Here is a 71,013-nt window from a genome sequence, read left to right on the forward strand (position 1 = left end):
GTTTAAGCATGTTTTCACTATTTTGAAGTGTCAAGGTGAGTTTGGTGCTGGAAATTCTGTGAAAATATAAAATTATGTTTAAGCATATAACCAAAGGTAGTAAAGTATGCAAAAATGTCTAACAATAGAACCAATTCAAGAACATCACCATAATGAAGTATATAGATCATGGAACTCTCGCGAGAATTTGATAAATGGTGAGGTAGAATGACAAGAGAACTGTATCACTTCTCTTAGCGATGGTGGTGTGGTTGAACTGAATAGATCTTCCCTGTGCAATGAAGTGAGAAGAATCTCCCAAACATTCCCCCAAAATGCAACAATAATGTTATTGATTCCCAATCAATCCCTCTCTCCCCCTCTTATTTATAACCCTCCTTATCAAGTTTTTATTTGTCTGAAGTTGCAAGTTCACCTTAGTATGCACGTGATAGGTTATGGTATTCCATAGATAAGTCCTTCATAGGAGTTTATAATATTCCTTTGTATCTAAGAAAAATTTACACCATATGTGATGGAAATATATGTGGCCGACAAGCCAATCACACATTCCACATCTCGTTCCATATTCATTAATAGAACACATTTATTATAGTGCATGTTTGGTGCTTATAATGAAGTCCATGAATACATGGTCGGACCTAGTGAATTATGATGAGATCGTAATACGGAGATCACTAGTCTTTAAGCATGTGTTCTAAACATTCCTATTCAAAGGATACGCAAGAAGGACATTGAAATATCCAGATAGAATAACACTATATAGCCTCACTCATATGATGAGTATGGCCGGTCCTGTAGCCATTACTGTGGAGACATGAATGATAGATAGTGGGTGCTCTTTAGTGAAAAAAGTTCACGGAATCGATCCCTACGAATCCATGAATGATATTATACCAAACTGTGAATTACGTTGATTCACATCACGGGTGTATAAGTGGTCCTTAGATCTGAGCACCAAAGACGTGTTGTGGACGGACGGTTGCACTTTGACTATGGCCAACGAGTCTCTAATCATGGGATTCTAAACGGTCTTAGTTCGGGTGCATCATGAAGTTCACGAAGACGATTGAGTGGTCAAGATGGGATCGTCCACCATCAATATAAGAGGTGACAGCTCAAGGAAGATGATGAGATGAAGTCTTTGGCCAAGGCAGTAAAATATCAGAGAAGAGTTCTACAATGATTTCCAAATGCATCAGTACTAACTCGGATGACCGATTATGGTTTGATAGTTGACCATACCTTAAGTCTTCCTAGGAGCGTCCAGTGGATGGGGGATTATACATACATGGTAACCGACGATGAACATGTTCCACGAGTGAGTCGATACACACTCCTTTATATCTTCTAGAACACGAGGTGTCGCTTAGCATCCCACGTGTTGGAGACTCGACCTATCGATTTGGGTTAAATCGATCTGATGTTAATTAATTTATATGATGATATAGTTAATTAATTTGGAAGGCCAATAATGGTTATTGGGCCACTAGAGTCGTTAACTAGATTGATACATGGGCCTAGAGGGTCACACGCAAATGGTGTTTTGTACGTTGGAAGATATACTTAAGTTTTGGGGATTTTTATGAAAAATACCCACTTAGTATAAATAGGGGAAGGCCCTGAACGAAATTCACCCAGGCCAGAATTGTTCAGGGGCCTTTCCCCTTCTTCTCCACTCTCCCCACACCCCCTCTCCATCCCTGATGTGATTGGGACGACGTAACGACGCCGACGGAGAAAGAACGGGGCTCGACTTGTCTCACTTTGGGATCGAAGAAATCGCGAATGAGATTCGTGCAAAGGTACTTCGTTTAGTGTTTTTGTTGATGCCATTCGATTTGCAAAAGTCTTCCGCTGCGCATCGTTTTTGTTCTGTTCATCCATCTCAAGGCCTCTAGAACCCAACAATATGTAGTAGAGAAAAAACAATATCATTCCCCCACTTCGCCATAGGTGAAGTATGTAGTATATAAATATATCATAATAAACCGAAGGGTAAGGCATACAAGTTCTTATATTATTGAATAAAATATTTAACATCCAAGGTTAGGATGACTGGAAAGGAATTATATTCATCATTTTGATACTTTAAGTTAATTATATAAAGGATCATAAACCAGTAGATTGGTTTCATGAAACAGCGTATCATGTCTTTGAGGACGTAGATGTCTACTTTCCAAGCATTCATATGATAAATTCTCAAGTTATTTCATATAAATTCATAATATATAAATATAATATGGTATTTTATGTATTTTTTATTAGACAATGTCATCGGGAAATGGGATTTATCAATAATGGGCATTTCTTATTGTGTAACCTGTGATATTTCTGGGAAAACCTATACCTAATGTCTTTTATGAAAAAGTAATAATTCATAAGATCACTGAGAAAGAGAAATAGATTATTTATAATATTTCTTATCCTTAAACTGATGGGAATCAAATACCTAAATTGCATATTTTGTGTGAATCACCTGCTGAAACCATCCAAAGTGATATATTTAGCATTTAATTTATTTTTATAATTTTGATAAGAATGATTATAAAATCATAATACATTATATGTTTTAAAAATATTTATAATATATTTTCAAATCAATTAATACCTCTTTGAGTGACTCAAGATTCTTTGACTAGTTTTGGTCTTTTTGGAGATTATTATCCTGATTAAAGTATGATTCAAATGAAAAAATAGAAATTAAAGGGCAAATATTGAATTTTCTGGGGAAAAAGGTGTTTTCTATTGAAAAATTGACGTGTTAGAGGAAGATGAAAAATTACAACGCATTTATTATAGAAAGTTAAATTTGATCATTTTCAATAATTTTTTAGTTATAATTAGGCAAGTGATAACAAAGTATTAATAGGTTAACATGGCTCTATTTAAATATTTATTTGCATTTAATTAGCCATATATGCATGTGATCAATAATAAAATTATTAAGCCCATTTATAGAATGATATTTTGAATTTTATGAAATTTTAATTATTTTTTGGGATTTTTCTGATGACATGCTCTGAAAGAAAATAATTTTTTGAGTCGTAATATGAATTTTTCCAAACTGTTAAACATTTGATTCGTAAATATATGATTTTATAAGTTGAAATATATATATATATATATATTTATTCATATTTTTGTGTTTTAATTTTATTTAATATGGATTAGTAATGCAGTTTTTGATTTTATTTCCGTCGTGCTACATGTCATTGTTTGATTTGTCAAATGGGTATTCGACCGGTGATTGTGATTGTTGGATTTATATCCTACGAATGGTCTAACAGGGGGGGGGTGAATTAGACCAATCCCTCTTTTCTAATTTACTTATTGTACTATTATTTTTTTAATATCTAATTATCTAGAGGGAAGAGGTGGACACCCAGAATTTTTATACAGGTTAGGGCTAATCCCTTACTCCTGTCCCGGGGTATCCAACCGGAGTTATAATATGTCCCTAACCAAGTTTATAGCCCCCCAAGCTAAAACCGCTTGGTAATAGGGATACACGGATACCTCCTATCTAGAAAATTAAAAAACAAGAATGTCCTTGAACCCCCTTAGCTCCTTTTAAGGAATCCTTGCTTTCACTTCTTCTCCACTAGATCACTCAAGTCCTTCCCAGCTTCCAAAAATCGCCTTTAGTTGAGGTAGTAGTTCTAGTCTCACAAATGCTGTAAGAACTCTTGAAATGATTCAAACAAAATGTCTTCCACGTTCCTGAGAAGTTAGCTAAGAAACAATACCAATCTCAACAAGAAATTTTCACTTGTGCACCAGAATTATATTCTCTAAATTCGGATCAAGTTAACCCAGAATTTAGGATTAGCTTTAGGACAATAAAATTTTCAAGGTAAGGATATTGAAATTCACAACAGTTGAAATATTCAACAATCACTGTCTTAAAGTTCAATATGAGATAAAGGAGTTGTAAGACACAGATTTGACAGTCAAGAGTTTTAATACTCAGTTCATATTTCTGAAAATTGAAATTGTAAAATTTAAAAGTAACGATTTTATCTTTTGATTTCAAATACAAGGATGTTAAAATCTGCAGAATCAACAGTTATTTTAGAAGTCAATTTTGAGATTCAGAGATTTTAAAGAGAAAGTTTAACAGTTATGACTGTAGGATTTTCTTTGCAATTCAGAGATTTCAAACTGAAATTTTAAACAGTTATGAAGATAGTATTTGATTCCCACTTCAGAAATTTAAGATGAAATTTTAACAGTTATCAATGTAGGATATAAAATCACACTTCAGAGAGATAACACAAATTTCAACAGATTTCACTATAAGATTTGATTCTCAGTTTAAAGAATTTGATATTCAATTTAAAATTCAATCTCTGAACTGTCGATCTGAATTTTTGTTCTCTTGAAAAACGATTTAAAAAAGATGTTCAGAGATTTTGATTTTAGAAACAATGTTCTGAAATTTTATTTTAAAAACGAGGTTCAGAGATTTTGATTTTAGAAACAGTGTCCTGAAATCCAATTTTAAAAAAAATGTCCTGAGATTTTGTTTTTAGAAACAATGTTCTGAAATTTTATTTTAAAAACGATGTTCAGAGATTTCGATTTTAGAAACAGTGTCCTGAATTTAAATTTTTCAATAGACTGATGAATCAAATGATTCAGAAAAGAATAACAAGAGATGAATTTCGATTTTTCAACAGACTGATGAATCAAATGATTTAGAAAAGAATAAACAAAAAATGAATTTCGTTTTTCAGCAGACAAATGAATCTCGATTTTCCACAGATGGAGAGATGAGCGATTTTGAAAAACAATAACAGAAAAATTTCGATTTTCAAAAAGACAGAGAGATGAGATGAACGATTTTGAAAATCAATAACAAAAAAATTTCGATTTTCAACAGACTGATGAATCAAATGATTTAGAAAAGAATAAACAAAAAATGAATTTCGTTTTTCAGCAGACAAATGAATCTCGATTTTCCACAGATGGAGAGATGAGCGATTTTGAAAAACAATAACAGAACAATTTCGATTTTCAAAAAGACAGAGAGATGAGATGAACGATTTTGAAAATCAATAACAAAAAAATTTCGATTTTCAACAGACTGATGAATCAAATGATTTAGAAAAGAATAAACAAAAAATGAATTTCGTTTTTCAGCAGACAAATGAATCTCGATTTTCCACAGATGGAGAGATGAGCGATTTTGAAAAACAATAACAGAACAATTTCGATTTTCAAAAAGACAGAGAGATGAGATGAACGATTTTGAAAATCAATAACAAAACAATTTTGATTTTCAAAAAGACAGAGAGATGAGATGAACGATTTTGAAAATCAATAACAAAGCAGTTTCGGTTTTCAAAAACACACAGAGAGAGATGAACGATTTTGAAAGATAACGACAGAAGAAATTTCGATTTTCAAAAACACAGAAAGAGAGATGAACGATTTTGAAAGATAACGACAGAAGAAATTTTGATTTTCAAAAACACAGAAAGGGAGATGAACTATTTTGAAAGATCAATAACAGAAGAAAGAAAAGAAAAACGAGCCTGATTATCAGCTTGAGAAATCTGATCTTTGGAGCTGTACTGGAGATTGATCTATCTTCCTTGTCGATTTCTTGTAAACCTTTTTCTTCACCAACAGACTTTCTCTATTTCTGGACTCTTCTTTCTTGCGTTCAGCCTGCAATTTTATTTCCAACCCGATGCCTCTTTCATCCCCTCTTCTCCCTTTTTATTTTACCTCTTTTCTATGCTCACGTTCAAAGGCATTTTTCATTTTACCAAAATGTCCTTGTAACTTTCATCATAACAAAATAAAAACATACATTTTGTTATCTCTTCTCAGTTTATTTTGAAATTCATAAAAACACATAATCTAAAATCTTCAGTGATTAGTGATCGGTGACAACCAATCATTTTTTGTTATTTATGATTGACATCAGCCAATCATTAAAAGCAAAACTGGTATGTCATTTAATGCTAAAACCCCTTTTTTGTTATTTTTTAATCACTGGATGACGTGGCCCAATAAAGAAAGATGTTCTTTTTTTTTACAATCGAGTAGGCCTCCGTTGATTGTGTATGAATAAAATACGAGTCCAAAGGCAGGGTAAGAAAGGGTTTAGCTAATGGAGAAATTGACTCTTTCGGAAACCAGTAACGCGTAAACCATGTCAAACCAAGACCGATCAATATCCGAAAGGAACGGATTCGAACTTCTCCTAGAATAGACACTTGTGTGTACGGAGGCTGACAAATCTTAAAAAACCATTTATAATCCTTTAACTGGTAAAAAAATAGTGGCTCAACTGATATGTCATAAGACACGTGGCACTCACATGTGATTACTTCAATGATTTTATTTTACAAATGTAATAATGTGGCACATGCTAACGCCAATCAACAATATTATTGAGGAAGATGATGGTCTAAACTAGCCTATGAATGCATTTTATGCCCTAATGAAGATCAAACCCTAAAAAGGACATGACGAAAGTGACAAGGATGAGGATTGATTAATCTTTGAGTTAAATTAAAGGCAAGGAAATGTCCAACTTCAAGGCTCAATTTTTGACGATCCAAAACCTCAATTGAGCTGAAAATTTGAGGTTAGTTTGTCTTTTTGTCATCTATCAATCCGTTCAGTTGGATCTATAAATTGAGCCCCCAATCTTTGTAAAAAATCTTTCAGCTCACTTCCTCCTAAAGAAGCATATTGAAATAAAGTGAATTTTTGAAGGTCTATCAAGGTTTTCTAGGTGTTTTGAGTGATTGGGAAAGATGATTAGAGAAGTGGAAAGGATGATTTGAATTAGGAAAACTCCTTTATCATGACAAAATATAGGGATCTAAGGTTAGTCGATTGCCTTGCATTGATTGCTATTCAACACATTCGCTAAGTTAGATCATATCCATCATCACTATGCACCATCATCCATCACCATCGATCGTCATCGACAACCACGTCGTGTATCATCTACCACCCAACCATATACCATCCATGTCGTCACAATCGTCTTCCTCCATCTCATTGTTAAATCATTGCCTAGATCCACATCCTTCATCTCTATGCATTACACTGTTATCTACATCACGCCTCATCTTCAAACCCTCCTATCCAATATTAAAGCATAGTTCAAACATTAAACCCTAAATTAGATAGTTCTTATTCTCATTTCCTCATCCTGACATACCATCGCATCTTCCTCCATCCTGCTATCTTGTTTTCACTCACTTTGTTCATTATCCACTATCTACCACTCATGATAATAATCATCTAACTGTTATAAATAGGTATTATCCCTATCTCTGATAACCATCTTCGTCCTATTGCTACCTCTTACGCTCTATGTATCCCTTCTCATTCTCTTAAAATCACCTATCAAGAGAGTTATTTCCATAATATTCATTCCCTCTGGAGGTGACCCATATCATCTAATATCTAGATCATTCAGGTAAGTATTTGTTTATAAATTTATTGATTTTACTCAAATCCAACAACGGCATAATTTTACCCAAATTTTGAGTTTATTAGTGAATATGTTTGGAATTACCCTAGTGTCCTCCAGTTATATATCTTCAAATATCAACAACAGTTTGCTCCAAGAAACTTGAAGGAACTCGATCTCACTTTTACATAGGTACATGGGATTATTTAGAGATTAAGTGTATGGATAGGTAGATGAGAGAGACAAAGCTGCCCTTAAAATATCAACTGAAATCCTCGGTTCTGAGTTGTTAATTTTTCTGAAGTTCGATGGTTGTGAGTCAATGATTTTTTTAATCTCCTCAGGTAGTCTTCGTGTCTGGTCACCAATGTATTAGTAGATGCCACCGGGCATGTCAAATATTTTTCCATGATATCTTTGTGTAGGAAGTTGGAATTTTCGCCACTTAAATAGGATTTGATACATCCTCGGATTTGCCAAAACGATCAGATTCTTTCTTAGTTATGCATATAATTTCTCTCATTCTACCATTTGTCCATGTTCATGCTGATTTATTTTTTCTTAATTTTTCAGATCAATATGAGGAAGTAACATGATAAGAGTTGAGACAAGATGCAATTGTAGGGATTCTTGCAAGTATACAACTTTGGTTCAAAAGAAGTAAAGTTGAAAATTAGATTTTAATTTTTATTTATTTCAAATATTCCATTTCACGAACTTCTTTCTCTGCTCCATAAGATAGATTTCATAAAGGGCAACTATTTGATAAGAATTAGCATAAGTTGATACTCTGAACCAGGATAAATGCTACGTTGGTACTCTTATCCAGTTACCATATGTTCTCAATAGAATTGCCCATGCCCTCAAAGATCTGAAAATCAAATTTCAACCCTAAGTCTAGATTTATTGATTGGAAAGTTGTTTAAAATTTGTCTTAATCAATAAAATTTGATGAATATGCCAATACGTCAGATTACGATGAATGTTATGAAGTCAATTCAGATGAAGAGAAAGAAGAAGGTCCGACTTTAGGAGGAAGAAATAAACCATATATTTTTAAAGTGAGGTCCAAGAATGAAGAAGGGGTAGAATACTTAAGGCCGAGCCCCAGAAGCAACTGTCCATCAATTAACTAACTAATACCCTACTACGTAAATACATAGGAAAGGTAGCATAGTTAATACACAATAACATAACATAAGAAACTAGAAAATTAGAAGGTATACACTAATTACACTCAACAGAGCTGAAAGGGATGAAGGGTTTGGAAGTTAATGGAGTTTGTTGAAAGAACACAAAAATGTTTTGATTAAAGCCCATTGTAGTAGCAGTTTATTCAGCATAGTTTTTTATCACAAATAGAGGGGGCCTATAAAAGGTGTCATGCTGGGTTGCAGGAATAGTGCAGGGACGCGGACGTGACGATTTTTAATTCCAGGACAAAAAAATCGACCCATCCAAAGATACGGACGAATTTTGGGAACGAAAATTCGTCCGGGGGACCACCGAACGGGACAGTTTTCGTCCCATGGGACGAACAAACCATCCGTCTGGAGGTCTCGGACGTTGGAATCTGGACGGAAAACGGCCGAATTCACATCTGATGGTTGCGATGTTGCCACGTGGCCTCACAATGACAATTTGCATCAAAGTCCCTGTTTTTCGCGTGCGTGCAGACGGACGCCGCTAAAATATAAAATCTATATTAATATATTAAAAATATAAAATGGGTTTTTTCGTCTGGGGTGAGGGACGGGACGAAAATTCGTCCCAGGAGGACTGGCCGGGACGACAATTCGTCCCAGGGAACACTGGACGGGACGAAAAGCCGTCCGTCCATCGTCCACGTCCGGGACGATCCGGATTTATACTTGCAGAAGCCTTTGGGATTCTTCCTCTCCAATCCTCTTCCTCTGAATTTCCTCGAGGAAGAAGATGCCAGTTTCCAGAGCTGAGAAGCCTCTCGAGCAGAGAGGTAGAGGATTTGGGGACGCCAAGAGGTACTTGCCGAAGACAATTCTCTCATCATCATCATCATCATCATCATCACCATCATCATCATCATCATCATCATCATCATCATCGTTGTCGTCGTCTTCTTCTTCGCGGGGAAGGGATAGCGATGCCCAGAAAAGGGTACCGACAAAGTTCGCAGATTCCTTGAGATCAACTCCGGGATTGCCCTTCGAATCATCTTCTGCGCGAATTGGAGACGAAAGCTGCGGTTTTTTTGTGAATTATTTGCCCCAAGATGAAGCGGTGGCTTCTGGGCTCGGCGTCGAAGAAGGCGGCCTCGACGCTGTCGAATCGCAGGCCGTGGTGGATGTTCTTAACGCGGAGTTATCCCGGCTGCTTAAGATGAATGCCCGGCAGTTCTGGGAAGCGGGTATGATTTTCTGGATGATCGTCTCTGCTGCATTCTAACTTGCTTGTTCTTTTCGATTTCTCTCAATGATTTGCGTGTATTCATTCAGTTTTCCCGATTGTCTCATCCGCACGACAGATTTTATAGAACTCATGATTCATGATTTACCACTCTTTGAAGCTAATTGCGCTTCGCAGTTAGTTTCATAGTTTCATTTCTCCGGAGCAATCTCTTTTCAATTTGTGTTTGTTGAATTTTCCCTGTTTCTTCGTCCAAAGTACAAGTTTTCTAGCTTCTAAAACTTTGGATTCATGATCTAATAACCTTTGAAACTAATTGCGCTTAGCAGTACTTCGCAGCTCCTCGCTGCAAGAGTTCTTGGACAGCTACCTGAGATTCAGGAACAGATGGTATGATCTTCCTCACCGTGGGCCTAAAGGAATGATTGCTGGAGTGGTTATTGGAGAAGCAGAGTTGAGCCGTCGCGTGTTCATGGTCCTCTATCGCTTGTGAGTTGCCTTTTTATCATTTTTAACTGGATTTTGCATATTAATGAAGCTTGTGCATCTCTTTCGTTCATTGCACAAGCTGTGTTGGATTTTATGTTCTCAAAATTTTATTTTCGGACTCAGGTCTTTTTGTAAAGACCCTGGCGCTAATTTTAATGATTCTCTCAATTCTCGGGAGCACTCTGGTATCTTCATTTTATCCTTAGCTATTTTTTTCAAGTGTTTGCACTTAGCTTTAAAACAACTCGAGAGGAACACGACTGAGGGATCTGTTTTTATCTGTAGCCTTATTACAGGAAAAGAAATGGCTAGAGTTGCCAAAGTTGATGGATATCTGCGCTATATTTGGCCATGACAATGCTGAGCTGACGAGAGCATTGGTATGTGTTTTATATTCATTTTAAAGTTTGACATCTCCGTTTGGTGTACCCTCTCTTATTTAATTGTTAAGTACGCTGGGAGCATCAAGATAATTTATATAGACATTAAATTTAATTGATATAAAACTTGAAAACAGGTAGTTTGTTCTGATTGCTTTGTTAAGAGGGGAGCCTTTTGTGGCTACAGAGAATAAGAATGTCTGATTGATCCAGCAAAACTGAAAAAAGAAGCCTTAGATATATGGTGCATACTAAGAGTGAAAGATAGAGACCTTCCTTTTATCTGTGTATCAGTGTCAAGCAGTTGACACCTCCAATACCGCCCGGTCTCCGTCTCTCACTTATGGTTTGTCAGATCGGGTTGTTTTCACCAAACGAAAAAGACTAAATTAAATACCAGTTAGAAGTAACTGGTTGGGCCCACTAGAGTAAGATTCCCACGTGGAAAATGAGAGAGAAAATTAGGTGAGAGGGAAGAGAGAGAGGGGAGTTGAGAGGGAAGAAGAGGGAGAGAGATGAAGAGAAGCCCACTTGTAGAAGGAAATAACAAACCCGAAGGAGTTCACAAGTGTCACGGGTTGTTGCTCAATATCTAGATTCTTCACTGGATTAAAAAACACGTGATCATCTTCTTTCATGGGATAAAACTGACATCAATAAGGGCATAATACACTTTGGTAGAATGACAATCCATCTGAGAACCGACGCAGTCCAATAAAAGTGCCTTTTATAGCACATCCCTAGAACCAATATTTTGATTTAGCAGCCCTCTCGTTGATGGCGCTGGATGTGCCTTTTACTCCCCCAATTTTTTGTGGTTTACTGATTGGGATGTGTTTCTTTTACTTCACTTCCTCATTTTTAATGTTCTCCTTTGTGCAAATATTTGCGTTACAGGTCACAAATGCAATCAGATCACAGCCAAATATTGTCTGCGATATCAGCTCTGCCGTTTCTTATTTTCTCAGCATAATTCACACTATGCATCAGCGATGCACTTCATCATTAGAGGTGCGCTAAAATTCTCCTCTCAAAAGATTCTTAAGGCTTTAAGATACCTATATTTTTCTCGGTGGTGTTTAATATCATTCCTTTTCAAGATATAGCCTGAGACTTCTGCTGCGTCTAATTTCTTTCCCACAGAAGAGTTTTTAGCTTTTGAGAGATAGACATTGGAGATGTTACTCTAAATATCCCTTCATCAGTTTAAGTACTGTTGTCACTTTTTTTTATAATAACCATTGTTTTATCGAGTGACATGTTGATTGACTTATTAACGTATAATGGGACCTCGCTCCAATGGCATGAGTTTCTGTGGTTAGTAAGAGCTGAGGGCATCTGTTAAGGTTCTGAAGGTTATTTCTAAGTTTCTATTTTAGGTTATGCAACTGTCAGAAACAGCCAATTCGCCTTCCTCTTGAGCCACCAACCTTGGGGTTAAGGTTAGTAACATTCCAGGATGGAATGTATGGACAGAACATAAAAAGGTGCATCCCGACAAGCGTCCAAGCACAGTTAATGGCACACGATGCATCTAAGGAAACATCTACTGGAGGAGACTTCTAACTTCCCATAGGTGTCCCATCTTGGGATACAACTTGCTCGTCCCGTCCAACGTCAGGGATGGTGTACGGGACTCAGGATATGTCCACGGACAGTTCCTAGGCCAAAGTGTCGATATTTTAGAGAAAAAAACAATTTTAATTTTAGAAAAATTACCATAATCACTCACCCTCGGATCCTGTCCCATGCCTTCGTGAGCCTGACCTATCCCATCAGGCATCCGGGCACACGCACAGCAAATGCTGGGCGTCTTGTCCCTGGGACTGCCGTCCTGGCTGGCGTCTCAGCTTGCACCTCACATCCATCATGTCCCCGAACTCTTCTTGGGGTTTGGGTTTTGCCAAAGTACGTTATACTTCATTCAAGCGAAATGCTGCAGGTTTTCTGTCCAGGCGACCCGTCTCTAACCAGCAGGTCTCAGACTTGATTAATCATTCTTCAAGAATTCGGGCAGTCACCCTGAGCCACGCTCAGGAGAACGTCAAAAACACAGTCTTTCCTTCCATGGAATAAGTTTACATAATGTCTATCAGATTCTAGTAGGTTCTCTCAAGTCCAGGTCTGATGGGTACAAACTTATAATATAACATTAATATGCTAACAAGAAGAAAAAGCAATGGGAAAAAGGCATAGCATACTGATATAGTCTTCTCAGAAATATTCAAGTTCAGGCAAGAACAAACTAGAAAGAAAAGTACGATATATTGATCAGAGTTGATGATACAAACATCCAGACCCTCTCTTCCTGGATCTGACCCACTAGACGATCACTCGTCTCCCAATCTCTTAAGAATTAACTTAAGAACCTTAGGAATCACTCCCTCTTCTCCTAGAGTGTTTTTCCTAATCTATACACACTTATCTACACATATATACTATCCTTATTTAGGCAGTTATACTGCCTCTTCAGTCTCCTTCTTCGAACATATCCAAGGGTGGTGTCTGTTGGGCACTCCCCCTGGATTCTTCTTCAGGAGATGCCTTTGTTAGTGTCCCTTCAGATGTCTTAGTTGCTTGATTATGTTGTCTTGACGCCCAGTCTTCTAACGGTATATGTGGGTGGCTGCCATAACTGTCATACCCATAATAACTGTCATTTTTCATGATCTGTAACGATTTGTTTCTTCTTCTGTATACTTTAGGAAGATTCATATCACATACCTTAACACTCTTTGTCGTGTTGCTTTATCTTGTTAAATGGTCGTACGTTCCTCTAAACTAGTCCAAGGCTGAGGACAGAAATCAACAGACTTGCTCCTCTGCCTCTGTTATCTTCTTCGTCGCTGTTTCTTGCAGTTGTTTCTCACTATCTTTGTAACTGAACACTTTTTCAGGTTTTTCTCACATCCGCCCCTGAAGCATGTGGGGAAGATCGGTTTCAGAAGGAGCTTCTTGAGGCAAGTTCACATATATTATTTATTATTTATTTATGGTGTCACTAATCGCTCATTTTTTTGTATCTGGCTTTTCCAATCTCCGTTTCTTTTTCTCTAAAAAAATTTACGGTCCAACATTGTTAGGTCATGGACTTCATAAACGATTCAATTGTTACGATGGACTCTTTTGTTGATGCATACAGACCGGCAGCCACTTATTTATCTAGTCCATATGAAATCAGGTGATTTACCTCTCAAAGGCTTTATCTTGTTCCATCCTTAAATATATTTTTATACTACATGTCTTTTTGAACCATGTTCTTTCATTTTGCAGTCATGGGAATGAAGAATTGCTTTACGTCCTTGCAAGATTACATGATTCCTTAGTACCGTTATTTCAGTTAGGGTTTATGCGTCTCTCTAGCCTCGAAAGAAGCGTCTTTCCTGGATTGAAGTTGTTGTACTTGAGAATCGCCAAGTTTGGGTGGAATCTTCTGGATACCTGCTATTTGAGCGATGATAAATTTGGAGAGGGTCTCGACGTTCAAATGACCACAAAGATATTGCCAGTCATGGTTGAAGATCCTATGATCAGGGGGGACATTCTTGTTCAAACTCTTGGAAAAGTCAACGCTGAAATTTCTGGCTATACCCATGATATTGAAGGGCATGAAACGTTCCTGCAGAGAATTGAAAGAAAATATGGTCTGTTGCCCCGAATAAGCAGCCTCCGCAGCAAAGGTTTGTCTTCTCCCTCTCGCAATTATTTCTCCATTGAACGTGTTCTTGTTGTTTTAATTTATCTAAAAGTTGTAAGAATCATCCATCAATGTCCTAGTTATTTCTCTAATTTTCTCCTATTTTTTCGACTATTCAACCGTTAGTTCTGTTTAAAGTGACATATGGTTGGGGAAACGCTTTCATCTCCTGGCGTGTATTTCTAAGTTCCTTAGTTATGAGATCTTTTTCATTAAGACCCTCTATTTTCTGAAACTTATCTGGGAACTATTTGAAAATGTTGGATTTCAAGTTTTCTCAATTAAATCTTGTCCACAAGTTTCGAAATTGAAGTCCTTGATTTCAACTTTCATCACTTTACATGTTTTTGTATGAACCTTCTTCTTGGTCATTTTTTGTCTGGAATTCACCCGGGACGTACTTTTAGTAATATTGCAAGTTTTTGGGATTAAATCTAGGGTGCCGTGATCTCGATCAATCTAAAATCGACAATTTGACCTGATCGTGATGTTCAATTTTTTTATGATCCACGATCATGAGCGGCAATCAACATATATAGAGACTGATTGGATTGACAATTCGACCAAAAAAATACACAGAAACACACCTGATCATCTTTTGGGACAAAAAAAATTATCTCTCTCTATCTCTCATTCGCTCTCTCTCTCTCTCTCTTACAGTCTCTCTCTATCTCTCTTTTGCTCTCCCATTGTATCTCTCTCTCTCTCTCTTTGTCTTTCACTCTCACATTGTGTTTCTCTTTCTATCTCTCTCTCCCTCTCTATTGCTCCCTCTCACACCATGTCTCTCTATCTCTCGTCATGTCTTTCTATCTTTCTATCTCTTGTTCTATCTCTCCCCCCCACTCTCTTTTTCCCTCTCTCACCGTGTCTCTATCACTGTCTTTCCTTTTATGCCCCCCTCCACTTTCCTGTGTTTCTCACCATGTCTCTCCCATCTCCCCTCCCTCTCTTGCTGCCTCTTTCACTGTGTAACTATCTCTCTCTCTCTCTCTCTTGCTCTCTCTCACCATGTCTCTCTTTCTATAAATATTCCCTCTCTCTCTCACTCTCTCTCACCATGTCTCTCTTCTATAAATATTCCCTCTCTCTCTCACTCTCTCACCATGTCTCTCTTTCTATCTCTCTACCTCTCTTTCTCGTTGGGTCTCTATTTCGCTCTTTCTTGATATCTCATTAACATTTAAATTTTAACAAATAATATTTTGTTTACGATTTTTTATCAATTATCAGTTCTCACAAAAAAATCAATAATAGTAAAATAAAATTTAATAGACCTTCAAAATCGTACCAGATCGAACCTTGATTGCTGATCCAATAACGATCATCCCTTGGATCGGATCGGGACCATCAATCACTCTGTCGATCAGATAGATAGAGTGATTCTAGAGGGCAATCAAACTACGATCTTGCTATTGATGATTGATCGAGATTCTTGATCAGCTAACATGCGATCAGAGATTCATGTTGATCTCTGGTCTGGTCGTCACACCCTATTTAAATCCTATCAGCAAACTCTACGCCTCATCAGCATTCCCGGGAAATAATCTTATTTAAGTCTAATAATTTCGTGAACAATTCCTGGTCGTCTTCTTTCATTTTCAGGTTGGATTTTCTTGGATGACAATCAATTCTGCTACATCTCTGGGATAGCAGCATCATCTTCTCCGATGTATATGGAAAAAGGACAGTCAAAGCCCCCAGTTTCCTCAGACAGTAATGATTTACAAGCCGATGAAGATGCTGCAATCATGGAATCAAAGATCAGTCAAGTAAAAGATCTTTTCCCTGATTACGGTAGGGGATTCATAGTTGCATGTCTTGAAGTCTACGACAACAACCCGGAAGAAGTAATCCAGAGGATTTTAGAGGAGACTCTTCATGCAGATCTTCTGCATCTTGATCGGTCAACAAAGGAGGTCAACCTTTCGAGGTCAAAACACAGGGTCACTGGCTCCAAAGGCAAAGAGGTGGTAACTTTAACCGAATATCGACCATCATCATCATCATTATCATCGTCATCACCACTACCCCCACAAGCACCAGCAGCAGTTATAGCTCAGCACTCATCATCATCATCACAAGGGACAGCAGCAGTCATGGGTCAGCCATCATCATCGTCGTCATCATCCCAAGGGGCACCGATAGTGGTGGGTCAGTCATCATCATCCAGAGGCAAATTCATCCGAAAAACCAATGACGAGTCTCCGGATTCTGAGATTCTTGACTCAAGAGCAGCAAAGGACTCAGTCAGAGCCGTCGTGATCGAAGCCCAATATGAAGATGAGTACGACGATTCATTTGACGATCTGGGCCTGAGTGTAGGTGAGACAGGGTTCGAGGCAGCGGATCCGGCAGGCAACCGGGTCAGATCCCTGCCTGAAAAGGCATTGACTTCGGGGGGTTCATCTTCCAGATGGCAGGTCCAGAGTCAACCGCAGTACTATGTCAAAGACGGAAAGAATTACAGCTACAAGGTGGCTGGATCTGTGGCAGCGGTCAATGCCGAGGAGGCGGCATTGGTACGCCAGGCTCAGAGAGAGACCATCTATGGTCTGGGCCGGGGTGGAAATCTCCCCCTTGGCGCAGTCAAGAAGATTATAGAATCAGAAGAGCAAGTGGATGATGGGTCTGAATCAGTGGTAGGCTCTGGCCCAGGTCGTGGGCATCCACGTGGTAGGGGTGGAAGAAGAGGAGGCTCTGCTGGGCACCATCGCAAAGACCGGGCTTTGAGGAAAGTTTTTGCTGGGTTGACTTAGAGTTGTCTCAAGTCAAAGTTAATGGTCAAAATCATTCATACTCAAAATCATTTTCAGGTTCTTTGTTTATATAGTTGCCATAATAATGACAGTATCACTGGGTTTTGTAGCATGTGCCCCACTTGTTTAAGCGGTTATGATGTTGGAAAGCTGACTATTCCATCTTTGTTGCATTGCTGTCAGTGTGAGCCATACTTTTGAGGACCTTGGGCGTGATGTGGGATGAGTTTTTTTGGGATGCACTTTAGAGGGTGATTTCTCAGTCTCTCCTGTTCATATGATCTGGGAATTTTGTATGGGGAAATATATAAATATTATCATAGAATGCTTAAGTTGGTTTTCTTATGAATACTCAAGATGTTGTTTTATTGCTTTGAGTCAAATACATTAATCAGCTCTTCATGAATCTAGGTTTGACTCAATTTTTTGGGATTTTAGTCTAATGATGATGTCTCAATTCTTTTTTGTATGAATTTGTCCATATTGAGTAAATTGTTTAAATATTTCAAAGAGAATAAATTATAAAAAATTAAGGAGAACGAAATTTATTTATTGATATAAGATAAATGAATTAATGTTTAGCTTTTTGGGATTTTTTAGACTCAAGTATATTCTGACATTTTATAATCAATAAAAGTTACTTTGATTGGGGATTAGAATCAATCATGAACGCTAGTCACATGATCGGCTTATTCCAAGCCTTGTCATCTCCAACATACCGTTTGCACGTTGTATGCTGAGCATCTTTTGAGGATAATTCCTTTGAAGGGAGTGGAGTCAGAGCAAGAAATCACTCATAAAGATGTTTCCATCATCTGACATGGAGTGTAGTACCTTGTGGAGGCAAATGATTTCTTGGATAAATTTGACAACCACATCCTTATCTGTAAACAGGTGACACATGGCTATGAAATGTCTGTACTTACTGAAACATTCCACTGCATGAATGTAGTCAAATCCTCCCAACTTAGGAACCCATAAGATAAGTTGGTGGAAATGTCTTCCCACATCTGGGCATTGGCAAGGGTTGCAGCAAAGCCATGGTTCCGAGAGATGAAGACTTGAATTGCTGGTCACTAGTGAACACACTTACAAAGGTCTTGATCTTGCGCTTTATTCCCAACCAATAGAACTACTGACTTATATGTTGGCAAGTGTTATGAAACCGGACATGTCCCCTGATAGTCCAGCTGTGGAGTTCATGCAATATGTATCTGATGAAAGGAGACTAACTAGGTATAATCAGACACATATTATAGAGGAGGGGGGCATCTGTGAAGGAATAGTATGATCATGATGGCGCCCTTTGTTGTACTACATTTAGTATATTCTTGAAAGTTGGGCATTAATCGACCTCTCAATAATGTCAACCAAATTCATCCACAAGCTCATTGTGATGGGATAAATTAGTGGCTCATTTAGAGGGAGTTGTGACAACGTGTCATAAACCTGTTTGAATTTCCTTTCTTTATACTGAATTCAGAAATAAAACCAGAGGAGCTTTGTGAGCAGATAATTCCTGTTGCGTGCATTGGTTGGTCTGAATGATGAATACTGCAGCCATTTCTAGACATCCAACATAATTTCCATCAATACATCCAACATAACTTGGAATGTGGTGTAGGTGGAGGGGCATGCATGAACTAGGCAATGTTTTGATCATGTTGCATGAAGACATAAACTACTTGTAGACAGCGGCCAAGTCCAAAAACCCACAAAACTCCTATATATTTTGTGGCATTGTTCGCATGGTGATGGCTCCCACCTTCCCTGCATCAGTTTCTACTCCCGCAGCGAATACCCAATGTCCCAAGTATTTTGATGTTGATAGAAGAAACACTTTCTTGGATGGATATGCAGGGTGAGCTCGTCAATGGTTTGGTAGATTAAGATGTCATTAAATAAGAACAATATGAATCAGCTCAAGGTTGATAGATTAGGTCCATCAGTGCATGAAATACTGCTGGTGTGTTGGATAATCCAAATTCAATCAACACATGTGCATAATGGCCTTTTTGCATGAATAATTACTTGTTTTCAACATCTCCCTCGCACTTCTTTATTTGGAGATTACTGGACTTCAAATTTCTTGGAGAAGGTAGTCGTGTCATGAAAATCCTCGAGCAATTCCTCCACCACCAGAATGGGGAAAATATTTGGGACAATGATCTTGTTCAAATTATTAAAAACCACACAGAATGACATCTTGTTGACCTCCATCATCTGTAGGATCATGCTGAAAAAATAATTGGATGAGGGACGAATGATGCCAACAACTAGTTGTTATGTGAAGAACTTCTATAGTTTATTTTTTGTAAGTATGGGTTCTATATATATACCATGTGGATGATCTGGTGTAATGTATTCAAACACTGTGGGAAAATGCCATTATAGGGCGACAAAGGTAATTTTGCAAATATCTAGGGCATGCAAGCCAATTTCAGATTCCCCATCTTAGTTAATATTCATAAATATAATATAGTCAATTTAACGCACTTGCAAGGCCTATAAATGAAGTCTATGAATACATATGGTGACTAAGTGAGATATGATAATATCATAATAATATGAGAATCAACACTCTTTAAACATGTGTTCCAAATACTTATATTTAAATGATACTTGAGAAGGGCATGAAAATTTCTAGAAAGAATAACACTGTTTATTCTCACTCAAACGACGAGAGTGACTAATCCCCTAACCATTAGTGCAGGGACACCAAGGACATATACTGGGTGTTCTTTGGGAAAGTTCACTAAATTGATCTAGATGAATACTAATGATAGTTATGTTGATTCATGTCACCATTTTGTAAGTGGCCTTTACAGTTGTGTTTTGACTATGAAGTACGAGGTCTCTAATCAAGGGATTTCAACGTGTCCTACATCTGATTCAACAAGTCCACAAAGATGATTATGTGGTCAAGATGGGATCATTTGTGTTAAATGTAAGAGCAGATTAACTCAAGAAAGATTATGAAGTTAAATTTGTGTCCAATATAGTGAAAATATATAAGAAGATGTTCTCAAATGATTTTTACACTCATTAGTATTAACCAGAATGATTTATTAACGTTTTGCCAATTAAGTGTTTTGACTATGACCTGTGAGTCTCTATTAACGAGATTTTTAACTGATCTGGTTCAAATGCAGCAGTAAGTCCACAAAGGTGATTGAGTGGTCAAGATGAGATCATTTGCGTTCAGTATGAGAAGATATTGACTCAAGAAATATAATATAGTTAAATACCTGTTCATGTTAGTGGAAATATCAAATATGTTCTCCAGTGATTTCCCACACATTAGTACTAACCAGAATGATTGATTAAGGTTTGACGATGAACTGTTCTCTAAGTCATTGGGGAGTCATGCAATGATGAAGGATTATACTTTCATGATAACTGATGATGGAAAATGTTACACGAGAGAGATGACATATTCCTTTGTATCTTCCAAAGCACAAAGTGTCGCTTGGAGCCCCAAGTGCTAATGTCCTAACCCATTTGTTGGGTGAAATCAATCTTTAATTACTTGATATGTAATTGCTAATGGGCCATTTAAGTGACAATGTTAATCAACTGGACTGATACATGGGCCCTAAGGGTCACAAGTACAATAATTTTGGAAGATGATGTATATACTCGATGTTTAGGGAATTTTATTAATTATTCCTATGGCTGGGGAATTTAAAGAAACTTGTGCAATGATTTTCAAAATTTCCTAGTTAGTTTAAATAGAGGGCACCCTATTTTGATACCCATGCAAGTCAGTTATAGTGGCCCCCCTTTCTTATCTTTCTCTTCCCAAGTTCTTCTAGTGAGATTAGATGGAGAGGAATCAAATTTATGGCAGTACGATTGAATAAGAAGTGGAGATCCAACACTCAAAGATAAATAGATACACCAAAAGGCTCGAGGAGACTCATCCAAGGAACCAAGAAATCATGTATTTGATAATTGCAAATGTGATGTTTATGGTTTTCAGACCAGTTGTTGATTCATTATTTTCGCTGCATGATCGAATTTTGATAGTGTGGATCCCACCATAGGATTTCCTTAATAAAAAATGGGTTTAGAGTGGGAAAATGCCATTAATAGTCATGATATTTATAGTAACACAAATTAGTCTAGCAGCTCCTCTACTCATTCATATAACGATAGATTTATGATAGTGTATGTACAGAATAATCAATTAAAAGTTAATTCAATTCCCCAGATACCTCCACATTTAATAGTTGAATTGATTTAATTTAATCAACTAAATCCTTTTTAAAAAGACCTAAAGTAAGAGATTTATCAATAGGTAATGTTTCTCCAATATGTAACCAAATTGCTATCATAGTACCAATAAAAAATACCATTGTAGCTATTGGTCGACAAAATGGATTTTGGAATTTATTGACATTTTCCAAAAAAAGATATGGTTAATGATTCCGATGGTACTGAAGCCAGTGAATAACACCCAACAGCTTAATAGGCAATGTGCGAAGTATTTGAAATACAGGAAAGAAGTACTATTCAGGTAATATCTGATGGAAATATATGTGGCCGGCAAGCCAATCACACATTCCACATCTCGTTCCATATTCATTAATAGAACACATTTATTATAGTGCACGTTTGGTGCTTATAATGAAGTCCATGAATACATGGTCGGACCTAGTGAATTATGATGAGATCGTAATACGGAGATCACTAGTCTTTAAGCATGTGTTCTAAACATTCCTATTCAAAGGATACGCAAGAAGGACATTGAAATATCCAGATAGAATAACACTATATAGCCTCACTCATATGATGAGTATGGCCGGTCCTGTAGCCATTACTGTGGAGACATGAATGATAGATAGTGGGTGCTCTTTAGTGAAAAAAGTTCACGGAATCGATCCCTACGAATCCATGAATGATATTATACCAAACTGTGAATTACGTTGATTCACATCACGGGTGTATAAGTGGTCCTTAGATCTGAGCACCAAAGACGTGTTGTGGACGGACGGTTGCACTTTGACTATGGCCAACGAGTCTCTAATCATGGGATTCTAAACGGTCTTAGTTCGGGTGCATCATGAAGTTCACGAAGACGATTGAGTGGTCAAGATGGGATCGTCCACCATCAATATAAGAGGTGACAGCTCAAGGAAGATGATGAGATGAAGTCTTTGGCCAAGGCAGTGAAATATCAGAGAAGAGTTCTCCGATGATTTCCAAATGCATTAGTACTAACTCGGATGACCGATTATGGTTTGATAGTTGACCATACCCTAAGTCGTCCTACGAGCGTCCATTGGATGGGGGATTATACATACATGGTAACTGATGATGAACAAGTTCTATGAGTGAGTCGATATACACTCCTTTGTATCTTCTAGAACACGAGGTGTAGCTTAGCATCCCACGTGTTGGAGACTCGACCTATCGATTTGGGTTAAATCGATCTGACGTTAATTAATTTATATGATGATATAGTTAATTAATTTGGAAGGCCAATAATGGTTATTGGGCTACTAGAGTCGTTAACTAGTATAATACATGGGCCTAGAGGGTCACACGCAAATGGTGTTTTGGACGTCAAAAGATATACTACGTTTTGGGGGTTTTTATAAAAATTAACCACTTAGTATAAATAGGGGACGGACTTGAATAAAATTCACCCAGGCTAGAATTGTTCAGGGGCCTTCCCCTTCTTCTCCCCTCCCCTAACACCCCTCTCCATACCCGATGCGATTGAAATGGCCTAAGGACGACGGTGGAGGTAGAGCGGGGCTCGTCAATTGGAAGGAGGAGATTCGACATGCTGAGGATTGCGTGGATACGTCTAGAGGATGCACACATGAGCACCTCAACTCATCTCACTTTGGGGTCCAAGAAATCACGTATGCAATCCATGCAAAGGTACTCCGTTTTATGGTTTTATTGATGTCATTCGATTTCGTTCAAGACTTCTGCTGCGGAATGTTTTGATTTTTTCGTCCATGTCAAGTCCTGTAGAATCCAACAATATCTCCGTAGGAGTTGCAAATGGATTCGCCGATTCACCAACCATTGAGGGTTCTAGCACCGCTAAGCCTACATTACATGCTATAGTACCCAAGATAACTACTGGAAAAGTAAATAAGAGATCATTTGGCCATGCGCATGCAATTTAGGTGGGAGTAGGCTTGGTCTAGTTTGAGGCCAAAAAATTGGCAAGCTATTCTTTGAAATCCTCCTAACTACACAATCCCATGTGGTTGTCTTTGTAACGGAAAAAAATTACTTAGATGCATCACCATATAGTCAAGACAAGGCCATTCAAAGCCATTCTCAATCATTGACAATGTAAGATAATGTCACCTTACACTTTTTTATTACCACCTGGTTGGTGCAGTGGTGATTCAACCAAGAAGGTGACATTATCCAAAGACAACTTCATGAGTGAAGTTTATCTTCAATATAACTTTTGGAGTCCCCCCACCCCAAATTATAAGGAAATATTGATCGTGTGATGTCTAAAGATGACATTACATTCCATTCCTCTATAGGAGACAATGGTGGCGGTGTGGGGAGGAAAAATGCATGTCAAGTCCTCTAGACATTAAATGGAACATTAAATGGAACCAGCCCATGGTGGTTGTGAACTGCCTTGAGAGGGCTCAAGCTCATAGTTTGGCCCCCCTAGTGTGGGATCCAAATGGATGCAAGTAAGGTTTGATGCTAAAGGTTCAGCTAGTCTTCCTATGTCATCCTGACTAATGGATATTATGTGGCCTACAAGTCAATCACACTTCCATGTCTCTTATATGCTTCTAAAATGAAAAATTACTCATCATTATTCACGTGAGACATTTATAATAAAGTCTTTAAATATAATAAATGAAAAATTAAATTATGATGAGTTCATAACATTAATATCACTATTCTTTAAACTTGTATTCTTAATATTCTTATTATAAGGATATTTATGATAAACATAAAAAATCCAAATAGAGTACCTGTCTTATCGTGTTCATATGATGAGCATAATAGTGTATGCACTAATTACAAATAGATGGCACTCTTTAGGGAAATATTTCGCTGAATTGATCTGAATGAATCCTTTAATGGTTTAATACTTCATTGTAAATCATGATGATTCATGTCAGAGTACTATAACTCATTTGTGGACTTGATATACCAAAGGCATCTCGTGGATGGTAGGTTGCATTATGAATATGACATGCGAGTTTTTAATCACATGATTCCAAACTGGAAAAGAAGGGATCATCCACCCTCAAGATAAGAGGAGATGGCTCAAGGAAGATGATATGATAAAGGTAATTGAATAATAAAGAGCTAGTTATCCCTAACCTATGAATATGAATTCGGACAATTGATTAGGATTTGATAGTTGACCATAAAATAAGTCATCCTTGGAGCATCACACAGATGAGATATTATAAATCCATATATGTCAGTAAGATTCAATGAGAGATTTATCATACTTTTTAATATCATCTAAGGGAAAAGCTCTAGCTTGGCAGCCTAAAAGCCATTGGTCTAATCAATCAAATGGGTTAAATTGATCCTTGATTCATTAATATTTATGTTTGATGTGATTAATTAATAAGGTTATCGAATAAATGATTAATGTGATTTATTCGATACATGAAAAAATTATTAATGTGATTAATACATGAACATAAGGGGTCAGAAGGAGAAAATTTTCGAACATTGACTGATATACTCTAAGGTAAGGGACTTCTGAAAAATTTTCCTAAGAACTTTTACATAATTTATTAGAGAGTGTAAAAAAGGGGCACCCACTTTTGACACCCATTTGAGTCATTGTTAAGTGCCCTCTCCTTTTTCCTCTTGTTCTTCATAGTGTTGCTTTTGATGATACTAGATGGTGGCAAAATTTGCCCTATTTTTTGGCTGCGTTGCTTTAGGGAACAAGGAGGAGATCCATCATGTGATTTTTAGATCCTTTCCATGATCAGTTTGTACTACCCACAAAGCAATTTGTGTCACCTTCTCGTAATTAGTTTGTGCTAGCAATGACGATATGTGTGCCTCTTTATCACACATAATGATATTGAAGATAGAGCTGACGGTGGTGGAAGAAGCCTACTATTTGGAGGATGTGAGACTGTGTAGATTAAGCCACAATTAATAGGGAAACCCTTGTAATTACGTGCTTAGCCTTCCCCTTGTGGGGTGTAGTTCTTGTCAAACTATGAGATGCAGGGAAAGAACCCACCCCAACACTTGTGGTGATGTAGAATGACGGAAGAGGTCTAATGAAGGAGGAGGGCGTCCAACTTGTTTTTTATGGCTTCCTGGTTCACTCATAATGTTTGAATACCTTCAAAGATGACTCTAACATGCACTTACACCATCTTCTTGATTCCTGCCTTTGGAGCACCCTTGATATCTCTGGACACAATGATTGATTTTGGCATATTCTACTGGTGGATCAAATGAGCTCTCACGCCAATTTGATGAGGCCATGGATAAGTCTTTCTAAATGCTATAAAAATTAAAATTTGAATAACAAACATTTGTCCCAATGTTTAAGAGTGACATTGTAGAGAATAGGGAGAAAGAGTGAATGATTAAGACTGTGGGGAAGAAGGAACGGGAGGTGGGAATATCATCATCTTTGGGATATAGGAGAATATTTTATTTATACAAGAAATACCATCTACAAGACAAGAAAGAGAGAGGTCACCACCGAGTGGTGAAGCCCGAGAAGATAGAGAGCAATAGGCACTCATACATTCGTACTTTCATATCTGCTTTCAAACTAGTTCTAGCCATCAAGTAACTTGTTTTTGAATGCTTTAGGCTGTGGTGTCTTATTGGGCTGGGGTGGTTCATAAAATTAGCTTGGAATCAAATAATTGTCAGGTGATATTATAGATTGAAAAAAAATATGAGAGTAATTTTTGGCGAAACACATTATTTTCCATCTCTCGGGATTTACTCTTTCCTATTCATAGAGATACTCCACCAATATGTTATGATTACAGATCAATAGACAGGTCTTTTTGGATGTTGGCAATGAATAAGGAAACAATACTCATTCATGTTCAAATGCATAGACATGTACACTATCTTGCTTCTTAACCTTGTTCTGAACTTCAAGTGTTTCTTAATATTTTTTCAAAATTTGTATACATGTCCTATTGTAGCTCATTCACATTTTGCATTCCCAAAAATATTAATAATACTCAGGAGGTTCTAAATTATCCTGAACACAAAAAATATTTAGAGGAAGTCAATAAATGTGAAACTGGGGACCAATTTGAGTAATAAGAACTTCTAAGTAATACACATTTAGACATCCTTGGAGTAGGTGAGATTGAGATTAGACATCAATATGATCTCCATCTTATTGAAGGTTATTTTTATAATATTTCCCTCAAAAAAGGGATTTCATCATTTATGTTTGATGTATTTTCTCTTTAAATAGTTGTACTGTCCTATATTTTGGTGGACGTTCAAGGAGTCAATCAAAATTTTCTGTCTCTCTGCTCGTGCCGCTTTCAAGAGTGACATCCATTGTCCCATGTCCTCTAGCTTGTATATGATCTCAGGTGGCTGAGGCAAGGTGTCGGTTACTCCATTTTTGGAGGAAGTTGTTTGCATTTTTTTTCCAGTCATGTTATTTCTCCCTTATTCATAGGGCCGATGCCTTTTAATGGTTGACACTGTTAATGATATACATAGAGAGTCATGGTCACTAGTGAAGAGATAACTAGGCACATGATTAGTGAATTCTAAAGTTTGTTTACGTTATTGTGTCCACCTCTATATTTTTATCTTAATTCTTTGGATATGATTAGATATACTCAAGATATATGTACTTTTTACCTGTCACACTTGGTAAATATTAGATATTTCATAAAAAACCTATTGCACTCGGTACTTTAAATTAAGGTCCATTGATGTATCACGTACAATATGAAATGAAATCCAAATCATCATCAGTCCTGACCTGAGGATAGACGATATAATTAAACCGTCTTTTTCCCTTTCTAGCTTATGCCACTCAAGTTTTAAGATCATCCTCCATATGTTCAGCCATCCATTATCTCTACCCTCTCAAATGAGAAACAAAGTGAAATTACAATATGTAAAAGGGTAAAATTTCGATATTTTCACCCTGTCGAAGTAAGGAATAATGTCATGTATGTCTGAAACAGATTCCATTCTGAGAGACTTGAAAGAGCACTATCTCATTCAAAATATCTAAATATCTGCTGTTTCTCGTCTTTAGACAAAGACTCTTTCTTTTCTCTTTCTGGATGGTAAGTCTTCCCCTTTCCAATTATCCATCCTCCATCCGTGAACCTTACATTCAAGATCTTCACTCACATCTATGGACATACATATTCATCGGGGAGGAGAATATGTGGCTCATAACCTATAAATATAAACCATACATTTTGAGTTTCACCGAGCATTTCCTTGAGCCAAATTGCCACATCCCTTGATAAATTAAATATATCCCATTCTCTATATGTTCAGCTTACCTACTGAAACCAAATTCCTGAGGAATTCTTTCCCTTACGCGTAGCTAGAAAGAAGAACCATTGGATCAATCTTATTATGTGGGAATGCATTTTAAATACAATTTAGACCATCTAAATGTAGTTATACCATATAAGGGAAAAAATGAATGGCATTATACCATCTATGTATAAAAGTATATATTCCATGGGGGAAAATAAATTGTTTACTGGGATGGGCAAAAGTGGAAAAGTCTAATCATTTGAGATTCTCTGAGTTGACTGTTGTTATTGTACTATTGTTGCAGATCCTTTCTGAGAAACATTTAATGCCTGGGTTTTTTAAAAGAATAATATCCCGAGCCTAATAATTAAAACCACAATCATTACAAATAAAAACAAAAAACAAAAAAATATATTAAATATTTTAGAAATGGTGTTCTGCTTGTCCGACGGCACCTCGATAAACGCGCCGCGTCCTTATTTGCCATTTATAGAGATCTCGGAAAAGTCAACACTCCACTTTTCCTATCTAATTTCACCCTTTATTTCACTATATTGCACTAACAGGGAGGGTATTTAATGAATAAAAACAGTTTAAGGGACTGGGAGAGAGTCTATAAAAGAGGAGGTCTTGTCTTCTGAGTCTTCTTTCCCGGCTGTCTTGTACTCATTTGTTACCTCTGTCGTCGTCGCGCATGGCGGCGAGGTCAGCGGCGAATCGGCCATGGCGCGGAGCTTCGAAGAGGCTCTTCAAGCGAGAAACGATGTAGCGTAATCGAGTTTAGAGCAATGTCCGATCTCGCAACTTGCCTGAACGGCGACCTCCTATGCACAGAAGACGCTACCAGGCTGGAGGAGGAAGAAGACGACGACGAAGATGATCGGTTCGTGTTCTTGATGTCCAGATCTGCGGCCTCTGATTCGGAGGAGTACATTAGATTCCTCTTCTCCAGAGAGAGAAGCTTCGGCGATTTCGGCCATGCCGGCGGCGGAGACTCGTTGATGCGCGCCAGATCTGCCGCCGTTCGATGGATCCTACAGGTTTTTCTTCCTTTTCGCTATGGATTGTTGTTTTCTCGCGCTTCCTTGATTCCGATTCGGCGCCGTTCGATGGATCTTTTGAGTTCTTGCGCGGCAATCTCAAATTCCTTCGTCTTCGTGATGTACTGTTGTCTACTTGCTATCCGCGAATGGAGTGTTATTTTCTCGCTGTTCGACGCATCATCCAAGTTCCTGTGCGTCAAATTTCATCATCTTCGTCACGGATTGTTGTTAGTAACTTACTCGATTTATCTTTTCCAAGTTCAATTGCATCACTCGCTCAATCTCAAAATTCTTCATATTCGTGATGGCTTCTTGTTTTCTCGCGCTGGATCTACCAGGCAAGGATTCGTCTCCGATTCAGCCTGCAGTGCGCCTACGTCTCCGTGACCTACCTGGACAGATTCCTTCTCCGGCGGACGATCGACGTAGCCTCGAACACTCTCCGATCCAGATCTGCATTCATCTAATCCCGTTTCTAACCACGGATTCAAATCAAAATTTTCAGAGCAATCAGCCGTGGATCATGGATCTCCTGTCTCTGGCCTGCCTCTCGCTGGCAGCAAAGATGGAGGAAATCAAAGTCCCGCCGCTGCCGCAGTTTCCCGCCAAAAATAACTACCACGGCAAATCCGTTCTAAGGATGGAGCTACTCGTTTTGAACACTTTAGAATGGAGAATGAGCCAGGCTACTCCCTTCGTCTTCCTCGGTTTCTTCGCCTACAAGCTCGCCGGCGAGCTTGCCTCGAAGGAACTGCTCCGCAGAGCCGTCGATTTCATCTTCGCCGCCATCGAAGGTGACCAATCCATGCTCGATCTTCTCAAATCTCTTCAGATTCATCAATCTTCTCTTCTTCAGGGACGAACCTGGTGGATTTCCGGCCCTCCGCCGTAGCCGCGGCGGCGATTTTTGCCGCTTCCGGGAGTCCTCCGACGGAGAAATCCATGAATCAGGGGATGCCGATCATCGAATCTCCAGAACTGGTAAGCCGTTGATTTCAACTTTCTTCCCTATCTTCCACCGCGAGATCTCTCACTCTCTGTTCTTCCCGATCCTTTCAAGGATCAAATTCTCTCCTGCTACGAGATCATGATCCAGGCCGGAGCGAGCCCCGGCGTGGGAGTAAAGAGGAAGAGACTCCATCTCTCCAATGGCAGCGACCTCTGAAACCCTAGAAATTCCGGCAGGAAGAAGACGAACTTTTCTCTCCATATCCTGATCTTCCTCTCTATCAAATCAAACCTTTTCCCGAACAGGACAAAAGTAGCCATTCCCTACGTCTTGGAGCTGTTGTCGGGCCCTATAAAGACAAAAGGGCAAATCCGTCTTTTCGGTAACATGTCATGTTTTCGACGCCTGGGCCATGTTGGAACGGCCCATTTTTCTTATTGGGCCGTGGTACGAGCTTACTGGGCCAGGGCGTAGCGGGGGATGATTAAAACGGGAGATGTTCTTGCTGTGGACTTTTGTTCTTGCAGCTCGGCGGCGGCATCGATGTCTCGTCGCGAGGCGCGAGATTCACACGGCAAGCGTTTGGATTCCAGGTCGGAGCGAGATCTAAGGTACGTTCTTCTTTTCGGGTTTTTCTTGATGCTTTTTTTTTTCGGTTTCATTACGATTTTTCTTGAAAGGAGATCGCTCTCTCGGCTTTTCCGTTTGTTCTTGGGAGTGGATGAGTGAAGCAGTCCACTTATTCCTTCCACGAATTGAAATTCCTTTTTTTATGGGTTTATAACTTTGATTTCAATAGAGGCGGCGTTCATTTCGCGTGATTCTCCATCTTATGACTTTCTAACTGATATGTGCCGAATGCAACCATTTCTGGTTCTTGATCTTAGTCTACTCGTGTACTGATCCGGAGTAGAAATGTTGTTTACAATGTTTTCGATGCTTCTTATCTCTGTAGTTTTGTTCGTTCCTTTTCGCCAGCCCTAAAAGGTCGAGGAGAGATTCTATTCGAGACTCAGATGGGAAGAAACCGGACGACAGGTCGAAGAATACGGATGGAAGAAACGGGGAGCCAACACCATACTCCAGGGCAAAGGACAATGATCCTAGAGAGGAAAGTCGGTTATTAGAGCAGAAGATTAAATCGGATTCAGTCAACAGAGAACTCAAGAAAACAGATGGTGGCTTTGAGAGGACAAAGCATTCCTATGATGATGCGGATCTCCCTAGATCCCGATTAAACTTTCAGGTATTCGAGATTTAATTATGCTTGGATAATCTTTATCCTAAAATTTCTGGCTCGTTTTTTCCAGGACGATTTGTTCATTTCTTAATAGAGTTCGAATTCCTGCTCAGAAGAGCAGAAACCTATATGTTAATGTATCTTATCTTTCATCGTTTATATTTTTTTTCAATGATTTGGAGGTTTATGACTTTGGCTAGTTTGCTGTTAAATCATTGATCGTCGCTGACATGGGTGCAGAAACTTGTGCTTTTGGTGACCACATCCGATTATGCTGTATGATTTCATGTTCCATCTCATGGTGTAGTGCTACGATAAACTGCAGGAATTTTTTTTACTAAATATTATTTTTATCATTAATACTTACTCCCAACTAGACATGGTTGTTCGGTTCCTTTTGTGCGAATTGGTGCAAATTGTTCGTTCTGTTAGGTTTTCCAAACAGAACAATATCAAATTCAAACAGATCATCGCACAGACCCGTGTGCTGTTCTATTGTTCGGTTTGTGCGAATCTTGTTCGAATGTGCGAATTTTGTTTGTTTTTGCACAATTATGAACATAACAAAGAACAAGGTCCTGTGTGGTTCTTTTGTGCGAATTTTTTGTTCGTTTCGAACGAACAGAACAGAACAACCATGTCTATTCCCAATAGATAAACCATAATATGAAACTTCTCTCGTGTTTCTTTTTTCCGTAAGAAATTAAACTTGATTTTAGCAGCAACGGAGATATGGACTCCCTAATCGACCCGAGGAGCGACCATGGAGGCACGAGAGGCGGCCAGCGTTTCGCGAGATCAAGTACCCGGCGCCAGATCCAACATCTGCACCGCGGCCGCGGGGGCGCGAGTGGGAGAACCAAGATGGAGCTGAGGACCGGGGCTGGAGAGGGGGCGAGCACCGACAGCAGCAGTGGCGCAGGTTTGACGGTGGGCGTAACCGGGAGAGGTTGGCCAGCGGTGGGCTGGGCCGGGCTCAGCCCGAGGCCGGGCAGCAGGAGAAATGGAAGCACGACCTCTTTGACGAGAGCAACCGCAGCCCGACCCCGAAGAACGAAGAAGATGAGTTGGCCAAGCTCGAGGCACTGCTCTCCTCATAATGCAGAAACGTCTTCTGATCTTCTGATGGCTGGAAAATTCTTGTTCTGAGCAGGAGGTAAACTGTCATTTCATGTTGAAAAGAGTATTCTTCGTCTTCATGTTTCTCTTCATGGTTTGAATTTAGTGGCTATCAATTTTATAGAGATTGTGTGTAAATGCCAAGTTAGAAATCAGATTCGTCCAGCTATCTCACCCATACCATAGTAAATGCACCTTTGTTCTTTTTAACCTGATTATCTCTAACTTTTAGGTTTTTAATTAAGTGTCAATACTCAACATTATGAGTTTAATTAGCTGACCAGGCTAGACATTTTTATGCCTTCATTATTTTTTTCTAGATTTGTATAAAGTTGATAATAGGTAACCTATAGAATTCGAAAAAATTTCATCGAACACGTGAGGTGTTCGATGAAATGTCCAAGAGAAATCGCTATGACAAAACTCTAAGAAAACTAGATAAATCTCAGTTCGTGCACAAAATCATGCATTCAAAGTGTACTCAAACGTAAAAATCAACCGAAGAGAATCACAAGATCACATGAATCGCCCTGATTCGATGAGAAAAGGTGGCGGCGCCGATCGCCGCTTCCTCACTTTGATATGTGGTTTGCTTTGCTCATCTCCTGTCCTGGCGCGAATCCAGGGTGCTAAGACATTTCTTCGGTGCCGTGCGGAGCTCTAAGAATGTTCGGAGAGCTGTCACGCCTCTCCTGCTCTCGTCACCGCTGGAAGGGATCCCCACTGTTGCTCTGGATAATGGTCGAAAGATACTGAAATTGGGGGCTCTCGTTCCCTTTTTAACGGCTTGGGAGGAATCCCATAGGCCATCCGATAGGGTGGAACGGCCTTGAGGGTCCTCCCGGGTCGTTCGATCGCAGGCTGAAAATGGCCTTCGGCCGGCGGCGTCGAAGGCTAGGGGCGAGTTTGGACAGAAATGGCCATGGCCATTCGATCCCCTTCATCTGGGTCCGACGGCTGCGATTAAATCACAGCCGTGGACTCGAATTAGTATGGTGCACATGCCTCATCCACATCAGCGCACCATTAGCACGCCCAATCAGTTGCCTCGTCAGCTTTCCTATCTTCTGATTCGTCTGCCGAGGGGTCTCGCGTTTGCGTCATCCTTGTCGGCCAATAGGAAGCCTGAAAAAATATAACACAAGTTAAAAAATATTGGATAGATCTCACCGTCCGATCTTCTTTAAGAAGATCAAACGGACAAGATCATATATCCCTTTACTTAAAATGGCCCAATATGATACGGGCTTCGGGCCAGGTCGGCTCAAAGCCTGATCATGTTTTGTTTTATTATTTCATAAGATCGTGGCCCAATGCGCTGCGATCCCTTTGTTATTCATCGACCCATCCCAATGTGAGAGTAAAAATTGGTAATGGGATTCCAATCCCATACATAAAAATACACAAATCTGCGACGCTTTATAAATGTCAGCATCCTTTCTGTGTGAACTTAAATGCCATACCTCTCTGTGAACTCGAACATGCTTCTCGTTGTGGGCTTATATGGGTGTCTGTGCACCTCATGCAGCTGGCTTGGGCTTGCCTACTGGGCGCACTGCCCCTTGCCGGCCATGGGCGGGCTTGAGTGCCATGCGTGCTCGCCTGCTGCGGCTGGCTTGTGCACTGGTGCGCTTGGTCGGCTCCTTAGCCGACCCAAAATCTATTTTTTTATTCGTCTTCGCTACATTTATATAAATGCATTTTATTTGTTTTCTTTTATTTATTTCTTTCTTCAACTTCTACATTGACTTCATCCCTGCATGCAATACCATAGATAACATAATAAACATAACATTAGAAATGCAAAATTCTTGAGTATGTAGAACATGAATAAAAATGACATAAAAATGCATTATTTCATTACTTGATCTATTTAGTGCATGTAATGCAAAATCTTGTGAAATTGAAGATAATACACATGAAATGTTCCCAAATGACCTTAAAAATATGTATAATTATGTGACACATTTTGGTCTATCAGTGTGCTCTGCCGATCCTAGTACATTGTTGAGCATACATCACAGCGGACTTGCAACTTATTGCAATATATGATCATAATTTGGTCCCTGACACTCATTTGGTCTATAATTCGCTCCACCAACTAATAAGTTTGGTATGATCAGTACCATCGTCTCTTGAGGGTAATAGATTTGTGTGCATCCCCGGATTCTGCTCCAGCAAACATCATGTTTCTTCTATCTCATCCTTTTGTTATTCGCCAATGCTTAGTCCATCCTCCAACGTAAGCATGCCTAGAGTCAGCTCCACCAACTCAACTTAAAGGAATTAAGATCCTAAGACTATAATGAAAGAGGACCACACGTGAGTTCATAACCTTTGCAATACGGCTCAGAGTTTAGAAGAGGGTTTTATATGCAGCATCTACATTTAGGGTACATCATAGACATTATACCCTAATATATGATTACCAACATAATCATAAATGTGTATCTTATACATGTCATGTTGGTGAGTTAGTGAGTGTTGACCATCACAGATGATCAACCTCATGACTCAATCATATTTTTCATATAGAGTAGGGGAACCTATGTTTGAAAACACCTTGGTTCTTCTAGGCTCAACAGAACATCAATCAAACCGCATGATAACTTAACAAATCAGAATGAAATAAAAATATTATAAAATAATGTAAAAACTTAATCACATTACAATTTTTTATGGAACCATGAAAATGATGCTTGAGAAAGTAGATTAATATTTATTTAAATAATTTAAAATGATCATAAGAATCTTACTAATTTAATAATAACTGAACTCTTAAATTACTCCATTCAGAAATCCAAACTTATACTTTTATAAATTTTTCTGACATCATATAATTTGTAATTAAATTAATCCAAATCAAAATTCCATTTTTCTGATTTCTCAGAATTGTACACAATTTCTTTCCCCCTCCTATGAATATTTCATTTAAACTAGGATAATTGATAATATTTTCAAAATGTATCATTTCCTAAGTCATCCTAAGACCGTCACGAGAATGAGGGGTTTTACTTATAGGGTAAAGGATGCCAATTGAGGAATTTCAAGTTGAAAGAGTTGATGAACTCATTTGTACCACTTGGAGCACAAGATGTAGTTTAACACCTCACATGTTGGCAACTTGATCTATATACTAAGTTAAATAATTAAGTCATAAATAAATCTCTATAATTTGTATGCTTAATTAATCATGTATACTTGAATAAAGAGTTACTAGTCTAATGGAGTTATGAACTAGACTAGTACATGGGCCTAGATATTCGCGCACATAATTCTCCTTAGATATCATATGATAAATTGAAAGTGTAAGCTATGTTTAATGAGAAAATCTATTTGTAAAAGTACCCAAAGTCCTAGGCATAAAGTAGCAGTGCAAGTTTCTCCTTGTGTGCCCCCTTATTTTTCCCTCTTGTCTTGAGTGCCCTCGCTTCCATATATGATTGGAATGGTGAGAATATCCTTCTAGATATCTGGTGGTTTTGACCGATAAGAAGACATGGAGATTTGACATGGTGAGGACTGCGTGGATATGTCTAAAGGTTTGACACATGGCATATGACGATTCATTCGAGGAACCAAACTGTAGACAACTCAACTTGACATAGTATGATTCAATCATTGGTTTGTTTTTTTAAGTTTCGACAGTTATTTTCATTCCATTATTGTTCTGGAAAAATATATTCTCAAACTGTTGATCGAGTTCAAACCCAACATTCATAAGTTGATTGTGAAGGACAATGAAATATTTGAATCAAATAAAAGTATCTATTATTTTTCATGTGATGAGGATGGTTCATCTTGTAATCATTTGTATGGAGACCTTATGGAGAGATAGTGGGTGCATTTTTAAAAAATATCTTACCTGATTGATCTATATGAATCCCAAGATTGATTTGGATCATATTTGTGTAAGTGGTCATTTGACTTAAGACACCAATGGCATCTTATGGATGGATGGATGGCTGAGTTTTGAATATGGTCTACAAGTCTTTAAGCAAGGGATTCTAAAAAAATATTGGCTTCGATGCTACATGAATATACAACATGAACTAGATGTTGGAATCATATGTGGCATGCAAGCCAATTTCACATTCCATGTAGTATTCCATATTCATTGATATATTATTATATTCATTACAGTCCATGAGTACATGTTTCGAAATATTCATATTCAAAGGATACTCGAGAGGGACATAGAAATATCCATGAAGAATAACATTGTCTACTCACGCTCGTACGACGAATATGGTTGATTCCATATCCATTAGTGTGGAGGCATTAAGGACAGATAGTGGATACTTTTTGGGGAGAGATTTCACTGAATTTGTCTGTATGAACTCAAATGATATTACATACATTGTCAATCAGGTTGATTCATGAAATGGTTTAGTTGGTCCTTGGACCTGAGACACCAAAGACACCTTGTGGCTGGAATCTTGTGTTTTAACTATGACCTACGAGTCTCTCATCACAGAGTTTTAAAACGTCTTCGCTCGGATGCATTAACAAGTCCACTAAGGTGATTGTGCGGTTAGAAGGAGATTGAATCAAGGCAGATGATGCAATTAAATCCCTAGCCAGGGTAGTGGAATATCAGGCTTATTCTCTGATGATTTTGCTAAACATCAGTACTAAGTAGAACGAATAATTAGGTTTTGATGATTCACACCATCCTAAGTCATTAAGGAGTCTCCTATGGGTGAGGGAATAAGCATACACTGTAACTAATGATGGTAAAGGTTCCATAAGGGAGTTGGCATAGTTGTTTGTATCTTCTAGGGCACGAGGTGCAGCGTAGCACCCATAGGCCAGGAACTTAACCAATTCAGTGCATTAAATTGATCCTTAATTAGTCAAAACTATATTTGATATAGTTAATTTTTAAGGTTACCCCAGTGATGGTTATTATGCCTTTGAAGTTAGTAAATAGATTGGTACATGGGGTTAGAGGACACATGCACAAGGTTATTTGACGCTGGTAGATATTCTTAAAATTTCAGGAACTTTTATTATTTTGTTCCCACAGACAGGGACTTTTATGCATCCTTGTTTGATACCCATGCGAGTTAGTTTGAGTGCCCCCACTATTTTTTCATATTAGTTTGAGTGATACTTTTGGTGGGGAATGGATGGAAAGGAAATTAGATTCCAGTAAAATTTTAAGTAAGAGTGTAGTAATTCTTGTGTATAATATTAATATGAAGTGTTAGTCTGATACTCATTTTTAGGTACCATACTATTTTATTTTATGTAATTATAACTATTAAAGAGATGTAGTTAAAAAATAATTTCCTTCAATTTTTTAAGTTCCTGCGATTTGATTAAAATATTGATGAATTAAAATATTCAACTACAATATAATGTGTCATCAGAAAACATCAAGAAATATTTTAAATAAGTGTGCAAATAAAACAAGGGTGCTTAAAATTTAACTCTTCCCAAAATAAAAATAGAATTTCTTTCTTTCTGAAATCAATCCAAGTATGATACATAGAATAACTTTATTTATGTTAATTTCAGATCCATCAATACCTCCAGGTGTCTGTTTTTATTTCTAACAATAAATCATCACAGGGCTAATTAGACACAAATTAACTTCCAAATTACATAATCTGAATCAAGGAAAACATTACATACTTATGTTTCATCTCAAAAATTTTATTTTTAAGATCCATTTATGGTTAAATATGATAGGCATAAATATTTTTTATGGATAAGTTCACTTGATATCTATTAAGATTTGCCCATGAATCCATTGGGATTTTTCATATCTCTTTGAAGTGCAGATTGAAATCTTTTTCAAGAATTCAGATTAAGGATGTTGTTACAGATTAATGTCCTTTTTTAAAAAGTGGGAAGGATAGTCACCCTAGAAGGTGGTGACCACCCAATAAAATTCATGTCATGAAATTCTCAGAAAACTGAAATCACTCATCAGTGCAAAAATCACTCATGTAGTACAAAACATGTGTGTAAATTTGATTTTTTAAGCAAAATTGATCAAGATCTACAAATTTAAGTAGAAAACTAAGTATCAGCGAGCCAAATGGCAAAAATAATCTAGATTACCCTGTAGAATATCACATTGACCAATCACTCAAAATTTCTAACCAAATTCAATTCAATTATCTTTTGCAATAAGGTCGTTCAGCAATAATTTTCTGTCAAATTATGTTGTTTTAATTGAACCTTCTTGTTAATGGATGAATCGCAAGTGGGAAGATAATCAAAACGGAAAAATAAAACATTAAATATTTGGTATTTTAAATAGCAAAAGCTCAATTTGTAATATTTAACATAATTGCTTTCGGAAAATTCAAGATATATGAGAGATTCATGCTTTATTAAATTATATAAAACATAAACCTTATGTTTATAAATGGATATTGCAAATATCAGTTGTGTGCAAGTTAATGAGACAATATTAATAAGATGTTTGTTCCACCAAGTAAGTTCTATTGTTGAATAGAGCTACAACGCCGTAGCAAAAGGTAGCTAGGACTAAAAAAAAAATTCCCTCAACAAGAACTTGGATATTGTGGTGTAATCTAGATAGAATGCTATTGAGTCTAGTCATATTTATATCCAATAGTTAATTTACTTAAACTGTTTAAAATCAGCTTCCAACCTTCATGTTGATGGGAAGGGTTTTGATGCCATCAAGAGTCATAATATGATACTACAGGAGATTATTAAGGATATCGAAGAGATCTAAGCATTGATGGCCATCAATTTTATGCTGACTCTAAGTTTTCAAAACAAGAGAATTCATGCTCATTCTCATAACTTGGATTCAAACATATGTGAAGTCTGCAAAAAAAAGTACGATCAAACTAAAACGTTTCACACTATAAACTAACCATGAGAAGTGGATTAGGTTCAAACTGGTGGAATTGTTTATCAAGAACCATTTCCAACAATGTTTCAAAGGCTAAATCAGGCAACTTTTATGAAATTTGTTCCTGCCCCTATATCAGAATCTCCTAGTTTCGGGAACAAGACTACAACAAAACTAAAAGTATAATAAACTAATTTCTTCGAACTATAGTGCAGTGATACTAACGGGACGGTTTTTTGCCCAGGACGAAACAATTGTCCCCTCCGCGTTGTTGGACGACAACCGGGACGGAACGGTTTTCGTCCACTTGGACGAAAAAGCCGTCCCGTCTGACGGTCTCAGACGGAAAAACCATCCCGACCTCGTCCCTGCACTGATTCCGGATGTTAGACGGGACGATCTTCGTCCCGCCCCGTCCATCGTCCAGATGCCGGACGATCCGGAATTATACTAGTGCAGGGACGCGGACGGGACGGTTTTTTCGTCCCAGAGCCAAAAAACCGTCTTGTCCATGAGGTTGGACGATAACCGGGATGGAAATTAGTCCCGAGACGAACGGACGGGACGGTTTTAGTCCACTCAGATGAAAAAACCGTCCTTTCCGGAGGTCTCGGACGAAAAAACCGTCCTTTCCGTGTCCCTGCACTGATTCCGGACGTCGGGACGATCTTCATCCCATCCCGGGGGGGATTTATAGCGCCGTCCCGGACAATCCGGAAATATACTTGGAACACTAAAAAGATTCTAATGATGAACGAGTCAAGAAAATGATCACTTATTCAAAAAAAAATATTATGACGAGAAAAGATATTTGATATTGATTAAGAGGCGATAATAAGAATTAAGATGATTAAATTTCCATCTTACCGGAGATCGACGCGGACTTGGGCGGCGCTATAAATCCCCCCGGCGGCGAGCGCCGGTCATCTCTGGCGTCGTTCTGAAGCGGACGAGAACTCTCGGAGATGCGCCGGTAGTTGTTCTTCTCCTTCTTCGCTTTGATCGCGCGGATCGCCAGAGGTATCAATCCCTCCATTTCTGAAGAAATTTGACCTAGATCGCGATCGCCGATCCAAAAATAGCTCCAGATCTAGACCTTCTCCGCTGTAATCGACCTAGATCGGAATCTCCACCGGCAATGGACGAAGAAACAGATGCGGTATAATCAGATCTCAACGTCAGTAAACTCTTGATCGCGATCTCATCTGATGCGATTCATTTCACGGTTCTCTTCACCGAAACCTCGCCGCACGGATTGACCGCTTGCGGCGTGCACGGCAGGTAAACCTCCTCGCCGACTCCACCAATCGACTAACTCCTGTGAAAATCAAGAAGAAAACAAATCTGCTGCGGTCATCCGTAAAGAAATTCGTTTTTTGTTTGATTTTCTGTTGATTTCTAGGGTTTGTGGATTTACCTAGGGTGGGTCAGAGTCGGAGGTCTTCAATGTCGGGCAAGGAAAGATTGAGCACGAGCTGGCCGGAGAAAAATGCATAACATCTCAGGTATTTCCCTTTCCTTGATGTCATAAACAATGAATTTAGAATACTTTGGGTTATGTTCCTGGAATCAATTTTTCGAGTATGGTTTTTCCTATGAGAACGTATCGGCGGGTTATAGAAAAAAAAGAGCTTACCACTTGTAAAGGCTCCATGACCTTGCCGAGCGAGTGGGCGTGCTGTTCTTGGTCGTTGATTCCATCAAGCATGATATATTCAATCAGAATCTTCTGCCCGCTGAAATTAAAATAGTAGTAAATCTTACGTCAAATTAGGGATCGGGGATTTGACCTGATCAAATCCTAACCTTGAACATTCCGGCCAGAAAATCGATTCGGACTAACCCGTCAGGTCATATCTTATTAGAAGAGATTGAAAGAGAGAGCAAGCAATCAGAACTGTTCGATTTCGTTCAAACAGTTTGAATAAATTTCAGATCAAACTCAGAGCAAAATCAGAGCAAGATTTGCTCTGTTCGGATTCGATCAAAATTCGATCTGTTTGGATTGAATTCCCTTCTAATTGAGTTGGGAGCATGTTGCCCCAATATTGTACAATTAATACGAGAGCATGGTGAGAATGCCCAACTATTGTTGTGTCATGTTTTGGCATATTATATGTTCAAATTAGTCGGTCATGTGTAGAAAATAACTTTTATCCGGTAGGTAGAGACATTTAAAATGAGAGAAAAGGAACTTAATGAAGATAAATTTTCAAGAAGAATGAAGATATGCATAATGATTAATGTGACATTAAACAGATCATTTATTAAGTAGTTTGTGGATCAAGGGCAGTTTAATTGAATCTTTTCTTAAATGTCATAGATTATAGCTACCCGAATTTGGATTGTTACATGGTACAAAAAATAAGAAATAAAAAAATACGAAATTTAGACTGGACTTGATATTCAAACTCCTTAAGCTTATTGACTTCATTTAGTTAGATGATCCCTTGCAAGGCGTGTGAAAATGCTCGAATTAGAAATTTCTAAAACTAGACCACTGCGAAACACAAGGTTTAATTATTTATTGGGTAAATAGCACGGTACCTCCCAAACCATGTCCAAAATCTGCGAGTTAACCTTAGCTTTTTTTTTGGCACGGTATATCCCAAACTTGCTAAGTTGACAGTGATATATCCCGGTGATGACGTGGAATCCATCGTGGCTGCCAGGTGGATCTCCGGCCAGATTTTCACCTGGCGGAGCCCACTTGGCAGCCACGCTGGATTCCACGTCATAAGGGGATATGTCGTCCTGCCAAGGGTTTAACCTAAAGAGAGAGAGAGAGGCATTCTAGAGAGAGAGAGGCGGGCTAGAGAGAGAGAGGTTCTAGAGAGAGGAATAGAGGTGTTCTAGAGAGAGAGGCGTTCTATAGAGAGAGAAAGGGAGAGAGAGGCGCACGGGAGAGTGAGCCGAAACCACCTCTGCCGCCGGCCGCCGAGGCCCGCGAGCTCTTGGCGGAACCCCCCCTCACTCTCTTTCTCTCTCCAATATCTATGACGATCGCCGATAACCTTCCTCGCTGTCCCTGTCTATGTCTCTGTTCAAGAACGCCTCACTCTCCTACGCAATTCGATTCGATCGGGTCTCTCTAGAGCGCCCCTCTCTCCCTTTATAGAATGCCCCTCTCTCTAGAACACCTCTCTTTCTCTCTCTAGAACCTCTCTCTCTCTAGCACGCCTCTCTCTCTCTCTAGAATGCCTCTCTCTCTCTCTTTAGGTTAAACCCTTGGCAGGTCGACATATCCCCTTATGACGTGGAATCCAGCATGGCTGCCAGGTGGGCTTCGCCAGGTCAAAATCTGGCCGGAGATCCACCTGGCAGCCACAATGGATTCCACATCATCACTGGGATATATCGCAGTCGACTTAGCGAGTTTGGGATATACTGTGCCAAAAAAAAAGCCAAGGTTAACTCGCAGATTTTGGACATGGTTTGGGATGTACCGTGCTATTTACCCTTATTTATTTGCATGCGTAAATGTAATTATTTTACAACTCTCAAGGAACCTATAATTAACTATGTGGAGAAAGTCGCAAATAAATAAAAATATAAACTAGCAGAAATGCGGATACGAATATCACTTTTACATAGATATCTTACTCAGATTAGAAAGTACAAAAGTATTTAATTTATTGCATTATTCGATATTTGAACCTCTATATAAATTCTACTGCCACTCGAGCGTTCAGCTTGGGAGAGAGAGAGATGCTGCGTTCCATCTTCGACGCGGAGGCACTCCGCAGCGAGTTCGAAGCTGCAGGGATCAGTCCGAAGTTCGTTCCTCTCATCTGGCGGTGAGTCGATGGCTTCGCTCTTGATCTTGTTCTTCCGATTTCTGTTTAAATTTCTTTTTCCTGTTCATAATTTGTGTTTTCTGGCGAAGGCATGTTCTGGCTAACCCTAATTGCGCTCTGGAGGACGTTTTATCTCTCCCGTCGGTGTCGTACCCGATTCTCTGCAGAAATTTCAGGCCTATGACCTCGTCCGTTACTTCCGCTGTGGATTCCTCCGACGGAACTACCACCAAGCTTCTCGTTCGCCTGCAGGTAGCCATCATGTCGTATTTCTTTTTTTTATTTTATTGAAAGGCTGTTTATTGAATTTAGTCTTACAGTGCTTGTTCACGTCATGTTTTTGGGGCGGTAATTTCAATTTTTAGTCGAGATGTTGGTTTCTTCAACCTTAATGGATGAATAGCGTGTTTGTATCTGTTCATTGGAGGTCATTCCATTACTGATTCTTCCCGCGATCCTAATCGAAGTGAAAAATTCATTGAATATAACCTATTCCCCGTCAATTTTTGCCGATTCGATAACGCAATGCTTATTCACGCATCGTATCCCGAAGTCGGTTAATTCGATTTTATAACGCAGTGTTAGTTCCCTGCAATCTGAATAAAATATTTCAATGGATGAACAGCATGTGCTGTTCATCGTTTGCCCGTTAATTTACGGATTATTTCCTTCAAATGTAATCGATAAAAAAACAGAATTGAGCTGCGCATTCTCGGTATTGTGTTTGTTCATCCGTCCTGATTCCGTTAATTGAAAATCAGAATGGCAGCTGCGTCGAGGCTGTGATAATGCGATACGATACTAGATTAGGTAAATATAATGGAAAACCTCGTCCTGGCGGCCCAAGATCAACGCTGTGTGTCTCATCCCAGGTGCGTTTTTCTATCATCGTGAAATAATCATGCATGATGTTCTTTTTAACTTATTATAATTCTTTTCTTAAAAAACCTTATTGTAATCCTTTTTGCTCTAGGTGGGATGTAAGATGGGCTGCAAATTCTGCGCCACCGGCACTATGGGTTTTAAGAGCAATTTATCATCGGGTGAAATAGTTGAACAGCTGGTCCATGCTCTTCGTCTAGCTGATATTCGCAATGTTGTTTTTATGGTAAAATACCATTATTCGTTAGAATGAATTATTATCATCTTCGGTTTCTTTTTTGAAAATTTCATTTTTTCTGAATTTCGAAAGGAAAATTGCAGGGAATGGGGGAGCCCCTGAACAACTACTCTGCTGTAGTGGAAGCAGTCAAGGTCATGACAGGAAGCCCTTTCCAGCTCTCGCCGAAGAGAATAACCATTTCCACTGTAGGTTACATGGGTTAGTTGGCCTTTTCACTCTCAGTTTTTTATTCATTTATTACAATTGAATCACTACGTGAGATCGTGTTGCTTTGCTAATTCTGTGGCAAAGGCTTTTGCCCAATTCTGAAAGTTTCAAATTGCGATATTTAATACGTTTAAAAGCTAAATCTGCTTCTAAAATTTTATTTAAGGATTACATTTTTCAAATTGGGATTTAGGTTAACTGTCCACCAGATTATGTTACTTTACTGATATGATCCCTAATCCTAGTTAGGGGCAGAGTCATATTTTCCCTTCTTTGTGTTCCCTTTAAATAGGGGCTCCTTCCTTTAGGAGTCCAGTCTCTCCTTCTATGATCCTCATCCTCGTGATCATCTCCTTCAAGTGGCTCGTCTTTTGATTTCGTTGACCATTCCTGTTCTCCTCTACATCTTGGGAACTCTCTCACTCGTCTCCCTTGCAACCCCCTTTCATCTCTATCAAATTAAGGTATTTTACTATATGAATTGTGGAATTACATCAAAGGGGATACGACCTGCGCAAATGATCTGGCCAACTTCTGAAATCTTCATTTAAAGTTTTTTATAAATTAAACTGGTTTCGTGATTTTTCTATAATATACTTCAAAGTTTAATTTATCGAGTTTTGATTTAGGTTGGGATCATTCACGGCATCAGTAAACTCCAGATTGATCTACCGAACATCAACCTGGCCGTGTCTCTCCACGCACCAGATCAGGAAACACGATGCCAGATAATGCCCGCCGCTAGAGCGTTTCCTATCTCTCGCTTGTTGGAATCGCTCCGAGTTTATCAAAAAACCTGGTGAGATTTTCCATCCTGTTAGAAGTAATTTCTCCTCAGAATTTCTATCCCTATGAAGTTCAACACAAACCACTGCTGTAGAAATATTCATCCGATGTGGTGATCGGTGTTCGAATCTAATTGGATCAGATAAATTTTGATCAAATGATTCGATCAATTAGAAGGGAATTCAATCCAAACAGATCGAATCTTTTGATCGATCAGAACGGAATTCAATCCGAACAGAGTGAATCTACAATCCATCTAGAATTTTGCCTGAGTTTGATCTGAAATTTATTCAAACTGCTTGAACGAAATAAAACAGTTCTGATTGCTTGCTCTCTCTTTCAATCTCTTCTAATAAGATACGACCTGATGGGTTAGTCTCCGAATTGATTTTCTGGCCAGAATGTTCAAGGTTAGGATTTGATCCGATTGAACATTCGACTGACCAGGTCAAATCCCCGATCCCTAATTTGACGTAGGATTTACTACTATTTTAATTTCAGTGGGCAGAAGATTCTGATCGAATATATCATGCTTGATGGAGTCAACGACCAAGAACAGCACGCCCACTCGCTCGGCAAGGTCATGGAGCCTTTACAAGTGGTAAGCTTTTTTTTTTTCCACACCCCTCCGACACATTCTCATAGGAAAACCATACTCGAATAATTGATTCCAGTAACATAACCCAAAGTATTCTAAATTCATTGTTTTTAACATCAAGAAAAGTAAAATACCTGAGATGTTATACTTTTTTCTCCGTGCAGGTTGTCAACTTGATACCCTTCAATCCGATCGACGGCGGCTCAGGCAAGTTCCGATCAACGCCCGAGGAGACGGTGCTTAACTTTCAGAAGATTCTGAGAGGCGTCTACAATATAAGAACTACTGTGAGAAAGCAAATGGGCCAAGATATCAGTGGAGCATGCGGCCAGCTCGTGCTCAATCATTCCTTGCCCGACATTGAAGACCTCCGACTCTGACCCACCCGAGGTAAATCCACAAACCCTAGAAATCAACAGAAAATCAAACAAAAAACGAATTTCTTGACGGATGACCGCAGCAGATTTGTTTTCTTCTTGATTTTCACAGGAGTAGGTGATTGGTGGAGTCGATGACGAGGTTTTCCTGCCGTGCACTCCGCAAGCGGTCAATCCGTGCGGCGAGGTTTCGGTGAAGAGAACCGTGAAATGAATCGCATCAGATGAGATCACGATCAAGAGTTTACTGATGTTGAGATCTGATTATACCGCATCAGAGGAGGTCTAGATCTAGATCTAGATCTGTTTCTTCGTCCATTGCCGGTAGAGATTCCGATCTTGGTCAATTTCCACGGAGAAGGTCTAGATCTGGAGCTGTTTCTGGATCGGCGAGAATTGCAGTGGAGAAGGTCAAGATCTGGAGCTGTTTTTGGAGCGGCGATTGCGATCTAGGTCAAATTTCTTCAGAAATGGAGGGATTGATACCTTTGGCGGTCGGCACGATCAAAGCGAAGAAGGAGAAGAACAACTACCTGCGCATCTCCGAGAGTTCTCGTCCGCTTCAGAACGACGCTAGAGATGACTGCCACTCGCCGGCGGGGGTATTTATAGCGCCGCCCAAGTCCGCGTCGATGAGCAAGAGCGGCCTTGTCCAGTAAGATGGTAATTTAGTCATCTTAATTCTTATTATCGCCTCTTAATCAATGTCAAATATCTTTTCTCATAATAATATTTTTTAAATGAGTGATCATTTTCTTGACTGGTTCATCATTAGAATCTTTTGAGTGTTCTAAGTTATAGTTCCGGGGATCGTCCGGGTTGTGGACAATGGACGGTTTTTTTGTCCTAGACCTCTGGATGGGATGATTTTTTTTGTCCGAGTGGACAAAAACCATCCCGCCCATTCGTCTCGAGACTAATTCCTGTCCCGGTTTTTCTTCAACCTCGCGGACGGGATGATTTTTTCCCCTTGGGATGAAAAAACCGTCCCATCCATGTCCCTGCACTAGTATAGTTCCGGATCGTCTGGGATGTGGACTATGGACAGGATGGGACAAAGATCGTCCGTCTAATGTCCTGAATCAGTGCAGGGATGAGGTCGAGATGTTTTTTGGTCTGAGACCTCCAGACAGGATGGTTTTTTCATCCAAATGGACAAAAATCATCTCGTCCATGTGTTTTGGGACAAATTTCCGTCTTGGTTTTGTCCGACCTCACGGATGGGACGATTTTTTTGTTGTGGGCAAAAAAACTTTATTGTCTATGTCCCTCCGCATCACACGGTCAAATTCCGAGCTAGGTCTCTTGCTTGAAATTGGCGTGTGCCGGCCTCAATGTTCAGGGCAAAACAGTGAGCAGCCTTGATCTCTTTCAGCGGAAGCTTTGCAGATTGCTTAAGATTGCATAGAAGGGGTCAGAGGAGATGGTGGTACTCAGCACTGTCAAGGAATAGTCTCGTTGCATTTATATCATAAAGAGTATATCATCATTGAGGATAATTACATGGGAGAAGACGAGGGGTGCTACAACGAACGAGACGAGGCGCTTTGTGCCAAGATAATGTCGCCACACCGCCTCAGGGCCGCCGCTCCACGCGCGCGCGCCCGCTCTGCCGCTACACAAGTGCACCAAGTCGGGCGCTGCGCGCCCGCGGTCCTGGCGATCACACACGCCACCCCTGCCTTGACGATCACACACGCCAGCAGCGCCCGTGTCAACACTCTAGCGCGTAGTCTGCGCGACGTCGTGGCATTCGACGCCCCCGAGCTGGGAGTTGCACGCCCAGTACTACCCGCAGGAGTGCTACGTGCCCGCTGTGCCGCCTTGGCACTCTCAGTGCGCCACATACCTTAGTCTCCTAGCGGGATGTCTCCCGGCCCCGCGCCCTGCATATGCAATGCGCGCGCTGCCCACACGGCCGCTGCGCGGCACCCTTCACAACTTCGCGTGTTACAACCACGGCACGCCGCCCGGCTTGCGCATCCCGCAACCGTGCGCAATGCTCGGTGCTGGCGGGTAGCGTAGGCGCCCGCGCGTGGCGCTTGGCGTTGGCGCGCAGCGCTTGTCACGCGCGCACACACCGTTCAGCCCGCGCCCAGCACGCGCGGACCGTACCTGATCCGTCGGGCCTTGGGCGCGGACGGGCAGGTGCGTAGTCTGCCGTGAATCACCATCGACAGTGGCAATGGCCTGAAAGATCAGGTATTGGGGCATTTCTACCCATAATGACTCAGTCCTTTAATATCGTAAGCCGAATTACACGGACACTTCTTCCCAATAAGCACGCAGTCTCTGTGCAAGGAATGTCGCCTAGTTAAGGGCCTAACACTCCGCTATAGTTAGAAGAAATTAGTTTATTATAATTTTAGTCTTGTTGTGGTCTTGTTCCCAAAACTAGGAGATTCTAATATTAGGGCAGGAACAAATTTCATAAAAGTTGCATGATTTGGATTTTGAAAGATTGTTGGAAATGGGTCTTTCATTATTTTTTACTAATTAAAAAATAATTGAACTCTTAAATTATTCCATTCAGAAATCCAAACTTATACTTTTATATTTTTTTTCTGACATCAAATAATTTATAATTAACTTAATCCAAATCAAATTTTCATTTTTCTGGTTTCTCAGAATTGTTTCAGAATTTCTTTCCCCCTCCCATGAATGTTTCATGTAAGCTTGGAAAATTGATTAGGGTTTCAAAATTGATCATTCCCTAAGTCAAAATTCAAAATTCAAGAACAAGGGGTTTTACGTATAGGGTGAAGAGTTTAACAATTCACTTGATATTTATTAAGATTTGCCCATGAATCCATTGGGATTTTTCATATCTCTTTGAAGTGTAGATTGAAATCGTTTTCAAGAATTCAGATTAAGGATTTTGTTAGAGGTTCATGTCTTTTTTTTAAAAGTGGGAAGGATAGTTACCCTAGAAGGTGGTGACCACCCAATAAAATTCATGTCATGAAATTCTCAGAAAACTGAAATCACTCATTAGTGCAAAAATCACTCATGTAGTACAAAACATGTGTGTAAATTTGATTTTTTAAGCAAAATTGATCAAGATCTACAAATTTAAGTAGAAAACTAAGTATCAGCGAGCCAAATGGCAAAAATAATCTAGATTACCCTGTAGAAAATCACATTGACCAATCACTCAAAATTTATAACCAAATTCAATTCAACTTTTTTTGCAACAAGGTCGTTAAACAATAATTTTCTGTCAACTGATGTTGTTTTAATTGAACCTTTTTGGTAGTGGAAGAATCTCAAGCGAGAAGATAATCAAAACGGCAAAATAAAACATTAAATATTTGGTATTTTAAATAGCAAAAGCTAAATTTGTAATATTTAAAAAATTGTTTAGGGAAAATTCAAGATATATAAGAGATCCATGATTTATTAAATTATATGAAACATAAACCTTATGTTTATGAATGAAAAGATGTTTGGTCCATCAAGTTCTATTGTTGAATAGAACTACAATGTCATAGCAAAAGGTAGATAGACCAAAAAAAAGTTAAACAGTACAAGAACTTGTATACTGTGGTCTAATCTAGATAGAATGCTAGTGAGTCTATTGATATTGAAATTCGGTATTAAATTTACTTAAACTGTTTAAAATCAGCTTTCAACCTTCACGTTGATGGGAAGGGTTATGATGCCTTCAAAAGTCATAATATGATACTACAGGAGAGTACTAAGGATATCTAAGAGTATGAGATACACATTTATGATTATGTTGGTAATCATATATTAGGGTATAATGTCTATGATGTACCTTAAATGTAGATGCTGCATATAAAACCCTCTTCTAAACTCTGAGCCGGATTCCAAAGGTCAAGAACTCACGTGTGGTCCTCTTTCATTATAGTCTTAGGATCTTAATTCCTTTAAGTTGAGTTGGTGGAGCTGACTCTAGGCATGCTTACGTTGGAGGATGGACTAAGCATTGGCGAATAACAAAAGGATGAGATAGAAGAAACATGATGTTTGCTGGAGCAGAATCCGGGGATGCACACAAATCTATTACCCTCAAGAGATGATGGTACTGATCATACCAAACTTATTAGTTGGTGGAGCGAATTATAGACCAAATGAGTGTCAGGGACCAAATTATGATCATATATTGCAATAAGTTGCAAGTCCGCTGTGATGTATGCTCAACAATGTACTAGGATCGGCAGAGCACACTGATAGACCAAAATGTGTCACGTAATTATACATATTTTTAAGGTCATTTGGGAACATTTCATGTGTATTATCTTCAATTTCACAAGATTTTGCATTACATGCACTAAATAGATCAAGTAATGAAATAATGCATTTTTATGTCATTTTTATTCATGTTCTACATACTCAAGAATTTTGCATTTCTAATGTTATGTTTATTATGTTATCTATGGTATTGCATGCAGGGATGAAGTCAATGTAGAAGTTGAAGAAAGAAATAAATAAAAGAAAACAAATAAAATGCATTTATATAAATGTAGCGAAGACGAATAAAAAAATAGATTTTGGGTCGGCTAAGGAGCCGACCAAGCGCACCAGTGCACAAGCCAGCCGCAGCAGGCGAGCACGCATGGCACTCAAGCCCGCCCATGGCCGGCAAGGGGCAGTGCGCCCAGTAGGCAAGCCCAAGCCAGCTGCATGAGGTGCACAGACACCCATATAAGCCCACAACGAGAAGCATGTTCGAGTTCACAGAGAGGTATGGCATTTAAGTTCACACAGAAAGGATGCTGACATTTATAAAGCGTCGCAGATTTGTGTATTTTTATGTATGGGATTGGAATCCCATTACCAATTTTTACTCTCACATTGGGATGGGTCGATGAATAACAAAGGGATCGCAGCGCATTGGGCCACGATCTTATGAAATAATAAAACAAAACATGATCAGGCTTTGAGCCGACCTGGCCCGAAGCCCGTATCATATTGGGCCATTTTAAGTAAAGGGATATATGATCTTGTCCGTTTGATCTTCTTAAAGAAGATCGGACGGTGAGATCTATCCAATATTTTTTAACTTGTGTTATATTTTTTCAGGCTTCCTATTGGCCGACAAGGATGACGCAAACGCGAGACCCCTCGGCAGACGAATCAGAAGATAGGAAAGCTGACGAGGCAACTGATTGGGCGTGCTAATGGTGAGATGATGTGGATGAGGCAGGTGCACCATACTAATCTGGGTCCACGTCTGAGATTTAATCACAGCCGTTAGACCCAGATGAAGGGGATTGAACGGCCAGGGCCATTTCCATCCAACCTCCCCCTGGCCCTTGACGCTGCCGACTGGAGGTCATTTTCGGCTAGTGAGGGGGGACCATCGGGTGATCCAACGGCTTGGGAGGACCCTCAGGGCTGTCCCCCTCCATCAGACGGCCTATGGGATCCCTCCCAAGCCGTTAAAAAGGGTCGAGAGCCCCCAATTTCAGTATCTTTTGATCATTATCCAGAGCGACGATGGTGATCCCTTCCGGCGGCGAGAGCACAACGAGAGGCGTGACACCTCTTTGAATATTCTTGGAGCTCCGGACGATGCCGAAGAAGAGTCTTAGCACCCTGGATTTGGGCCAGGACAGAGGAGACGAGCAAAGGAAACTGCATACTGAAGTTAGGCGACGGCGATCGGTGCCGCCACCTTTTCTCATCAAATCAGGGCAATTCAGGTGATCTTGTGATTCTTTTCGGTTGATTTTTACGTTTGAGTACACTTTGAATGCATGATTTTGAGCCTGAACTGAGATTGATCTAGTTTTCTTAGAGTTATGTCATCGCGATTTCTCTTGGACATTTCATCGAGCACCTCACCTGTTCGATGAATAATTTTCAAATTCTATAAGTTACCTATTATGAACTTTATAGAAATCTAAAAAAATATATACAACAATACATAACCCGACCTCTATCGGGCATTATGTTGAATACCCAAGAGGCGTTCGACAGAACTACCTGTTCGTCTTGATTTTCTTTTATAAAATCTATATAATCTATATACAAAAAACACATAAAAAATCTATTAATATACATCTCTCTTATTCGACCCCCTTTTGGGCATTTGGTTGAACACCTCCAAGGTGTTTGACTAAATAGCCCATTATACACCCTAAAATTAACTATAAAAAATATATAAAAATATAAAAACTATTAGAAGAGATATACTTACTAAAGAATAAATATTATACTGATATAAATCATATTATACTACTATATACAAACGTGTACTAATATACATACTATTCTATCTATCCTCTTCTGATATCTCTATACCTATCTAACTACTTACTTAGTATATTAAGATTAGATAGTATTTAAATATCTCCGTATCTGTCTTCTTAATATATATATAGGTACTGCTCTAGCTTACCTATCTATATTTAATCATATAATATTTCCCTATCTATTAAATTTCTACTTCTATTCTTCTTCCCTCTTATTACTAATTGCTCTTATTAAGTACTCTATGCTTCTTCACTAACTATTTGAATACCATCGGTAAATATAATATATTATCTCTCTTCTAAAGTTATCTTATTAAACTAATATTCCCTCTACTTACTAATTACTTATCTCTTCTTATACTTACTATGATGGCGTAGCACCGTCCGACATCGCAGAGCCGTCACTCGTGGAGCCAGCACCGTCATCGAGCCCGCCACCAACACGTGTCCAGCCGACACGACGAGCCGCAACAGCGACGCGCGACCCGGGTTCAGATATTCAGCGTGACGACGCGCCACCTTCGTCTTCGGATCGTTCTACTTATCTGTTTCTTATTTTCTTTCTTCGCTCTTCGTCTTTCATTTTGTCGTTGTAGTGACGGGAAGAGCCCATATGAGGATGTCTTCCCCTCCCTCTTACCTTAACGGGCCTTACAAGCCCCTTAGTTTCTTTCATTTTCCCTCTCTCTTTGTTGTTTAAGGGGGCCCATTTCATCCTTCCTATATAAGGAGGGGTGGGCGCCCCCCCAAGACTTACTCTTGGATTTTCTATGAAATTATAACGTTAGAAGTTGAAGAGTCACGTTCATGGAGGAAGAAGAAGAAGAAAGGAGGAGAAGAAGAAGAAGTAGGAAGGAGAGAAAGAAGAAGGAAGAAGAGGGAGGAGGAAAGAAGAGAAGGAGAGAGAGAGGAGAAGAAGGTCGCCGCCGGTCTTACCCAGCCTACCGTCACTTCTCTGCCGCCGTCGATCGGGTTCGCCACCGCCGACCGGCCCCGCTGCCGTCCGCCGACCGTTCTGCCACCCGCCAAGCGTCTCTGTCGACCTGTGCCGCCGCCGACTGCCCGGCTCTTCTGCGGCCCCACCAATCGTCCCGTGCGCCCCGCTTTGCCACCGCCTGTCCGGTCTTTTGTCGCCCGCTGACCGATACCGCACGCCACGTGGCCCTCCGCACGCTGCTTGGCCTCCCGCGCGCATGCGACGCTCCATCCCCGCCCGTCGCTTGCGGATCGCGGTCAACGTTACTGCAGGATGAGTCCGCTCGCCACAACTGCCGCCTGCTCGCCACTACCGCCGTTGGTGCTGGTCACTCCGCAGACTGATTGCGACGGCGTCTCGTCGCGCCACACCGCGCCGAGTGATGACGACCACCGCGCCCTGCGGACGCAACGCGACGCAGACTATCCGCTGTGTGCTCACGCCGAGCCTGCGCAACTCACGCCCTGCCCCCGACGCCGCCGTGCGCTACGTGCCCTCGCCTCACCCGCGCCACGCCCTACCCATACTACGCCGTGCCGCACCTAACCTCCGCCCGCCTGGCGCTGCCCTTGCTGGCCCGCTGGGCCGTGCGCCAGGTGTCACTCCCGCCTAGCATCCAGCACCGTTCCATCCACCGACGAGTACGCCTTCACGACCAGACCGCGCTGCCCCGACGTCGGCGCCTGGCCTCGCTGTTTTCTCCGGATCTAGCTAGTACGAAATATCTGTCGCCAGTGCGACGCAAGTACCCCTTCACCCTGCCCTTTACGTCTCTTACTTTCTTCAGTGCTCTTTCGTATTGCCTCCTCCGCGCTCGGGTTAGATAGATGAGAGCAAGACAGGTTGAGAAAACGACGACGACTTCTAGAGACTCTTACCTGGCTGGTACGAGTCGAGCGAGCCTGACGAGTGCGAGCATACTAGCGGGATATTCCCGTTCGGCGACGTACTCGCCCTCGACCCTCTCGGGCGAGGTTTGGGAGGTCCGTTTGACCTCACGTATAGCGACCCCGTCAATCTCTGGAACGGCTACCCTGCATCTCGGCACTCGAATCATACTACACGTAGGACTTTTCACGCATCATCGTCCATATATTTACCTGTCCATCAGCATTCTCGGACGACGCTGCCTGTCATCGTCCGATTGAGATCCTGATTCGATACCGAGCCGTTACCCTCGGTGTTGACCGGACAACGTCTTGACGACGTCCGGCATCATAATATCTCTATCATTTTTACTCCTATTAAATAACAACTTAATTATTGGATACATCCCTAAAGGACAGTCCCTGTGGAGACGACCTTACTCACACTATACATTTGAGTAAGTTTATATATTTCATCAAATTTATTTGATTGTAGGCAAATTAAAAATACAAAGACATTTAAAATTAACACTGCAATTTGCATCCATCACACACTCCAAGTTATAGTATAGGTTTTGAGATTCTGATCACACTAGGATAATGACTATGCATTTGAGGGGTGCATGGAGTGAAAAAAAATAGTGGGAGCTCATTATTAATGAATGGAACATTTTCTAGAATACATTAGGTTTTTAAGGACATACACCTATAAAAGAAATTGATCATTGAGTATCCCGCACTATGACGCATTTGATTACGGATCCTTGAACACCCAAAACATTATGCTTGGGTCAAGTACTTAATAGTTTGAAATTACAATCGTGTTAAGCCAACATATAATGTAGTTGAATGAACATGAGAAGACTATCAAAAATGAAAGGTTTTTTCTATTATGGTTGAATGTTACAGATTCTCAATCAGCTATGAGATATCAATGTGGTGTGAGACATATAACCTGGGCCATGGGATGCTAGATGACTAAGTCATTTGACGAGTATAATAGGGATCATAAACATATTATATCAAATAATTTATTAAAGGTTCACATGGTCAAGAGACCTTCATTGGGTGAATTCAAGAGACCTTATGAGGATATGCTGAAGCATTAAAATGGATAAGGAGATGATGTGTGCTTGGAAAATAGTTCTTAGTTACATAAGCACTAATCTCATAATTTAATTTACCCCTAACCCATACTCACAGTTCATGGTTAATATTTGTTGTACTACTGAACTTGATTAGGAATGTCAAGGGAAAGCCTTCAGAAGGAAAAATTCAAGACCCCTTAGTTGGTATGAGTAATGTGAACGTGTCTGACATCCTGGAGAAGGACATTGGGATGAAGCATGTTAAGACAGCTCTACTACATAAGGATACATGCGACAATGGATTACCTTCACTATCGTTGAGAAAGGTCAATGCTAGAGGAATTACAAACTCATACCTCACTTAGTTGGCTCGAAGCAAGTTGAAGCAAGTGAATGTTTTAACTGCTGAAAAGCGATATAAGATGAGAAGAGACAAGATGAAATTGAGTATAGAAAATAACACAAAGGTTGTGATACTTGTGGCAGGGAAAGTTGAGCACAAGCCTTGCTGGGAGATGCATTATCTTTGGAATATTATAAAGCTTTGATCAATGTGTGTGTGTCCATGCAGTTATTATAAAGCTTCCATCAAAATTTGATGCCCAATAAAAAATGGAAGGCGGAGATACATATTATGTGAAAAATTGCTAAAGGGGAGGTTAATGTGAAATTATGAGTTGTGATTCTTAGCATTGTAGGGCATCGTTTGAGCTGAAAATTTGTACATGGATTTATTTGGACAACAAAAAGCTCCATTCAAAATTTCAGCCTAATTTCCCTTGATAATTTTGGGATTGCCATTGCAACCCCAAGGTCTATGGGCCTCATGCGATGGCGAGCCGTGGTGGAGGGGGCGTTCCAACGATCTGATAGATGGCTGAGAATTTCTCGGTTATTTTTTTCAGAGATGTTCTATGGATGATTTATGCCAGACACACAAAATTTAATGGTTATCTACCACTTCATAGCCAAGCTCCGGCTGGCCAAAAAAAGGGGTTGATTGAGTCCCATTTTTAGCTTTACGTGGGGAGTCGATGCAGGGGGATCTTGTTTTAGGTATATAGGGGAGTCAAAGCATTTATAAAAAAAATGCCACACTCCCTTGGTAGCACCCTCTATTAGCCACTAGGGACCTGTTGGTTGCATATGTTGCCTTAGAAATGTCAAAAATCTGATGATATTCTTATTGGTAGTGCCACCTCACATGTGCAAGATTCCAGATGCACATGCGGCTTTGACCAAGCACCAACAGCTAGGCTTTGCATGTCCTGATGCCGGTATCGGATGCCGGTATCGGGACGGATGCTGTATCGGATATCAAAAATGAAATTTCCGATATCTACTTTCTTCGATATCCGGATACCAGATATCGGTATGGGGTATCGATTGCTATAGTGCGGATATCCGATACCTGTATCCGTCCCGATATCGGCATCCGTCTCCATCTCAAGGGGACAGATGACGGTACCGGATATCGGATGTGGATATCGAAAACCGATATCCACATCGAATTATAATAAAAATAATATTATTTATGAGATATCTCAGATTTTGCATAGATAACGTGGGCATGGGAGAACCAGAAGAGCTTTCTATTTGATCATTCATCTCATTTATTATATACAGGTGAGTATTTTTAATTTCTTCCATATGGGATAGAAGGATTCGAATACTGGTTCCGATATCCGGATATCGAAAACCGATATCCGGCATCCAATATCTGTCTCTGACATCTGGATACTGGAAAATCGATATCTGGTATCCGTTACCCTATTTGTCTTCACCCCCCCGATATCAGATACCGATAATTGTCTAACCCCTTATAGACGGATATCGACCGATATCCGATATTCAGCCCCATCCCATTTTTTTGCAGATATCGGATATCGGTTGTCTGATACCGGATATCGAATGGATATCGGTTGGGCATTTGCTACCAGAAGCATCATTAGTGAGGTTACAATAAATTGGGGGGGGGTCCCTTGTTCTCTTGGAATTGACGAAAGACACCTGATGGTCCCACCGACGGTGCCTCCTTGTTAGTGCGAGAAACTTGGTGCGCCTGTGACTGTTTGATGTTATCAAATACCCCCAACTAAATCGTTGTTAGTCCCTGAAAAATGTCCATTGATTTTTTCTTGATTAATTCAATCATCCTTGAAAACAAAGAGAGAGAGAGACAGAGTGACATGTTAGAAATATCAATCACTTATCAACACATGATTCCTTTCATTGACAATTTAGATATAAACTGTAAAGGACATGTAAGTCTTGTTGGGTTATAGAGGCCTAGATCCGGATGAAGACGAGGATTCCATGTAACGGAAGACAAAATGTAATGAATATCGACATCATTAAAATCATTGAACAAAGTACATGTGCACGGATCGCATCCATGATTTCTTCAGTCCTGGAGCGAGACAAGTCGAGCCGCTCAAGTGTGCAGCCTCTAGAAATATCCACGCGGTCCTCGACACGTCGGATCTCCTCCTTCTCGTTGACGAGCCCCGTTCACGCTCTGTCGTTGTCCTTACGCCATCCCGATCACATGGGAAGTGGAGTGGAGTCATGGGAAGAGTGGAGAATAAGGGGAAGGCCCTTGAATAATTCTGGCCCGAGTGAATTTTGTTGAAGGCCTTCCTTATTTATACTAAGTGGGTATTTTTCATAGAACCCCCCAAAACTTAAGTATATCTTTCAACGTCCAAAAGACTATTTGCATGTGACCCTCTAGGTGATAACATGATAAATGCATGTATATTTAGATATATTTTAAATGATTATGGTATTATTAATTCATAATTTAGCATGTTATTATTTGAATTAACTAAATATTTATGCATAAGCTATAAATTCTAATTTTTGCACATTATGGTTATTTTTGACTAAACTCCTTGACTTCTTTGAAGTCAAGAAGTTTTAGTACTGATGAGTTTTGTATAGTTTCACATGTGCAGAGATTCACAAGAATGAGATGATATAATCCTTCAAGAGTTGGAGAATTTTTGAGAGTTTAGTGATTCTCAAAAGGGGGCTTGAAAGAAAAAAAAATGGTGTTTTGGGCCTTCAAATGAGAAATCAGAGGAAGATGGGCCACTACCTTACCTGTACATTGGGAACTCAAAAGGCTTCCAAAGAAAGAAGTTGAAGATTACAAGGGGAAACTCTCAACCCATGGAGAAATAGAGGCAAAAATGGCAAGAAAAGAAAATAAAAAATACCCAAAGGGGTATTTTAGTAATTTTTCCTATATATAAATACTATTTTCTCCCTCATTTACCCTCATTTTAGATGTGATCTAGCAAGTGGCTGGCCATTGGGAAAAGACATATTTTAGAATCCAGGTTGTTCAACCTGCTTAATGTAAGTTTGTCGAAGTTTTCATTCTTCTCGTCTCTTGTTTGCATTGAAAAATGCCTTATCCTGGAGAAATATAAGGATGCAGACTTGAGAGTAAGCATTGAGGGCTCACCAGAATTACATTGAGGTTTTAAGAACCTAGATTTCTATTTTCCCTACTTTCTCTCTCTCTAGAATCATTTCATTCTCTCTCTAGATATTTATCCATATCCCTAGTTCATCCTACCAAAATTTCATAAAAATATCCTTCATTCGCACCTTCAAATTCCATCTCAAACTTCTTCTACACCCTCTCTTCATTTTCTCTCTCTACCTCTTCAATTCTGTAATTTCCGCTCTCTAAAACCATTTATTTATCTCCCTAAATCCATGCCACTTTCTCTCTCGAGATCATCATTCATTCTTCCTTTCAAATTTCAGAAAAATAATCGTGTTTTAATTCCATCATTTAGGGCAAAAAAGTGCAATGTGCAGGACTTAGTCAAATTGAAAAAGTCCTAACCATATTGGGTCAAGCCTAATTGGGCTTAGCCGATTTAGCTAAGTCTTGACTTAGCCAATTGGGCTGAACCTTAGTGGGCTGACCCTCTAAGGCCAGCCCTATACGGACCACACCAGGCCCGCCGGCCTGTCTGGTTCGCCGCTCCGCCGCCAACGCCGTCGTGTCGTTGCTGTCGTCACCGTTCTGCCGCCGCGCCCTTGCGCCACTGTGCCGCCGCTGCCGCTCCGCGCCACCAAACCACCACCGCCCCAGCCGGTGATCGCTGGAGCAGGTAAATTTTATATTTTTAATATTTAAAAATTATTGAAAAATTCAGTAAAAATCAGAAAAATAGAAAATAAATATTTTATGCATTTAAAAATTCCAAAAAATCAGAAAAATCCCTAAAATTAACTCACTCAATTTTCTAAAATGATATTAACTCACTCAATTTTTTACACATCTAAAAAAATTCTAAAATGATATTTAACTCACGTTTTTAATATTTCTAGTGGTTTTTGGTGGTAATTAAATTCCATTAAATTCAAAAAATATTTATTTTCTATTTCTAGTGATAATGAAAATTATTAAAATTAGTCTAAAACATTTTTAGTGTTTTTCCTTTGTATTTATGCTTCAATTAAGATCATAGGAAATTATATAAATTGACTAAAAACCCATAAAAATCTCAGATATTATATTCCTCACATTTTAACTAATTTCCTTTATTCCAAGGTTGAGAAAAATTCTGAAATTACATTTCAGGATTGTCATGGCAATTGTTTCTCTTTACTACGTGTTCTAAACATTTATATTGGAAAGATACTCGAGAATGGCATCAAAATATCCAAAAAGACTAGCACTATCTAGTCCCACTCATATGATGAGTATGGCTGACGGCGTATCCATTATTGTACATGCATTCGTGACATATAGTGGCTTCTCCTTGGGAAAATAGATTACTTTGTTGATCAATATGAATCTCTGAATGATAGTATACCTATTTTCAATCATGTTGATTCATGTCATAGTTGTTTATGTGGTCCTTAGACTCGAGTCATTGAAGACGCCTTGTAAATGGACGGTTGTGTTGTTCATTATGACCTACGAGTCTCTGATTAGGGGATTGTCATAGCTCGGATGCATAAACAAGTCCATGAAGGTGATTTTGTGGTCAATATGGGATCATTCATCATCAATATCAGAGGAGATTGACTCACAGAAGATGATGTACTTCGATACCTAGCCATTGCAATGGTAAACTTAGGGAAGGTTTTCTCCGATGATTTCACTACGCATCAGTACGAATATGAATGGCTAATTAGGGTTTGATGGCCATCCATGCCCTAGGTCATCTAAGAGTCACACTTGAATGAGGGATTATATGTAGATGATAACCGATGATAGTAATGGTTTCATGTAAGAGTTGACATATTCCTTGGTATATTCTAGGGCATGATGTGTAGATGATAGTTAAGGTTCCACAGACTTACCCGATCAACATAGTTAAATCGATTATTGATTAATTAATCAATATGTGATAGAGATGATTACTAAGGTCAGCTCAATAAAGGTTATTGGGACATTTAAGTTATTTACTAAAGTGATACATGGGCCTATAAGGTCAGTTTTACAAAGGTATTTGAACTTTGGTTGAGATATTATAAACTGAAAATTAGGGTAAGAATTATATTGTCATGAAATTCAGTAATGAATAATTTAATTAGCTAGTGATGATTAAGGGTCATCTCAACAGGGAACATATCTTAGGGTAAGAGCTCTTTCGACGGAAGAATTCTAGAAGGGGAGAAGGATTATGTATAGCGTAGGAGATAGTGAATGAGTGAAGATAGTAATAACGATAGAGGTAGTAGTAATTTGAGAAGATGATACGAGTATCAAATTAGTAATTGATCGTGATCAATGGAGTCAGAGCTAGATGGTAAGAAGGCATGAAGCGGTGATGGTGAGATGATATGGAATGAATGATAAGAGGTATCCCATTTTGGGTTTATAAGCTGGTGTTTATAATATAGGAGGATGGGAAGGTGAGATGGGATCGTGATGGCATAAGTGACACGTGAAGTGGATGGTAGTGGATACTAGATATGGATGTTAATGGACGGAGGTGATGGATGATGATGGCGGATGAGGTACCTAAATGTGTCGAAGAGCAATAATTGTAAGGCAAGATGCTAAACTGTAGATCCCTATGTTATTTCAGGATAAAGGTGTCTTCATGATGCAGATCAACCTCTCCATTTCTCTGTTAACCTCTCCAATCATTAGAGACACCAAGAACAACCTTGATGGACCTTCAAAACTTCACTTTCTTTCAATCTGCCTCTCTTGGAGGAAGTGGGCTTAAAGATGTTTTTTTTAAAGAATGGGAGCTCAATTTATAGTTTTAACAATCGGTCGATAGAGAACTTAAGATGAAGCTACCCTTAAAATTTCAGCTCAATCAGAGTTTTGGATCATCAGATATCAAGCCTAGAATTTGGACAATTCCTAGACATCGGTTTAATCAAAATATTTTTCTCTCGTCATCCTCGTTCGTGCCATCGTGTCGTTCTGTTAGGGTTTTCTCTCATACTGGAATTTAATGTGATGATTGGCTCAGATTATTCTTCTTCATCCGTGATCGATGGCTCTCATCACACCACATGTCAACCTTGGCAAAAAGACAAAATAGTAGGAATAATGGTATATTTATTATAACAATATTTGTGGAGTATCACACATTTGAAAATGGTGGTCTGTCAGTGCACGCCACATTGACATGTTCCCCTTTAAAAACCAAGCATAAGATGACCTTGGCGCCATGTATCTCGCAACCCCACTTTTTTACCAGTTAGAGAAAAAATAATATATCTTTGGAAGTCCTTGCTCCTTGGTCTTTGCACATCAATTAACTGGTAAAAAAGTGGGTGCAACCCCACTTTTTTACCAGTTAGAGAAAAAATAATATATCTTTGGAAGTCCTTGCTCCTTGGTCTTTGCACATCATTTATTGCAAAAAAACATTTTTTGTTTGGCCACGTCATACCATGCGCTGAAAAAAAGCTAAAAGAAAACAGCTATCCATGTTGAATGATTGGTTGTCGCCAATCATTATTCCTAATCATGGTTGGTCACCATTCAACAAATCAAACTGCAACACGTGGCGTCGCGGAAATAAAAGTTTCTAAAAATATTCTAAATTTTGTACTAAATTAAATAAAGGCCCAAAAAATTTAAACAAATATGTATTTGTACTTAGAAAAGTCATATCTTTATAAAATTGATGTCAAAAAATTCAGGAAAAATCATCTTTTGACTCAAATTTTTTTTTTTTCAGAATATGTTTCAGACAAATCCGTAAAAATATGTAAAAAGGCATAAATTCAAAGTATCATTCAAAAATAAATTAATCATTTTAAGTTGGATAACACACATATATAACCAATTTAATGCAAATTAAAATGCAAATATGGTCAGATTAAACTATAAAAATGTGTGTTATCAATATAATCTAAGTTTGGGGATTTTAATTACTTGTTCCTGAGGACAAGTACTTTTATGAAAATTTTTAAAGGACTTCGATAAAAAATCTTCATGTAGTATAAATAGAGGGGGCACCCTCATTTGAGACCCATGTGACTCAGTTTTAGTTCCCCACTCATTCTTCTCTTCCTCTTCTGAGAATGTTTCTTCCATTGAAGATTGTATGGAAATGAAATCAGATTTCTAGCATCCCATTTTGTAGAAGAAGACGATATCCAATGCTTTGAAGATCATTTGGATACGTTTGGAGTCAGTCATCTGAATGACTTGGAGATGACCAGTTGAGGAGCCATGAAATCATGGAGTCAATTCATGCAAAGTTGATTTTTTTTGTTTGTTTTTGGTGGTCTTTTGATTGGATATTCTATTGCACTATCAAGCCATGATTTCCACATACAAGGAAAGCCATGATTCCCAACAGATGTCTCATTTCTACTAAGGGCATAAAATCCTATCTACACAACAAAATCCCTTCATGGACTTGTTACTACATTGGAGCTAAGACTACTCTGAATCCCATGATTTGGAATTCTTAGGGCATAAGCAAAACACAATCATCTGTCCACAATATCTTTGGGGTCTCAATTAATATGAATAGTTGAGTGAATACTTTCACTAAAGATAAGTCACTATCTCTCCGTAGTGTCTCGACACAAATGGTAATCCATCTTTATTTAATCTCCACGAGTAGATAGTGTCATTCCTCCCAATATTTTGATGTATTTCTCAAATATCCTCGGAATACGAATGGTTTGGACATGTATTGAAAGGTAAGTGATTGTAGTATGCTCTCATCCTTGGACTTCATTATAAAATTCACCTATCAATAAGAATAAAAGATATTTGGTATTGATAAAATTTTAAAATGATATAGAATGTAATGTTGGTTAGCATGCCGTATAAACTTACATTATTCCCTTTATCCAAATCATTTCCTTTTCTTTCTTTAAATTATAATTAAAATTATTTATTTAGTAGTCATATTTTTTGAATCAGCTCAAAGGAATTCATATCCTTAATATCTAAAGAAAACTAGTATTTGTTATTTTGAATTATTAATTACGTTTTATTTTTCAAAAAATAAAACTCTATTTTTTATTTAAACTTGACCCAATATTTTTTATTAGATATAAATAATTTTGCTCCCCAAAATTAATATATGAATCATAAGTTCTATTAAAAGATATTTATGTTCTTTATAATCATAAATTGAAGTAACATATACAACACAACATATAATCATTAGCCAACTGGACTTGGTGAAAAAAAAAAGCAGGTGAATTAAATGGTTGTGGTTAAACTAGTCAAGCCATACAACCCAACAAACCCTTTTGGTAGGGTTGGCATAGTCATCCTAGACTTTGGTCAAAGCCCTTAAATTATGATCCTATTGAACCCAATCCCCAACCTACCTCTAGACAGGTCAGGTTAGTGGACCCAAAATGTCTTTCTGAACCTTCAGATAACCTTCCAATTCTGCTTTTCCCGGAATTTGATAAAAATCTGGTATTGGCTTACGACTGACTACCAATAAGAAAAAGAAGGCATGTGCCGTCTCAAACCCTAGATCAGGTTGACTTTAGGTCAGGTCCACCAATCGGCAACCATGATCATAACTCCATATTGACTTCATGACAATGACTTTGAAAATGACCTCTGAAACTATAGGTGAGAAGAACCAGATTCCAGGTCAGGTAAAGATTTTTAATTAAAGATTCTAGGTTAATCTAACCAGATTCCAGGTAAGGTTAATCTAGTAAACTGAGATATTAATCAGAAAGCAAACCAAACCAAATTTAGGTCAAGATCTAGGGTTTTGAACCCAAATCAAAATAAGATATTCATAATCCCCAGCAAAATCCCTTTTTTCTATCAAAATCTTTTTTTTTCTTGGTACTTTGATTGAACTGCCATGCTCAAGAGAGAAAGAGAGAGATGGAGGTATTAATCAGAGAGCAAACCAAACCAAATTTAGGGCAAGATTTAGGGTTTTGAACAGAACCCAAATCAAAACAAGAGATTCATAATCCCCATCAAAATCCCTTTTTTTTCTATGAAAATGTCTTTTTTTTTGTTGTTACTTTGATTGAACTGCGCGTGATCAAGAGAGAAAGAGAGAGATGGAGATATTAATCAGAGATCAAACCAAACCAAATTTAGGGTTTTGAACAAAACACAAATCAAAACAAGAGATTGATAATCCCCATCAAAATCCCTTTTTTTTTCTATCAAAATCTCTTTTTTTTGCTTGGTGTTTTGATTGAACTGCGCGTGATCAAGAGACAAAGAGAGAGATGGAGATATTAATCAGAGATCAAACCAAACCAAATTTAGGGTTTTGAACATAACCCAAATCAAAACAAGAGATTGATAATCCCCATCAAAATCCCTTTTTTTTCTATCAAAATCTCTTTTTTTTTCTTGGTACTTTGATTGAACTGCGCATGATCAAGAGAGAAAGAGACAGATGTTGCCATCTTGCGATGGGACAGGGACGGCTGGCTGGATCCGGCCAACAAACATGGATTATCAAATTGGCGTGGCGAATTCCAATTGGGTAAAATTTCTCTTCTCGTAACGTGTTCGTCGTCTTCTCCATTCAGATCTTGACGTGACCTACAAATCACCCCTGCCCACAGATCAAATCGTTCTCTTTCCCTTTCAGTTCCTCGCTGTCACTCTCTATCTCTCCCTTTCTCTCTCTAGATTTCTGGGTCTATATGGGCGACATTGGGTAATGGCGCTAGCGCAGGGAAATTGATTCGATCGTCATCTTCAGTGGTTGTTGAGATTTTGATGTGAGTTATGTTCGCCCCTGCGTTTCGGCTGCCTTGCCAATGTGCAATTTCTTGCAGGGTATCGCTTGTTCGTCCGTCTTTCGTTCGGATTGAAGCGGTGATCGGCGGAATGGAGCACAGGAAGGGGTTAAATTCTGAGAAAGTTGTGGGTTTTTTGGCTGAGGGTCGGTCGAAATCTGGGAAGTCGTTGGTTTTTGGGGAAGAGGAGATTGCCGTGGGCGGCGAGTCTCAATCGCTTCAAGACGAATGCGATTGCTCTATGATTGGCGTCCAGGAAAACATGGCCCATAGTATGTGAAATTTTGTGATCAATCCGTGGTCTTATTTGAAGATTATCGAAAATTTGCTCGTTGAAGCGCAAAACCCTTTCCTGATTTCTGTTGAATTCTTGTTTTTTATCATTGAGAATCATGGTTCGTTGTTCCTTTTTTTTTTGAGGATGAATGTTCATCAGTTTTTTCTCTATTTTTCTCCTGGTTTGATTGGAAATCTTCCTTTTTAACAGGATTGGGAAGACTGGCGATGATCTCTACGGTAGGAAGATCTACGAACATTAGATGGCATGAATGCCCTGTGGGGAAGATTGAGAGGCAGAAATTACTGGGCCAACGAGGATGCATTGTCTGGATCACTGGTCTCAGCGGTTCAGGTTTTGGATTATAAACTTAGCTTTTCTTCCTTAAATTCACTTCAAATTATCCTTTTTTTGAAGAAAAATCAAACGAAAATTAATATTTTTATGCCAGGTAAGAGCACACTGGCGTGCGCATTAAGCCGGGAACTGCACATGAGAGGCCATTTTTCCTATGTTCTTGATGGAGATAATCTCAGGCATGGCCTGAACAGTGATCTTAGCTTCGAAAAAGAAGATCGAGCAGAGAATGTGCGTAGAATCGGTAGGTTATCTCATCGGTTATATGAATCTGCAAACGTATATAATATCATCATGTTCAGTTTCTCAATTTTTTGAATTTTGAGAATTAATTATTTTCAGGGGAAGTAGCGAAGCTCTTTGCAGATGCTGGCGTGATCTGTATAGCCAGCTTAATTTCCCCATACAGAAAAGATCGTGATGCTTGCCGGGCTTCAATGCCAGAGGGCACCTTCATCGAGGTTCTCAAAGTTTTTTTATTACTTTATATAACTTCAGCATATTTTAACAAAACTGTTCAAATAAATAATTTGGTTGAACATGACTTTTCAGATTTTACTTCTTTTCGTTGTATTTTATATTAATTTGATTAATTTTGATAGTTATCTTTTCAAATCTTACTTCTTGTCGTATTTTATATTAATTTGATTATTTTAACAAAGAATTATAACATAAATATCAAAATTCAACATGAATATCAGGTCTTCATGGACATCCCGCTAGAAGTCTGTGAAGCCAGAGATGTGAAAGGGCTGTATGGGCTTGCAAGGGAGGGACAAATAAAAGGTAAAACTGCAAGCGATATTTTCTTTGAATTTGAAGAAAAAACCCAAAAAATGTATTTAGATAAGTATTAATTGCTGCTAATTTGGGTGCTTATTTTCTGATCTCTGCACTAAACCCGATAACTTTTGCATCAGGTTTTACCGGAATAGACGACCCGTATGAAGCACCATTGAATTGCGAGGTACAAACCTTGGTTCTTCGCTAAGTATTTTAATAACATTAATGATTTAAAATACTTGAGTTTATGTTATTCAATTTTCTAGGTTGTTATACGGCTCAAGGATGGGGTATGCCCTTCGCCTGCGGCTATGGCTGAGCAAGTCATATCTTACATGGAAGTCAACGGCTTTGTTCAGTCTTAAGTGGGCCGTTGACTTTGTGATGTCCACACCTCGTGGACCAAACGTCAAAGAAATGGGCCAGCTGGGCGCTTCTTAAGTGTGATGACGTCACTATTTGTGACGTTATATGTGGTGAAATAGAATCCTTGTTGACTTGTATGAGTCTAAAAGCTGTTGACTTTTTTTTTATAAAAAAAATTATGTGTTTTATGGGGATGGGTTGTTATGATGTGTCTCTGTCGCGATCATGCATAAATATTTCTCTTGCCGCTTTATATCTCTCTCTTCATATTCTTCTCTCCATCTCTCTCCTCTTCCTGGTCTTCATACACTTCTCCATTCTTTCTATCTTTTTCTACCATCTCTCTCTCTCTCTACTAGTCTTCTTCATCTCTCACTCTCATATCATGTTCTTCTCTCTCTCCCACACTTTACCCCTCTTTTCCTCTCTCTCTCTCTCCTTTCCATCTTTCTCTCTCTTTCTTTCTGTTCTTCACCCTCTTTTTCATCTTATCCATCTTTTTCTACCATATATCTCTCTCTCCATCAGTCTGTCTCCCTCTCACACTCTCTTCTCTCCATCGCAGTCTCGTATCTGTTCTTCTCTCTCTCCTAATCTCTGTCCCTCTTTTCCTCTCTCTCTCTCTCCTCTGCATGTTTTTTTTTTCTCTCTCTCTCTCTCTCTCTTCCTGTTCATCGCTCTCTTTTACCTTATTATCTCTCTTTTTCCTCCATATTTCTCTCTGTACCAGTCTATCTCCCTCTCTCTCTTCGCTCCATCTCAGTCTCGTATCTGTTCTTCTCTCTCTCCTCCTCTCTGTCCCTCTTTTCCTCTCTCTCTCTCCTCTGCATGTTTTCTCTCTCTCTCTCTCTCTCTCCTCTGCATGTTTTCTCTCTCTCTCTCTCTCTCTCTTCCTGTTCATCGCTCTCTTTAACCTTATTATCTCTCTTTTTCCTCCATATTTCTCTCTGTACCAGTCTATCTCCCTCTCTCTCTTCGCTCCATCTCAGTCTCGTATCTGTTCTTCTCTCTCTCCTAATCTCTGTCCCTCTTTTCCTCTCTCTCTCTCTCCTCTGCATCTTTTTTTCTCTCTCTCTCTCTCTCTCTCTCTTCCTGTTCATCGCTCTCTTTTACCTTATTATCACTCTTTTTCCTCCATATTTCTCTCGGTACCAGTCTGTCTCCCTCTCTCTCTTCTCTCCATCTCACTCTCATATACTGTTCTTCTCTCCCACTATCTAACCTTCTTTTTCCTCTCTCTATGTACATCTCTCTTCTCCATCTCTATCTCTCTCTCTCCATGTTCTTCACTTTCTTTTCCCTTTGAATCTACCTTTTTTCTACCCGATAACTCTCTCTATCAGTTTGTCTCCCTCTTTCACTCTCTTCTCTCCAGCTCACCCTCATATCCTGTTCTTCTCTCTTTCCCACTCTCTCCCCCTATTTTTCCTCTCTCTTTCTCTCTCTCTCTCTCTCTCTCTCTCTCTCTCTCTTCTACATCTCTCTCCATGTTCTTCGCTCTTTTTTCACTTCCTATCGTTCTTTTTCGCTCTTTTTTCTCTCTCTCCTTCTCTCTATCAGTCTGTTTTCCTCTCTCATTCTCTTCTCTCCATACTACTCTCATATCCTGTTCTCTCTCCCCCACTCTCTACCCTCTTTTTCCTCTCTCTCTCTCTCTCTCCATGTTCTTCACTCTCTTTTCTCTTCCTATCTCACTTTTTCCTACACGATCTAATGCACCCAGAATTAAATTCGATGTATCCTTAAAAACGGAATTATGTGTAACATGTCATTCATGTGCAGTGAAAAACAAAATATGACAGTACTAATATCCCTCCCTTAAAGAAAGATAAGTTAAATGAGGGTTGCATTGATGCCTTAGTGGTTCATCTTGGAAATCAGGTCTTGGATTTGTGAAAACAGTCTCCCGATTGATTGCTCGATTTTATGGGAAGGAGCTCGAAGGAACCTTGGGAAATATAATCATTAAAAAAATTAACATCAATGTTAAACTGATTGGCTCTTTCATGAGATAAATGATCAGATCTGATGTGAAAAGGCATCACTACTAAGAAATATTAACATGGGTGCAGACGATGGTGTATTGAGATCATTCAATAAATGTGTGCGAGTGAAATAAAACATGAGTGAAATATACATATATATTCGTTATTCACGCATAAACATAGTGTTTCCTGAGTTATTTTATCCGTTCGATTCATATTGGACGGCTAGTGAACCTTGTGAAAAATCTGTTCTTCCTTTCTTCTTCCTTGCATGGTGATAGACTCTTACTCTTGTGAACCTTGTGCAAAATCTTCTCAAATCTAGGGTGGCTATTGTGCTCATTGGAAATCTGAGATACAGATATCTCTTCTGAACATGATTTCTTGTAAATTCGTGATTTAAGGATAGAAAAGATAAATCTTGAACTAGGGGGTTTGTCACGTAGAGGGATTGGTGGGAAGTTGGGATCAGTCAATAATTTAGTGGTTTTTTCATAGGCAACCATGTTCATCTTTTTATTTCTCACTCACTCCCGATCAGTTTCATTTCTTAATTTTGAATAAAGACATCTTACATTCTTAGATTAATCCCTTAATCTTAGCAATTTAATGACATTTAATCATTGGTTTTCTCTATTATTTGGGTTGATCTTGTTTTCACTTCACCCATAATCCTTTTCCCCTTGGAAATTCATAAAAATGACATTTAATCGGGAAAAGATCAATGGGCGACATTGAACTTCCCATGATTGAAATGTCTGATTTTTGGAGTGATTTGTGGATTAAGAATTTGATGAAAGGATTAAATTTAAACTTACAATCAAGTTACAAAAAAATTAATATATTTTGAAGTAGAATGTTTCATTTTACCCTCACTATATTATGTTATTTATAAGGGTGTCACGTGTGCAACACTTGATTTTCATGTGCAACCTCGACTTCTCTGAAAAATGAAGAGGGTCTGAGCAGTATAATTTAAGATGATACTGCAACAAAGGCTCTTCAATTAGCAACATACGGAAAATGAAAGACGATTTAATGCTTATGGATCACAATATATCTTTAATATCCGAAAAATACAAATTAGTAGTTCATTACGTTGTATCAATGTATGCACAGTGAGAATTAGACAACTCTGTAATTTCTATTTTATACATCGAAAGACATGATTTAAAATACGAGGATATGATAAAATTATGCCAAGTGCTTTTTGCAAGTATTATACCCCAATTTCGCAAAACAAAGAATAAAGTAGAGACACTTTTCTTTAATTTCATCTTCCCGATAGAGCATTTTTATTGAGATAGATCATTAAGTGTTTCTCTCATCATAAAAATGTACTATACACTGCGTTCCATAAGATCACTCTAGCTTTTAGAGACAATAAGAAAAATATCTTCAAGAAGTGGTAGAGTGCAATTTCAAACTAAGAAAATAACGTCAGGTCTTTGAAAAAAAACGAAACGCTCGTCTATTTCATGCGTTTTGGTCCATTAATGATGATATCATGAATATAAATAACTAGTTTAATAAGTTCGCCAAATGGCCCTGTCTTAGGCCATGATTTATTTAATAACGTGCTATAATATTTTGTAGATTCCTTATTTATATATAAGTATTTTGGACATTCTATGCATCATTTTAAGATGTTATGTTATTAAAATAATGAAAACATACAAGGGACTATTTTTTTGCAATGAGGCCCCAAAAGCCAATGCAGCTGCACCCTAATAGAAATACAGGGACCATCAATGAGTAAGGGGGACATAGATACGCCATCAGATTGTCTCTTGGAGGATCTTTAATTATTTGTTACTATTATTAAACAACTCTTATTGTTATGTCTAGATTTTAAGATCATGTTATTGTGTTCAGTTCCACGTTTGGTGTAAAAATGAAAATCAAATCTAAAAAATGTTTGAATATATAAATACTAATTTCCTAAACATTACTTAATAAAAAATTCAAAGCTAAAAATGAAACTAAAATAAATGTATACTGATATAAACTTTCAATTATTATTCATGTCGTTACAATAAAATAAAATAAAAAAGAACTTGGAAAATAAAACTCGTAACATAGACATAAAACACATCTTTTAAATTTATTTTGATTACTTTATTATGATTAATCCATTTGTGTTACGTTCCAAAACATGCATTTCTCACTGCCTCTATCATA

At 38.9% G+C, this 71,013-nt stretch overlaps 5 protein-coding genes and 1 long non-coding RNA gene across 10 annotated transcripts; 5 read left to right on the top strand and 1 right to left on the bottom strand.

The window, feature by feature from the left end:
* The first annotated feature begins 9,330 nt into the window (after nt 1-9,330).
* On the top strand, nt 9,331-17,560 carry LOC144711743 (Ubiquitin system component Cue protein). The gene is made up of 9 exons (XM_078585762.1): nt 9,331-9,830; nt 10,159-10,318; nt 10,442-10,503; nt 10,604-10,698; nt 11,596-11,709; nt 13,596-13,658; nt 13,782-13,879; nt 13,972-14,378; nt 16,001-17,560. The coding sequence occupies exons 1-9, from the start codon at nt 9,380-9,382 to the stop codon at nt 17,152-17,154; spliced, it is 2,604 nt and encodes an 867-aa protein (XP_078441888.1). The 5' UTR covers nt 9,331-9,379; the 3' UTR covers nt 17,155-17,560.
* A 10,622-nt stretch (nt 17,561-28,182) lies between these two features.
* On the top strand, nt 28,183-29,874 carry LOC144711984 (cyclin-D5-2-like). The gene is made up of 5 exons (XM_078586152.1): nt 28,183-28,670; nt 29,012-29,098; nt 29,179-29,467; nt 29,530-29,654; nt 29,734-29,874. Exons 1-5 carry the CDS (start codon nt 28,419-28,421, stop codon nt 29,836-29,838), a joined length of 858 nt encoding a protein of 285 aa, XP_078442278.1. The 5' UTR covers nt 28,183-28,418; the 3' UTR covers nt 29,839-29,874.
* Nucleotides 29,875-30,099: 225 nt separating this feature from the next.
* Nucleotides 30,100-33,700, top strand: LOC144711985 (cyclin-like protein). 3 transcript variants are annotated; one of them, XR_013583703.1, is made up of 4 exons: nt 30,100-30,233; nt 30,601-30,868; nt 31,582-32,018; nt 33,510-33,700. XR_013583703.1 is itself a non-coding variant. In XM_078586154.1 (3 exons), exons 1-3 carry the CDS (start codon nt 30,103-30,105, stop codon nt 31,960-31,962), a joined length of 780 nt encoding a protein of 259 aa, XP_078442280.1. In that variant the 5' UTR covers nt 30,100-30,102; the 3' UTR covers nt 31,963-32,106. The 3 variants fall into 3 exon arrangements, 2 of the variants coding, with proteins under 2 accessions (XP_078442280.1, XP_078442281.1); XM_078586154.1 differs by lacking the exon at nt 33,510-33,700 and having other exon boundaries at nt 31,582-32,106; XM_078586155.1 differs by lacking the exon at nt 33,510-33,700 and having other exon boundaries at nt 31,585-32,106.
* Nucleotides 33,701-38,593: 4,893 nt separating this feature from the next.
* LOC144711679 (uncharacterized) lies at nt 38,594-40,670 on the bottom strand. Its single transcript, XR_013583636.1, has 5 exons — nt 40,629-40,670; nt 40,459-40,558; nt 40,240-40,340; nt 39,690-40,140; nt 38,594-38,794 (listed from the first exon to the last, which is right to left on the bottom strand). It is a non-coding gene; the product is annotated as an uncharacterized LOC144711679 (long non-coding RNA).
* On the top strand, nt 40,248-46,478 carry LOC144711678 (Radical SAM superfamily protein). Of its 2 annotated transcripts, none has more exons than XM_078585678.1 (10): nt 40,248-40,327; nt 42,515-42,619; nt 42,709-42,871; nt 43,381-43,491; nt 43,593-43,727; nt 43,823-43,927; nt 44,579-44,748; nt 45,237-45,336; nt 45,498-45,723; nt 45,797-46,478. In XM_078585678.1, the coding sequence occupies exons 2-9, from the start codon at nt 42,531-42,533 to the stop codon at nt 45,711-45,713; spliced, it is 1,089 nt and encodes a 362-aa protein (XP_078441804.1). In that variant the 5' UTR covers nt 40,248-40,327; nt 42,515-42,530; the 3' UTR covers nt 45,714-45,723; nt 45,797-46,478. The 2 variants fall into 2 exon arrangements, with proteins under 2 accessions (XP_078441804.1, XP_078441803.1); XM_078585677.1 differs by having other exon boundaries at nt 45,823-46,478.
* An 18,240-nt stretch (nt 46,479-64,718) lies between these two features.
* LOC144712261 (adenylyl-sulfate kinase 3-like) lies at nt 64,719-67,041 on the top strand. Of its 2 annotated transcripts, none has more exons than XM_078586487.1 (8): nt 64,719-64,805; nt 65,104-65,336; nt 65,552-65,695; nt 65,793-65,942; nt 66,041-66,159; nt 66,400-66,484; nt 66,619-66,665; nt 66,748-67,041. In XM_078586487.1, the coding sequence occupies exons 1-8, from the start codon at nt 64,732-64,734 to the stop codon at nt 66,844-66,846; spliced, it is 951 nt and encodes a 316-aa protein (XP_078442613.1). In that variant the 5' UTR covers nt 64,719-64,731; the 3' UTR covers nt 66,847-67,041. The 2 variants fall into 2 exon arrangements, with proteins under 2 accessions (XP_078442613.1, XP_078442614.1); XM_078586488.1 differs by lacking the exon at nt 64,719-64,805 and adding an exon at nt 64,896-65,046.
* The last annotated feature ends 3,972 nt before the right edge of the window (nt 67,042-71,013 follow it).

Source organism: Wolffia australiana, chromosome 14 (assembly GCF_029677425.1).
Source record: "Wolffia australiana isolate 7733 chromosome 14, ASM2967742v1".
NCBI classification, from domain to species: Eukaryota; Viridiplantae; Streptophyta; class Magnoliopsida; order Alismatales; family Araceae; genus Wolffia; species Wolffia australiana.

What these genes read in the sequence shown, in the direction of transcription:
- LOC144712261 (XM_078586487.1), top strand. Translation starts at nt 64,732, where the DNA reads ATGGGACAGGGACGGCTGGCTGGATCCGGCCAACAAACATGGATTATC. An exon ending in CCAGGAAAACATGGCCCATA is followed by an intron (nt 65,337 to 65,551) that starts GTATGTGAAATT and finishes CCTTTTTAACAG; the next exon opens with GATTGGGAAGACTGGCGATG. An exon ending in AAGGGAGGGACAAATAAAAG is followed by an intron (nt 66,485 to 66,618) that starts GTAAAACTGCAA and finishes CTTTTGCATCAG; the next exon opens with GTTTTACCGGAATAGACGAC.
- LOC144711678 (XM_078585678.1), top strand. Translation starts at nt 42,531, where the DNA reads ATGCTGCGTTCCATCTTCGACGCGGAGGCACTCCGCAGCGAGTTCGAA. An exon ending in AGCTTCTCGTTCGCCTGCAG is followed by an intron (nt 42,872 to 43,380) that starts GTAGCCATCATG and finishes ATTGAAAATCAG; the next exon opens with AATGGCAGCTGCGTCGAGGC. An exon ending in TTCGCAATGTTGTTTTTATG is followed by an intron (nt 43,728 to 43,822) that starts GTAAAATACCAT and finishes GGAAAATTGCAG; the next exon opens with GGAATGGGGGAGCCCCTGAA.
- LOC144711985 (XM_078586154.1), top strand. Translation starts at nt 30,103, where the DNA reads ATGATTAAAACGGGAGATGTTCTTGCTGTGGACTTTTGTTCTTGCAGC. An exon ending in AGGTCGGAGCGAGATCTAAG is followed by an intron (nt 30,234 to 30,600) that starts GTACGTTCTTCT and finishes CCTTTTCGCCAG; the next exon opens with CCCTAAAAGGTCGAGGAGAG. An exon ending in GATCCCGATTAAACTTTCAG is followed by an intron (nt 30,869 to 31,581) that starts GTATTCGAGATT and finishes ACTTGATTTTAG; the next exon opens with CAGCAACGGAGATATGGACT.
- LOC144711743 (XM_078585762.1), top strand. Translation starts at nt 9,380, where the DNA reads ATGCCAGTTTCCAGAGCTGAGAAGCCTCTCGAGCAGAGAGGTAGAGGA. An exon ending in CAATTCTCGGGAGCACTCTG is followed by an intron (nt 10,504 to 10,603) that starts GTATCTTCATTT and finishes TTTTATCTGTAG; the next exon opens with CCTTATTACAGGAAAAGAAA. An exon ending in TCTAGTCCATATGAAATCAG is followed by an intron (nt 13,880 to 13,971) that starts GTGATTTACCTC and finishes TTCATTTTGCAG; the next exon opens with TCATGGGAATGAAGAATTGC.
- LOC144711984 (XM_078586152.1), top strand. Translation starts at nt 28,419, where the DNA reads ATGTCCGATCTCGCAACTTGCCTGAACGGCGACCTCCTATGCACAGAA. An exon ending in CCGTTCGATGGATCCTACAG is followed by an intron (nt 28,671 to 29,011) that starts GTTTTTCTTCCT and finishes TGGATCTACCAG; the next exon opens with GCAAGGATTCGTCTCCGATT. An exon ending in CATCTTCGCCGCCATCGAAG is followed by an intron (nt 29,468 to 29,529) that starts GTGACCAATCCA and finishes TCTCTTCTTCAG; the next exon opens with GGACGAACCTGGTGGATTTC.